This window comes from Manacus candei, unplaced genomic scaffold, assembly GCF_025592945.1.
Source record: "Manacus candei isolate 608988 ecotype Guabito, Panama unplaced genomic scaffold, ASM2559294v1 h1tg000049l, whole genome shotgun sequence".
Classification (NCBI taxonomy): domain Eukaryota; kingdom Metazoa; phylum Chordata; class Aves; order Passeriformes; family Pipridae; genus Manacus; species Manacus candei.
The window spans coordinates 6,572,339-6,638,640 of record NW_026138097.1 but is presented as its reverse complement, the minus strand read 5'-3'; the positions used below and the strand labels follow the sequence as shown (position 1 = coordinate 6,638,640).

Genomic DNA, 66,302 nt, shown 5'->3' with positions numbered 1-66,302 from the left:
CTGTCCAGAAAAGGAAATCAAAGACTAAATCAGTCCGTATAGCAAATGATGATGAAGAGGCGGGACCTTCACATCCACCGGAGGAGACAGAGCCAGAAATAATCACTCGGTCCCTATCCCTGGGTGAGCTACGTGAGCTCCGGAGAGAGTTCACACGACAGGCAAATGAGTCCATTCTGACCTGGCTGCTCCGAATCTGGGATGCCGCAGCTAACGATACGATCCTAGATGGGAGTGAAGCCAGACAGCTGGGATCCCTGTCTCGAGATGTAGTCATTGATCAGGGGATTGGAAGGAGGCAGGAAACTCTCAGCCTCTGGCGGCGACTGTTGTCCAGTGTGAGGGAGAGATACCTTTGCAAGGAGGACCTCCACGTACAGCAAGGACAGTGGAACACGATGGAACAAGGTATCCGGTGCTTAAGGGAGTTAGCTGTACTGGAGATAATCTTTTCAGAGGATGAAAGATTCCCTAAGAGTCCAGATGGCGTACAGTGCACCTCCCAAATGTGGTTAAAGTTTGCACGACTCGGGCCAGAAATGTATTCCCGCTACTTAGCAACGCTGCAATGGAGGGAGGGAGAGGACAAGGTGGGAGCATTGGTTAGCAAACTCAGGATTTATGAAGACACTGTCACCGCCCCATTACGAGCCCACGTCTCATCTGTGGAAACCAAACTGGCTGAACACGTCCGAAGCCTGGAAGAGAAAATTGAAGAGGGACACCAGAAGCTAAGAGAAGAGATTAAGGAAGGGATTTTCCATATCTCGCCAGGACAAACAAGAGTCTCTGCTATCAGGAGCCAGCATCCCCCAGCTAAGGAGAGAAGGTACACTCCACGTGGCGATCTATGGTTTTACCTCCGTGAGCATGGAGAAGATATGAGGAAGTGGGATGGGAAACCCACCTCTTCCTTAGCAGCCCGGGTACGTGAACTGAAAAGAGGAACAAATACCATAAAGAACTCTTCAAGGGTAAACGTTGCTCCAGTCTCTCGTGGGCAAGACTCCAGACGGTACAGGAATGATGATACGTCTGATCCTCTTGAAGGGACCTCCAGGTCATACCCACAAGAAGAGCACAATGAGTACCATGACCAGGACTAGGGGTGCCCTGCCTCTAGCCAGGTAGAGGAGAGGGACAATCGAGTCTATTGGACTGTGTGGATTTGGTGGCCTGGCACATCAGAGCCACAAAGATATAAGGCCTTAGTGGACACTGGCGCACAATGTACATTAATGCCATCAAGATACGTAGGGGCAGAATCCATCTCCATTTCTGGGGTGACAGGGGGATCCCAACAGCTGACTGTACTGGAAGCTGAAGTGAGCCTGACTGGGAAGGAATGGCACAGACACCCCATCGTGACTGGTCCAGAGGCCCCGTGTATCCTTGGCATAGATTACCTGAGGAGTGGGTATTTCAAAGACCCAAAAGGACTTTGTTGGGCTTTTGGCATAGCTGCTGTGGAGACGGAGGAAATTAGACAGTTGAACACCTTGCCTGGTCTCTCAGAGGACCCCTCTGCTGTGGGACTGCTGAAGGTTGAAGAACAATTGGTACCGATAGCCACAGCAACAGTGCACCATCGGCAATACCGCACCGACCGAGACTCTGTGACCCCTATACAAAAGATGATCCGTGAACTGGAGACCCAGGGGGTGGTCAGCAAGACTCGCTCACCCTTTAATAGCCCTATATGGCCAGTGCGTAAGTCCAGTGGAGAGTGGAGGCTGACGGTGGATTACCGTGGACTCAATGAAGTCACACCACCCCTGAGTGCTGCTGTGCCGGACATGCTGGAGCTCCAGTACGAGCTGGAGTCCAAGGAAGCCAAGTGGTATGCCACCATTGACATAGCCAATGCCTTTTTCTCCATTCCTTTGGCAGCGGAGTGCAGACCACAATTTGCTTTCACTTGGAGAGGTGTGCAGTACACCTGGAATCGACTGCCTCAGGGGTGGAAACACAGTCCCAGCATTTGCCATGGACTGATCCAGACTGCACTGGAAAAGGGTGAGGCTCCAGAGCACCTACAGTACATTGATGACATCATTGTATGGGGGAACACAGCGGGCGAAGTCTTCGAGAAAGGAGAGAAGATAATCCAGATTCTCCTAAGAGCCGGTTTTGCCATTAAACGGAGTAAGGTCAAGGGACCTGCTCAGGAAATTCAATTCCTAGGAGTGAAGTGGCAAGATGGACGCCGCCTAATTCCAATGGAGGTGATTAACAAAATAGCAGCCATGTCCCCACCAACCAGCAAGAAGGAAACACAGGCTTTCCTAGGCGCTGTGGGCTTTTGGAGGATGCATATCCCCGAGTATAGTCAGATTGTAAGCCCTCTCTACCTTGTGACACGGAAGAAAAATGATTTCCAGTGGGGCCCCGAACAACAACAAGCCTTTGAACAAATTAAACAGGAGATTGCCCATGCGGTAGCCCTTGGGCCAGTAAGGACAGGACAGGACGTGAAGAACGTGCTCTACACCGCAGCCGGGGAGAATGGCCCTTCTTGGAGCCTCTGGCAGAAAGTGCCTGGGGAGACCCGAGGACGACCGCTGGGATTCTGGAGTCGGGGATACAAAGGATCTGAAGCCAGCTATACACCAACTGAGAAAGAGATCCTGGCTGCCTATGAAGGAGTTCGAGCTGCCTCAGAAGTAATCGGCACCGAAGCGCAGCTCCTCCTGGCACCCCGACTACCAGTGCTGGGCTGGATGTTCAAGGGAAGAGTTCCTTCCACACATCATGCCACCGATGCCACATGGAGTAAGTGGATCGCTCTGATCACGCAGCGAACCCGGATAGGGAATCCTAATCGCCCTGGGATTCTGGAAATTATCACCAATTGGCCCGAAGGTGAGAGTTTCGGACTATCCTCTGAAGAAGAGGAGGAGAAGGTGACACGGGCTGAGGAGGCCCCACCATATGACAAGCTACCTGCAGATGAAAGGCGATATGTGCTCTTCACGGATGGCTCCTGCCGCATTGTAGGGACAAACCGAAAATGGAAGGCAGCTGTATGGAGTCCCACACGGCGAGTTGCAGAAGCGACCGAAGGACAAGGTGGGTCAAGTCAGTTTGCAGAGCTTAAAGCCGTTCAGTTGGCTTTGGATATAGCTGAACGAGAGAAGTGGCCAAGACTCTATCTCTACACTGACTCATGGATGGTGGCCAATGCTCTGTGGGGATGGCTGGAGCGATGGAAAAAGGCCAACTGGCAGCGCCAAGGGAAACCCATCTGGGCGGCGGAGATGTGGCAGGACATCGCTGGCCGGGTAGAGAAGCTGAGTGTAAAGGTCCGTCACGTAGACGCTCATGTAGGCAAGAAACGGGCTAATGAGGAGCATCGTAACAACGAGCAGGCGGACCGAGCTGCCAGGATTAAAGTCTCTCAGGTAGATCTGGATTGGCAGCACAAAGGAGAATTATTTCTGGCTCGATGGGCCCATGACGCCTCCGGTCACCAGGGGAGAGATGCAACATACAGATGGGCTCGTGACCGAGGGGTGGACTTAACCAAGGACATTGTCTCACAGGTCATCCATGACTGTGAGACATGTGCTGCCATCAAGCAGGCCAAGCGGGTGAAGCCTCTATGGTATGGTGGACGGTGGTCGAAGTACAGGTATGGGGAAGCCTGGCAAGTTGACTACATCACGCTCCCCAAAACCCGCCAAGGTAAGCACTACGTACTGACCATGGTAGAAGGAAGCACTGGATGGTTGGAGACATACCCAGTGCCTCATGCCACTGCCCGGAACACCATCCTGGGCCTTGAAAAACAAGTCCTGTGGCGACACGGCACCCCGGAGAGAATTGAGTCTGATAATGGGACCCATTTCAAGAATGGCCTCGTAGACACCTGGGCCAAAGAGCACGGCATTGAGTGGGTGTATCATATCCCCTACCACGCACCAGCTGCTGGAAAAGTTGAGCGGTGCAACGGACTGCTGAAAACCACCCTGAAGGCACTGTGTGGGGAGACTCTCAAACACTGGGAGCTGCATTTAGCAAAGGCCACCTGGTTGGTCAACACCCGAGGTTCCATCAATCGAGCTGGCCCTGCCCAATCAGAACTTTTGCATACTGTAGATGGAGATAAAGTCCCCGTGGTACATATGAGAGGAATGTTAGGGAAGACTGTTTGGATTAGTCCCACCTCAAGCAAAGGCAAACCCATCCGAGGGATTGTTTTTGCTCAGGGACCTGGTTCCACGTGGTGGGTAATGCAAAAAGATGGGGAGACACGTTGTGTACCACAAGGGGACCTAATTTTGAGTGAGAATGGTCTGTAATGTTTCATTGTATATATATATATATATATAGATAGATGTATATAGTTTTAAAGGGATATAGTTTTTAAAGGGGGTTAATTTGGGCATGACATGGATGGCATAGAATAAGGGGTGGATAATGTCCTAGTTAGGACAGCTGAGATCAGTTCATCATGGTGGGTGTAACCCAAAACTGTGTATTCTATAGCCTTCCATGTCATTTCCCAGAAACTAGACTATTGTTGTCAATAGACTATTCGCACCCTCTGCCCATAGAGCCTGACTCCTCAGGCTATAAACTAGGTGTTAAGAGGCCTGTGAGATAGGAGGATGTTTCTGTCCTCACACCCTTTGTGGAACTCCCCGCCCTGAGGGGAGCACTGAACATTCCTGCCTGAACTAGAGGATATATAATCTTGGAGTTTTGGAACATTTTTCAACCCACTCGTGGGATCCAGAGGACGGCTGCATCTCATCGCTCTCAACCAGACTTAGACCACCACTGGACTGCGATCACCAGTTCTGCCCAGACTGCAGCAGCTCTCCCACCAGCAGGTTCTTCCCCTCTCCCTTTACTTTGGACTCAAACAGGGCCCAAGGAACACCACTTTGTTCAGGCCCCAGGGTACTGGGTTATACATTTGGGTTTTTGTGGGTTGAGACCAATTGTTTGTTTGTATTATTGTACTTACTGTATTATTTTAATAAATTGTTATTCTGACTTATAATCTCTCCTTTGAGTTGGGTTCATTCCCCCTGCTGGTTAACTTTTAAACCAGCACAGGTACTAAAACATTTCTGTACACACTAGTGTGGACCCAGTTAAAAAGGTAGCACTCATACATGCCAGATACACAGGGACATCCATTATTTATACTGTAACATCAGGTTAGTAAACTTGTGTAAGACAAAGTCATGGAGCACACACAGCTGTATTTTCATTAGAGAAGTGTGTTTCACTGAAGAGGAGATCACAAACTTACTTCTGTTATTAAAGAACAGGTTTCTCTAAATTGCTGTAAAAACCACAAAGCCCAAAATTTTGTAAATTTAAGTGCTGTGTAAGAAAGGTTTGTTTCTACTGGCAGGTAAATGTTCAAGTCACAGCTACTGCAACTAATAGAAAAAACAAAAATAAACAAAATGATGGTGGGAAGCTACCTGATGATATGAATTGTCAAAAGCTTAAGAATATTGAAAAAGAGATATCATCTATTTTCATATTCTTAAAATGACTGTAACTAACCCTGTAAGCAACTCCCCAAACTTTTCCAGCTGTGCCCATAGTTTTCACTATGCTGTAACAAATTACACAGCAACAAGGCCAAAAGCTGAAGAAATAATCAGCAATTCCAAATAACATTCTACTTTTGAGAGGTAAAATAACCTGACAAACTCCCCTAGAAAATTAAAATATAAAAGTTTTGTAAATGCTAACTTGTGGTTTTGGGGTGGTATCCCATGCTTTTAGGAAAATCAAATTTCAGTCAAATGAGATTTATGAAAACAGGGAATCTAAACTTACTGGTTTTCCATTGCACAGAGAAGGCTGCAAGTGATGTATTTTTTTAGTACAATATTCTGTTCAACAGCAAAGTTACTGGACCAAACAGTGACAATTTACATGCCGAGAACTAAAGAGTGTGTTGCTATTTATAACACTTGTCTAGCACAGCACTGAAATTAGGGGCCCACATTGCCTTAGACTATACTAGAAGCATTTGGAGATCAGACATGCGTTTTCTGCACATTGTTTGGAAAAGTTAAAACTTCAGTGACTCTGTCTTCGTGACTGTTCTAACCTGATGTAGCTAAACTGAGATAAAAATATGACAGCTTTAATTTTTTCTATTTTGGAAATGTGTATTTGCATTTCTCACATCTTCTGTGACTCATCTGGGTCTTGAGTGAGGCCTTAAGGCTGTGGTACAGTGACATAGTAAATGCAGCATTATGGGTATGAGCAGCACTAAAGAAAGCCATGAGATGCTGATTCAGAGTTTACATTGCCACTTCAAACCTGTTAAAGAAGCAAAATGCACAACCTGACAGATTTAACACATGCACAGAGAATGTGTGTATGACAGCATTTGTTTTCCAGCATTAAAACCAGACAGGCTGCTCTCTGTGTCTTGTTTTCTGGCCAAGACATGTCCCTGCTTCTGATCTGGATGGAGCCAGCACTCGGATGAGCGGGTGGTGCCCTCAGCCAGTGCTAATGACACTACAGCTACAGCCTTGCTGGCAACAGCTCAGGTTCACAGAATTAATGGCTGCAAATATTTAAACTTACTTTCTTATGCCAGAGGAACTGAATTTCATGTAGTGGCCGGCAGCTGAGGCTGATGGCTGCTCCTGACTCATGCCAGCAATTGCAGGGGTACTCGGAAGCTGCTCTTATTGCCCTGAGGAGGAACAACCAGTGTTGCTAACAAAGAGGAAAATGAACTGCTGCTGGTGGGTGCACTTGAGAATGAAACCATCCAGAGTTATCTTTTTAACCTTTTTGCATACTTATAGCCAGACAACACCATGCTTAAATTACAAAATAAGTCAACTTGATCCTCCATCTTGGATTGACATTTGTACTTGAAATTCAAACTTAAAAATATTAATCCCTCAAATTTGGATTCTTTACTAGAATAAAATGCTAAATTCTCTACAATGGCCAGATGTACTCTTCTTGAAGAGGGTGGTATGGAGCCTGGTACAGGGCACTGTGAGATCAATGTATTTATACACATGTATATGTACATATATCTGTGTGTATATATGTGTATTTATGCATACATGTGAATATATCTTTATTTATACTTAACTGCATGTTACTGCTGCTGCTGCATTTAAAACTTTGGTTAAAAATAAGTTTATAAACACATAATATAATAATAGAGTAACCCATCCACTTGTTCCACTGTCAGCAAACAGTGCAGAATTGTAGAACATCAAAGTGAAGAGCAGGCTTTAGTCTGAAACCTGCCACACTAGCACTGGTAGGTGGCTTTGCAAAAACACTCCTGCTGTATATCATAACCTGCTGATTAAATCATTTAACCCCCTAGGATTATCCAGGAGTGCTGTAGAAGAATACTGGCTTAGAAGGAGAATCAGAACTGGATAAAACAGATTGAAAACCTTTCCATATATTGCAGCTGATGCTGAGATCCGAGCACAAAGAAGCAAACTGAGAAACCTTGCCAAATAAAACAGAAAGCATTTGCAAAAACACAAGGGTGGCTCTTTACAATAAGAATCTATGGGATTACTAAGTACTGTCACAGTCACAGAACCACCAACACCCTTTGGCTCAGGTTACTCTTCTTACTGGACCTGGCCAAATGAAGCAGAAGCCAGCTTTGAGAAAGGCAAATCAGAGAATAATTTACAGGAAAGAAGGGATTTATTCTGTTTTAAGAAAGGACTAAGATCTAATTAACAGGTATCTGTTAATACAACATTTGAAAGTAATTTATAAGTTCATAGATGTTTTATATATATATATACATACATACATATATATATATACACTCCCCTATGTAAAATACTCAGAATTGTGCTCTTATATATATGATATATACGATAATCTAATGAAAAATTTAACAACCTTTCCTTAACCTTTCTTTATGTAAGTGATGATAAGGTTAACTGCATTATTTTGTGAGTGCTTGCATCCTCAGGGAAGGCTGTCCTTTATTTTATGTTCTTCTTTATGTCCTAGGAACTGCAAGGCAAAAAAAGCATCCTTTTACAAGAGCTTTTACTTAGACATTTCACTGTTGCCCTTTGGGTAAGTCTTCTTCAAAATAACTAGCATGAGTATGTTTTTGACTGTAACTTTGTTCATGTTGAGGAATACAGAAGGGGAAGGGGGGTGTCAGTGCATAGGATTTTGTAGTAGTGATGTGTTAAAACTCAATATACTTAAAATACATGGACCAATTTCTAAATAACAGTAGCCAGTAGTTTGAGAATAATGGACTAATGTAAAGGTTTGATTTTTTTCCTCTGCCATGAAACCTCTGGGGAGTCCAAGTATCAAGGAATCACAGAATATGCCAAGTTGGAAGGAACCCACGAGGATCATTGAATCCAACCCTTATCCCTGCAAAGGACCATCCCCAAGAGTCACACCATGTGCCTGAGAGTATTGTCTAAATGCCTTTTGAACTCTGTCAGGCTTGGTGCTGTGACCACTTCCCTGGGGGAGCCTGTTCCAGTGCCCAGCCACCCTTTGGGTGAAGAACCTTTTTCTATTACCCAACCTAAACCTCCCCTGACACAATTTCAGGCCATTCCCTCAGGTCCTGTCACTGGTCATCACAGAGAAGAGATCAGTGCCTGCCCCTCCTTTTCCCCTCACAAGGAAGTTGTGACTGCAATGAGGTCTCCCCTCAGTCTCCTCCAGGCTGAACAGACCAAGTGATCTCAGTCACTCCTCATCTGGCTTCCCCTCAAGGCCCTTCACCTTCTTTGTTGCCCTCCTTTGGACACTCTCTGATAGCTTAGTGTCCTTCCTATATTGTGGTGCCCAAAACTGCACACAATATTCAAGGTGAGGCTGCGCTAGGTGGCAGAGTGGGACAATCCCCTCCCTTGACCAGCTGGTGATGCTTTGCCTGATGCCCCCCAGGACAAGGTTGGCCCTCCTGACTGCCAGGGCACTGCTGACTCATATTCAACTGGCCGTCAACCAGGACCTCCAGGTCCCTTTTTGTGGCACTGCTTTCCAGCATCTCATTCCCCAGTCTGTACACACATCTGGGGTTGCCCCACCCCAAGTGCAGAATCTGCATTTGCCCTTGTTGATTGCCCAGAAGACAAAGAACGTATTGATCCTCAGAGCTGTTTCTATGTTATGCTTGCAGAAGTCTATTTTATTGTTCATCATCTAAATAAAACTTACATCAGTGTAAATTATTTAAATATACTCTAAAGGCTCTGATATATTGTGAAAAAGGCTGTCTAAAGTGGGAAATACAGGTTATTTTATATGTCACTTTGAAAACAACAATAAATTAATTCCATCAGTGTTCATAAGATCTGAAAATTAATTAATAAGCCAAAAATTTCCATGTATTGCAACTAAAAGCATTGGTTTAATCACAGAACCATAGAACAGCACTGGTTGGAAGACATCTCACCTGGTCCAACTTTCTAGTGCTTCATTTAGCACCATGTCTAGTCACATCTGGAAGACCTCCAGTTGTGCACACCCCACCACATCCCTGGGGATGTTGTTCCAGTGACTGATTGTTCTCACTGTAAAAAATGTCTTTCTTATATTGAGATGAAATGCGCACACTTTTTTCCATTTAGCATTGTGTGTATAAAGCCCATTAAAATTATGAAAGGTTTTGGACAATGGATGTTTCCTCAATTTTCAAATTTTCAAAATTTGCTTTAAATACCATATTGGTCATGCACAGTTGGTCTTATATAATGCAAATAATAATGTTATGCAAATGCATAATGTTGGTAGCATTGAATTTGTAGAAGGTTATAGCTTCAAATATAAGTAAAAGCTTCAGCTTCATGGTATTAATTAGCAGAAGCTGATGTACTACTTAATGCCAAAAGTGTATCCTTTTGACTGTAGTGTGGTAACTTGAGACAAACAAACCTGCCAGGGCTTGGAAACATTCTTCTCAGGGAGTTTTTATTTGTTTATGAGCTAAGAGTCTCTTTTGCAATGGGCTCTGCAAAAGTTTACAGCCTAGGGAGGACTGGGAGGGAGCACAAAACAAGCAGTGCACAAATATGTACATGGAAGGCAGAATGCCTTAGCAGCGGCAGATGCAGCCACTGCTAGGAGGTGAAGGAGTTACCTACAGTTGTCACCTTCATTTGTACTCCACATGGAGCAGATGGAGCTACTGGTCTCACTGCATAAAAGCACCAGTTGAAAGAACTTGCAGGAAGTTGCTATCAGGTCTAGCATAACCCTGGCAGATCTTTTTTCCCCCTCAATGCTCCTTTTTGCTTTTTGGGATTCATTTGACTGGAGGGTCACCTTACAGTCCAGACTTCAGATATGAAACACCTAGGCCACAATCTTGCAAAGCACTCACATACTTTTATTTACCCACATAAATGCTTCCAGGGCCTCCTAGGAATAGAGATGGCGAGGAAAAGTTTTGAAGTATTGTTTGTTATGTGTAAAAGGAGGAGCTGAAAAAGTGTCAGAAACAGATGTATAAATAGTACTTTAGCTTTGAATTGAGAAACATATGTGCCAATCTCCAAGTTATGACACTGGCTAAAGTAGCATAAAATTAGAGTATGAGAGAAGAGCGAGGCTATGCAGTGACACTGCAGTTCTAAGTGCCGATTTCATGCCCTCTCACAGAACTGCCTCTCACCTTCTCTGAAAGGTCCTGCTGGACTCAAAACTCAGTCAGAAATGTCTTGCTTTTGCTTGCTCTGGTATTTGCCCCTTTCTTCAGGGTGTACAGACAGGCACCCCTGGCACCTCCACTTCCTTGCCACCCTGTTGAGAAGAGCCAAACTAAGCAAACTGAAAGAGAACTGAAGCATCTCTCTGGAGCCAGTTATTGCCATTAACTCTGGTTTTCAGCAGAGAAGCAAATAATGTTTGGCAAACATTTCATCTGGGTCCTGTTATAAAAGAAACAAACAGGCTTGTGCTGCTTTGAAGTGCCCTTGTGCTGTCCCCATTCCTTCTTAAGTGAATCCAGATTTCCACACAGATGGTGACAGAAAATCATTAGCACTTTTATGGAAAACTCCTCTGAAACCTGTATCAAATTTGTCCCTATTAGGTTCTCATTTCTAACTTGCAAGTAAGACATTGCTTGGTTTCTTCCATATTTTATTCCAGTTCAACTGAATTTGAAACTTATAAGTAAATAGTTTCTTCATTCCTTTGAGGTAGTCCAAGGTCTTGAGAAAACCTTGAAAATACTTTTGTTCATCCAGCAAAAAGAACCTAAGCCCTGTACACTTTGGATGCTTGGCTTCTGTTTAAGAATTTAGGATTCTATGAAATCTCATTGATTCTGTACATATTTAATACAACTCCTCAAAATCTTCACTGTTTTTTAGCAAGTACTGGACACTCATATATGAATTAAAGAATCTCTGGGCTTAAAGTCTGCTTTGTTCTGGATTCTTCATACAAATTGAGTGAGGCAACTTTTTTGGTATTATTTTTTATTGAAGAAAATTTTCACCCGTGTATAAAAATAAATTCACTCTATGTTCTTTTCCACAAAGGGTATGTTTTTAAACTCTTAACTAAGTTTTTCAGTGTGGTGCACATATATATACATGTGTATATATTTTCTTAAAACATTTATAATTCCTTTCATTTTAGTAGCCATTAGATTTGCTTTAGTAAATGCTAAGCAAGCTAACAGGCTACATGTTGAAGAGATACTTGCTAATGATTTGGAAGAAGTAAGGAATTCAATAAACCATCTGAATTGTTTGCAGTTTCTGTGGAGATCATCTGAACCATTTCAGTTCAAAAAGCTTTTCAAAAACATTCATTATATTACTGTGTCCAAGTCTAAAGAATCCACAGAAAAAATTTCAGAAACAGATTGATTATCAAAATGTTTAACAGGTTTTTTGTTTCAAGACTTGGATGATTATGCGCATGAGTCTTCCTCAAGTTATTTGGCAAAAACACTTTCAAAGATTATGATCATTTGTAATCATCTACCAAAAGGACTCAGAAACTATATATGTAGTACAACTGCACTTGAAATAAAAGTGCTCTTCACTCATTAAGAGAAAACAAACAACAGAGATATACTTAAAAAAGAAAGTGATGGAGTTTCCAAAGAAACTCCCTCTGTTGCTTTGCAAGTATGGACATCTAGTAACTTGTTTTGCTGTGCAGAAGGTTGAGATTTGAAGTTTAGGTACAAATGAGGCAGTATTTCTGTCCTTTCCATTTGTGCATATTTCCAGTTGTAGGTGAGAGAAGTCTTTCAAATCAAAACTGAGGATGACTGTACCCAAGAGGGTCCCATAGAAAGATCTGCATTCTTCTTCAGTAGTTAATTGTGTCTGGAACTCACAGCATAAACTCACATGCACATAGCACAGAATTGGTAAAAAACCTGCACCGTTGAAACCCCCTTGAAATCTGTTTGGAAACATTATCTGTGTGAGTCACAAATGTACGTCACTGCAGTTAGTTTTAAGTGCTGAGCTGAGAGAGAAGGGAAAATATACGCTGCGTTGCTGAATTCTACAGAATGACTTGCATTCTACACAAGGACACAGGACAAAGTGTTTATTAAAATAAAAAGCTTTAATACTTTTGCATTTAAAAGATTTAGCAGAAATAATTGCTACAAACATGCTACAACATACATGTTCAAAAAGTTTTCAGTGCTTTCTTTCAAAGTTCAGCATTTTGGCAAAAATAAGTTTTTCTGTATATACTTCAAAAGTTGGTTATCATAATACTGATATAAAATACTTCATGTAGACTAAGGTCAGGTGCATAAAATACAATACGTAATAAAACATACTGTTTGTATAAACATTTAAAGTATAAATTTAATTAGATAACATGCAAATACTGCAATATTTTAAATGGCACTTAAATATAGATACTGAGATTCTTTATAATTTTGCATCCAATATGAGATTCTGAAATGTACAAAACTATAAAAAGAACATATCTCTTCACTGAAGTCAGGTACTAGCATAGAGCTTGATTGTCATTTTACAAGCAGTGAGCCCAATGTCTTGCAAGTCTTCACTAGTCCAAGTAAAGACATCTACTGAAATAGGCCCAGGGCTAGTTAGTTTCCTTCATAATAAAATATGAAAGCATATTTACATGAGAATAAACTCTTAAATTTTTGGTAAGGTAATTAAGTAGCAGCAATCTGTTTCTTCCAAAAATGATGTTTAAAATAGGTGCATGCTTTTCATTGTCACTGGTATGCATCTGAATAATACAAAATTAACATTCTTTAGTAAACTCAAAACACTGTTTTGTTCATTGTTGAAAAAGCCCTATGAGATTCCTTCTTACAAAAACCATAAATCCATAATGTCAGAACGTTCCAGACTATATTTGTTTCCAAGATCAATGGAAAACAATCTAACTGTGCTGAAACAGTCATCTGACTAGTAATGAATAAGAGAATCATCTTTTCACATTATTCAAATAGTTCTAGTTCTTCATTGAAAAACACAAGTTCATCAGATCTTCTACGATTTTTGTTTTCTGGTTCAGTGATCAACAATTCTGAATGTCCTTCACAATATAAACGCCACAATACTCATGCATATTTTCCAAGCAGTTACATATAATATATTAATGCTGACAAGGTAAATAAAAGGCTTAGGAACAGGGAGTGCAGAACAGGCACCACTTGAACAGATGGAGAAGAAATGCTAAACGAAACTTGTACTTGAGATGCAATTAGAGCTGACAGCGGCACGTGTGATGCTAATGTTGGACTGTCTGAATTTATCAGTGACTCTATCTTTTCTGCTTCTTTATTGCAGGCTTCAATCTGTGGGGGAAAAAAAAGTTGCTATTTCTCTTCTTACCATGTAAAAATGCCAGTGTGAAAATGTTGGTAGATAGCAAAATTCAGGAAAGAAAATCTGAGTTATTCCTATCAGCACATAAGATTTACATTATTTTGGGGAGTATTTATTAGAAAACATAGTGGAGTTCTTATCATAGTCCTTGGTGTGATGAAAACTTCTGTGGAAGCCCTGAGTAGCAGCAAAGGAAGGGAACGAAGCCAAATACAAGTTATCGTGGGTGATGTGTTTTGAATGTTGATGCCAAAAAACTCACAGTAAATTATAACTAAGGTAAGTACCCTCTAAAACTGAGGACTTCCTTCCTGAGAGACCAAGATACTGCCTTGAAGTCTGCAACGGTGGAAAAATCTGGATTTTCTCCTTATTAGGCTTTTTCTTCCAAATCGGGGAAAACTGATTTCTTTTATGGGAAGAGAAGAATGGAAGTAATATGGAAACCTGAGAAACTGAAGGTTTCCATTCCCCCACTGACATGATGATAATGAATTTTCTAACATAAATTCATTTTTTTCCACTACTTTCTACTGCACCCCAGGAATGAATTTAGTACTAAGGCTCTTTAACAGCTTTGGAAGCCACCTCTGGTGAAGTTTAAACTTGACAAACTTAGTATCTGGAAGTCCAAAGCTTTGAAAGTCGAGGAATGTCTAGCTCAGCAATGGGTACCACCATTGAAATGAGCAGCTCCTCCCTGCTTTTGGGTGGCATCTCTGATTTCAGAGTCCTCACCCCAGGAATCTGACAGCACTTGCTACAGTTGGAGTGAGAGCTGTCCATGCTGGTAAGTCCTGGTAACATTTTGGGCTATTTCTGCTAAAGGAGGAGACAGAAATTGTAGTTGAGTTGGATTTAACAGGGTTGCTCTGGTAACATGGGCAATCAAAATACACACAATGTATCTTCCTGAGAAATAAGCACCATTGTATATGTGCAAAAATGAAGTAAATCCATGCTGAGTAAACAAAATAATAATATAGTCTACCTGCAATGGTTTGGGGTTCTGATCCACAGGAATGATGAGAATCACAATTTCTGATTCTATGCTTAAATATCCAAACACATCACACTGTGGCACTGACACATGCAGGCGAATTTTTTCAAGAATGTCAAGTACTGTTATTGGCTTTTTATTTGTTACCTGGAAGAAAATAAAGAACTTTGTGGATGATGTGATATTATGGAAAATTCTCCTCCTCAGTTTCAACAACTTGATGTCATGCCAGAAAATTTGTTTCAGCCATTATACTCAGTTCTAAACTCTACCCTAAATGCTACCAAAAAGTAAAACAATTCAATGATTCTAAAATATAACTCTAGAAAATTATTCTGATTCTAAAAAAAACCTCCAAAACCAAACCACCCGAAAACATTAAAAGAAAAAGTTAAAAGGAAGAAAGGGGAAAAATATTTACTTCTTAGATTAACCATTGTTTTGGTATGTGTTGTTCTCCACCTTCATGGTTAGTGTGTCTATGTATCATGTACCTCAAAATAATATAAATGGTTATCTGTTACAGCAACTTGTGCTCCCGTGCTGGGAAACAAGAGGCAGAGCAGCCCTGCCAGCTGGCACTGCTTTACAGCCTCAGAACCTGCTCCAAGAGTCACCAGAGATGGAGAGCTTTGTGAGGACAGATATATGTCTGCACCTATGGGAACCTGTGACATTTTAAGCTCAGCACTTAACTACCAGGTAAATGTATTTTTCTCTTAAAATTTTTTTCTCTGTTCTGTTGTCTGTATCTGACAAACAATAATTTGGTTGTAGATGCTCAGTCTAAGGACTGCTACACCTTAAAGCTTTTTCAGCTTTTTTCCAGATCACTTATGAATGTGTTTTATGGATGTGTATATAGACACCAACACAAACACTTCCCTTGTCATTGGTCATTTTGTTGTGTTTTGCTTTCTAGGTTTAGCTGCAAGAACTCAATCCTTCTTATCCTACTGTAGCTTTTTTTCTTTTGAGATCACTGGTACAGGACCTTAACAAGTGGAAATCTGGGAAATCCAAGTAGATTATATGAATCAAATTTTTAAGGTGTCATACAACACTTCTTTTACCAGATCTTTGAGGGGTTTCCTTGTCCATTAAAATCCTGTCTGACATGCTGATTAATCAGCACACCTTGTTCAAACAGTCTTAAAACAGAAGCTCAGGGATACTTTAAGAATGACTGATGGTGTCAAACTTGTATTTTACTGTCTTAGTTTAGAAGTCTAGTAGATTAGAATTTTAGTAGATCTCTAATGTTTCTTTGCTCTGTGATCATGACTTTTGTTTCTCGATATCTTTACAAAAAACAGCCAGAGGGGTGGGGAAGGAAAAAAATAGTCAAATTTACATAACTCTTTAGTATTTGAAGCATTTTTTTCTCCCATGAACCAGATGTCTGAACTAAAAGAGGCATGCATGACTACTTTTTCCAAAGGAAAGAGCTTCAGCCAAACTTACGTAATTTTTAGTCAGTGCTAAGATTCTCTTGACTCTTGAATGATTACTTGCATGTTTGAGAGATCACATACTTTAAATGTAAAGATACAGGTATACATTTTAAATATATGAGCTGTGAAAACTTGAAGAGTGTGTATGGTGGCAAGAGGTGACCAAGAGAAAAGAGTCAGCAAGACTGTGGTGACAAAGGGAAGTAAAAAAGATGGGGGAAAAAGAAGAATAAAACCAATGTTCAAACTGAATTTTTCTGTGATTTTACAATAATAGCTAATTATCTCTGTTGCAAACATATATGTGGGTTAATGCAATTCTATACTGTTCTGGAAAAATTCTCATTCTTCTTGGTATTTAAAAAAATGAAAATCATGCGCAGATACAAACAGGAATTGTTTTGCTTCACCAGGCATAATCATCATATTATTCTGTTATGATGTCATGACACAAGACAATTCTTCTGCTATGTTCTGTACACTGAAGCATAAAAGCAGGGGTCAATAAAGTGCAATCCTTTTATACACCACATGGGGAGTGTCTTGGCCCACTATGGTGTGTTCAGTGACAGACAATCAACATCAGATCAGTCTTGTGCTGAAGCTTTTCTAAGAGCAGCAGTAAAGAATGCTGGAGCCTAACTTATGGAGATGTTTAATTAAAATCCAGCAGTTTAGCTGATGAGCAACAAAATGAGTGACAACTATCTAGGTAACCAAAGAATGTAAACAATTGCATTTAAACATAAGAAAATGTCAGAATTAAGTTACCTACATTAGGAAATAGTGAGCTAGCAGAATAAACTTAACAAAAAGGCCATAGATAACAAATATACACTGTATTACTACCATGAGATAGATGCTGTTCCCATATCATTTGTCCACACTATTACAAGACATATAAACTGCAAACCTGAGTCTGCATGTTTATGCCTATTCTAATTCTGTTTTGGTTTGCATTGTAATTCAATTTATACACCTCAGATAAAAAAATGAAGGGAAGTATAAAGCAGTATAAAGGAAAAAACTACCCAATCACACACTAACTACTGAAAAATAATGGGGTTTATGATGTGTTAACCTTCCAGGAGAAAGTATACAGTAACTTGAATTTTGTACCATTTAACATTAGGCATGATTAAACTGTTTACCCTTGCAAAATTATCCAGCTTGTCTTTGTCATATAAGATTCTCAGCATTCCAGCACACAGTGGACAGCAGGCTCCTATGTGAATACAGAAGAATCTCAGAAATAAAAGCAAGTAGTGTTTTCACTTTTAAGTAAGCAGGAGTCAAAATTTGAATATTAACTGAGAATGAAAATAGCAGAACTACCAAAGCAACCTGTTTCAATTTGATAGCAGAATTGCACATTTCTAATATTTTTTCATACTAAAAACATTTATAATGCAAAAGTAGTCACCTTTCAACACACATTTACTACTATCAACATGAAGAAACAAGTTGAATTTTCATTCGTTTCAAGATAATTCATTATTTTAAGCTAAAAACTGAAGGCACTTTGTGTATCACAAGCTAAGATTTTGTGTGGATGCATGCATATACAACTACAGAAATTATGGATTTCAAGAGCTGATATAGCTAGGACATGACTGTGTATTAAATTCACTCCTCAACTTATTATATATAATTCACATTCACAGAGTGACTTTTACAATACTAAAAGTAATACCAAAGCAAAAAGACCCTTTTTCAAAGGGAATGAGAAAGATGAATAAAGCTCTTTCTTTTGAAAAACGAAGCTTTCCTTGCTCTGTGTATTACCTAGGAGTAGTTGTTGTTTTATAAAAGAGGTATTTGTAGAAACAATAAAAATCCAGTTCAAAACAGCTTAACTGCAAAACTATTCCTACTGTCGTCCTCTTTCACAGTATTGTAAATACATGTGGTATTTTTCTCTGTCTTCTAATTAAATATCATCTTTGCTCTTCTGGGAACCCTGTGTTGATGACAGCTTGGTATCCCACTGTGGTATCTGCGCTGCCACTTCCGAAAAATTGCTCATCAGATTCCTAGAGACATCCTGCTCGAGATACCACAGACCTCATTCATTTCTCCCAAACCCATCTCCTGGGCAGAGCTGCAAGTTTCTCAAGACTGAAGGAGCTTGACTCCTAAAGCCAAAGCTTTCCACTCCAGGGTTACCATCTGGGTCCTGATACTGGTTTGTTCTAGCCTTAAGTAGAGAGAGATCTCTACTTCATCCTTTCTCTTCGAAGTCTCAAAGACGTTATGGAATATAACATTTCAAAGCATAAGTTTTGTTCTAAATACCCCCCTGTTTATACACAGATTCTCTCCTCTCTGCATTCAACTTCCACAGCAAATTAACATACCTGGTGCAATGACTGGTTTGCAACCAGTGGCAGAAAGCTGGGGACACTTCACAAAGGCACACTCCATATGGAAGCCGTAGTCCGAGAGCACCCCCACAGCCTGGCAGTGTCCGTGGTAGTCCACGGCCACGCGGTCGGAATAGGCAGCACAGACGCTGCTGTAGGTCTCTCCATTGTGCCCACACACAGGCTCCACCGACTTGCAAAATGGCTGAAACACACAGGAATGTTTCCAAGGTCAATTCAGTCATGCTACAGAAGCTTCAGAGTAGTTTTAACATGAGGAAAACCGAAGCTAAAGGGAATTCACTGCTAATATTGTCAAACATTGAAAAAGTAGGAAGTTGGGGGTAAATAACCTGCCAGTTTATGAATGGGTCATAAATGAAAAGGGTAAGTATGTAAAGAAGGTACAGAGAAATGTAAGGTGGAATCTAGGAAATGTACAATAAATCATGTTTTGGAAAAGAACAACTTTTGTTCTGTGCTAACATTTAAATAAAATTACCATATATAAATTAACTTGTTTATTAAATTAATTAAAATTACTACAATTTCATCATATTTTAAAATATTTTTTAATAAAGTTGATTTGTCAATTAACATTTTCTATTGTAGTATTAATATCTTAACAACTCATTGGTAATTTATTTATTAATTCATCTTAGTGTGGAGTTGTGTTCCTAAAATTTATTGTGCATGTATTTCTAACACATTGTATATTTTTATATATTAGTTATTTACACATTTTATTTATTTGTATGTATGTATTATTTATTATTATTATATAAAGATAAATGCATACACTTACTTCAAAAGAATAAAATCTGTTACTAGACACTTTGTGAAATGGCAATAAACTTAAGCTTCTGAAGTTGAACAGAAGCAAATAGAATTGCTGAACCTCTGCAAACAAGGTATGATTAATGCTTTTGTCCGAAGTCTCATGAAATGGCACAACTCATTCCATAATCTCTTGCTTAGGTTAGATATTTTGTTACACCATATTTCAACTAAGTCATCATAGCTGCAGGATCACTGTATAACCTCTAAAAAACTAAGGCAATCCCAGTTCCTATCTTACACATCTAAGCTAACAACAAAACAGAGAACAAGTAAATGTGAGCACCCCAAACAGTTTATCTTGCAATCACCTTCCCTATAAAAGCAAGAGTGAAAACTTAGAGGCACCAGTGTCAAAAACTTCATGAATGTGCATACTAGACATAGATAACTGCTGGAGAAAAACAACAGCCATGCAATATTCCTTTGATTCTTACTGTTCAAGGACTGAACGTTTTCTGAGTATCTCATGAGGTATCTGGTGTGCAACAAGAATTACCTGTACGTAATAGGTTGCTGAAAAAAGAAGGTATTAAGACAGAAGGCAGAAACTAAGAGTGGGTTAAAAGAGTAATAGCACTTGTAATACAGAAAAACCCTGAAAATATATTTTGTACTTCTAGGCATACCCATCAGTTGAGACCAAGAGAAGGTCTCAAATAAATATTCATGATTTGAGAAAAACCTGGAGATGAACAGCCTAACAATGGTAAAGCCAGTGACTTGGAACAGAGCAGCTCCTGACTTACCTTGTAAAGCAACAGAAATAGCTTGTCTACCACCTTTGTAGGGAGCAGTGGGATGGAAAAACTAAACCTAATCCTAATCTTTCTCAAGAATTAATATGAAGACTAATCCAGTCCAGACTAACTAAAAAAGTATTACAGACTGCCTATTCTGTAAATAAATCCTGAACAGCGCTGGGGCAAAGTCACACAAAAAGACAAAGACTTTCTATGATTGGGCATTAATATATATTTAAGACAACTTCAAATTGCTATAAACTAGCACTAGGAACTGCACTAATTAATGCAAACATACCTCAGTGCAAGCTTTAGTAGCAAAAAAAAATAGGAAGAGAAGACTTACTATAAATATCAGAGCATTACCCCAAGAAAGCATAAGCAAAGCTTTTGATTGTTTTTGAGACAACAGTTAACTAAAGCAGAGAAACACTTGACAAAATTCTGAATCTAAGTTTGTGAGAGTATTTTTATACTAGTTACAATTAAATTTTTAAACGATTAAGCTACAAAAACCAAAGAGAATACTGCAAAAAAACCAATATTGCAAAAAAAACCCAACCAAAAAACCAACCCCAAACTGCAACATCAAAGGACAAAGAAGATTTGATATTTATTGCTACTTCCTACCTGGCATGGTCCTCGGTATGCTAAACTTTTTCCCTTTTGGTACAGAGTACACAAGTTACTGTATTCCACATTGTCTGTGTCACAAACAGGATCTCGTGTCTGGTCACAATTTAACTGCCTTGGCACACATTCATGTTGGCTACATTCAAACTTTTCAAAACTAGTCAAGCAAACTTGTTTCTTCGGTATGCACCTGCCGAAAATAATAGTAATTTCTTATCATGTCATAGGATTATTTTTTTTTTTAAGTCCCAAAATATTCAGGGAAAATACTTTCAGTGAAATATCTCCAGTACTTTAGAGCTAACTGTGGTTAAGCAGAGCTGCAGGAAATACAAGTGATAAAACATTCTGAATAGCCAATTTCAGGTCTCATCACAAACCTGGAACAATTTCACACCACGTTTAGTCAATGTGTTCCCACCAACATTTATCTTTTACCGCATGTTTTTCAATGGATTCTCAATAAAGGCTTGGATAAACTTCTTACCTACTCCCATGCTTCATTTTGTAAATGAATATTTAAGAAAAGCTAGAGAAAACAAGAAAATAGTGCAAGAGAAAAAGATTCTGTTGCAAAGGTCTTGTCTCCCCCATCCCTGAGAAAGAAGTAAAAACAAGACCTACAAGAAGATTAAATGGTTTCAATTACAAATATCTAATTAGATGCTAGCTTTGTAGGTTCAGAGTATTGTATCACATCCAATCTTGGGAATGACTGCAAACAAAGGGAAAAACCCTGTATTAACACTTTTTTGCATGCCATTCATCTGAAGCCTCCACAGACCAGTAAACAGCAGAAATTCTTTCCCCTTTTATTAAGTATGTACCTTCCATGGTCTTATCTGCAAAAGATTTGCCATAGACCCTGCAAGACATTCCTCTGCTAGAGAAATGCCAGCCAATAAAGCCTGATGAACAGACTGATAAAAGCTCTAATGGCTTTTTTAAACAACCAATTCCTTCTATAAGAGACAGCAGTGCTGCTACCACTGGATTATGTACAATATGTCTTTATTCTCCCTGAGTGCTGCTGATCCTATGCATTACACGTATGTCTTTTCACATTAGGGAAGACTTAGAAATTCTGAGATTTAAACACTTCACAAGTGGATATAAGATCTTAAATAGATAATAAAATAGTACAGTGCATCAGGAGCATTTTAAGATGACCATGTCTAGTTTATGCTGCATTGTCAAACTGACCCAGAAAAATGTACTACGCACAGTCCTTTACTTATACGACAAGTTGAAGTTCTAAGCATAATGGTATTTTGAAAAACTGGAAAAACAAAACCTCTCTGTATCCTCCAAATTTCAAATATAAAAAGTAAAGAGTGTTTATCCACAATGCAGCTTTGAAATTCCAATTTTGAATGCTGTAATGGGTATTACAGCTACAAAACTACACTGTTTTCTCAGTAGTTTTCTGCATCAAGGCATTTTAAGTGCAGAAAAAGGAAAAAATAAAATTGCTACAATCAGCTTTCATGAGAGCACAGTATTACACAACTTTTTATGACGGCTTTCTTTCAAAACAGAAGAATGCACAAATTCAAAGGAGACAGCAGTATTGCACAACACTGAGAAAATTGAAGACAGAGACCAATATTATAAGCCACAGCCTTTGATCTCTGTAAGAAAGGTCAGATTTTCTTTTTGCCTGAAACTAGTACAAAGCATATTTTTGTTTTAGTATATTTGTCTATGCAGATTTTGCTTTATTGACTGAATAAGCGAGACTGACTCCAAGTCTGGAATTCAGATGCAGGTCTTCTTCGTAAGCTCCTAAAGAAGGTGTGAAACAAAGTAGTAATATGACACTTATTGCCACTCCAACAGAATCTGATTCTCCCACTTTTGACAGTATGTATCAAGTCTCTTTTATCGCTAAAAATGAGATCTGCAAAATGAATTTAATTGATATAGCACTACATAAGTGGAACCAAAACCTGGCAGTTATTGCTATGATAAAAACAAGTAGCTACTTCAAAAGTTATTTTTATTGGAGTATCCCAAAAATACAATGTTCCTACAATATACAACACATTCAAAGAAAACATAAATCTACTTTATAAGTAGAAGATTAGAAAAGCTTAAAAACATATTCTGCTTTTACCTCTGATTTTTATTACAAGGGTTAGGGTTACAAGGATCCTTGGAAATACATGATCCAAATTCAAACTGATTGTCCTGGAGCCCAACACAACGAGCTATACATGCACTTGGGTAGGTGCGTCCATTTTGACCACATACTGGCACAAACTGATCCACACAGTTACATGGTAAACCTGGAAAAGCAACACACAGAACAGGAACTTGGTGTACACTCGTTTGCTATGACAGAAGATACACAAGGGGTCACTAAGGTATCTTTGCCTTCCAGCAAAGAGTCTTCAGCCCCTTTGTCCCTCCTGTCCTTTAGCAATGCTGTAGATCACAGGCACTTACAAGTAGCCAGAAGCAAAGTTTGGGCCCTGTCTCCTTGCTGATTCCACTGAGCTTTCTCCATTTGTTCCCCCAAACTCCTTATCTCTTGACCCAGTGGCAATACCCTGTCTCTATTTATTTTTACATATTATTTGACATTTTATTTTTCAGTGTTGATTTTTTTTTTTAAAGGTATGTGATTTTTCTGCAGTGTGGGTTGGACATGAGAAAAAAGTTAAAAAAAACATACTAATAACAAATTATCAGGTATTTAACATTAATACTGTAAAAGGAATTAAGCTGATAATCGTTGCTCTAAAAAATATTAAGCTTATAGTTTTCATGGTTTGGAAGTTACCTGTAAACTTCTGACGTTCGTCCTCTGAACTATGCTCAGTTAGGCACTGACGAGTAGAACAAATCAAGTTTCCAGCAAAACATGAACAGACATTGCAATCTATATTAAAGGATGTTCCATGGCCTTAAAATAAATTAAAGTAAATACATACAATTAATGAAAATATACCAGAAGATTACATATTCATATGTAAAACATCAATATTACATTTTCATTATTAATTGTTTCTGTAATTTCCCTTATTCAATTTACTTTCCCACTGAAATTTCTAACCTTTTTTTTCAGATTTCAAATTTTGCTTTGTTCATTTAAAGGAAAAGTCTGTTCACATGTGGTTGTGATTAATTAGTTAACCAGGGAAGCAAGCACTTACTCCTTTCAAAGCCTATATAAGTTAGGTTTTTCTGTGTTTTTTTAAGAACGATAAATTCTGGCTAGCAAGCTCCATGGTTTTTTAAAGGTAAAGCTTTTGTAAAACACATTCTTCTGCTAAATTAAATTTACATAGGACTGCTGAACTTTTAGCCATAATCTCACACAAAGCACAACTCCTCTGTAGTGCTCGTTTCTCTCCTTTGTGTGTACATTTGTCAAGAGGTAAAAGTGCCAGTCTTCAATGGACTGAAATGCATTTTATAAATCAGTAATTTTTTCATACCTGAATCCAAGAATACAACTGCAAATTTATGGAGTTTTTCTTCAGTTTAGCAGTTCCAGTTTTGTTTTCTGAACTGTCCATATGGCTGCCCTTCACTGTGATGTATGTTTTACGTAAAATCAATTCATGTTTATAACAGCCGATCTATCCATAACCAAACTCATCAACAAATACACAGCTCTTCAAGAAAATATAACAGTAATCGTGCCTTACAAAATAAGGCAGTTCCCTCTAATCTCTTTTCAAAGGGCTGAGATTGAGAATAAGAATTTTTGAAAAATATTACAGGGGCACAAGGAAAATCTTCAGCATTGGAGCTATTCAGAAGAGATGCTCCTAGGTAAAGGAGAGCAGAACAAGAGGGGATGGGAGAGAAAGCCTCTGTAGCACAAAAAGTTCTGTTTAAACCATAGTACTACTCAAGGATGAAGGTATTTGTCAGTAGGGAAGAAAAGTTTCCAAGGTTTGAAGGTAATGCCAAACACTGGATCTCTTAGGTGATTCTTCAGAGTAACTGACTCAGGATCACTTGAAAACTGTGCAAGATTATTGGTTTTCACTATCAAAGAGTGCACACAGCAATCTGTTTTTTCATCATCAGCAGTCATTTCATTACCTGGAGTCAATGGACAGCACAAAAAACTTCCGTGTCAGTTAAAGGATTCCAGTGTTGTCTGCTTTATAGAGAGTGGTTTTAAAAACCACAGTTCAAATTTTATGACTAAACCCTGGCTTTTTACCAATAAAACCCAATTAAATATATAGTCACCAAAAAAAGTTCATGTGGTGGCCATAAACTTTTAATTCTTTGTTTTCAATACATCATCTAACGACTTTGGAATCTAGTAATTTTTATCTTTTATTACATAATACCTAGTCTTGATCACTACATACACTTAAGGAGTCACTATGGCAAAAGAAAGGAAGCTGCCTGGCTTTGGGTTTGTGGTAGTTTGTTGGTTTGTTTTTTAAATGGACTTCAGCACTTACTGAATACCTACCAGCTACACATATTGTTGTTACAGTTACCAGAACAAATGCGAGCTGTATATTGTGCTAAAATACAAATATAGCTTCAGACATTTTTTGTGATTATTTTCACCAATCATCTGAAAAACTGCAAGTTTCTTTGGACAGAAGGGTCCATAAAAAGGTTACAGTCACTATTTAAATACTGTATTTGCTAACTGCTGTATTTTAAAAGTATCTACTTTCATCAGACACTTTCTATAACTGCCCATTAAATATATCATTAAGGTTAAGATGTTTTCAGTGTTGTTTCCATGAACAAATAGTACAGATCTTACAACAAAAAATAAGTTTTAAGTATGTTTGGCTGACTTTTATCTTCTTTGGATGACCAACAAAAACCCTCCAGATTAAAAAAAAACCCTGTTCCATTCCATGGAACATAGAAAGTGCTTTTCTGTGTGATGAAAATAGTTGTAGAATTGATTATTTAGCTCTGCTTAATTACTTAATGTGAAAATAACTCTTTCTTATCACATGGTAAAAAAAAAGTAATTCCGTTATTTTGGACTGATTAGGTATCTTTAACTTGTTTTAATTATGCTTGGGTGTCAGTCTGACAGTATTTTAAAAGGGCTGATTTACAGACACTAAGCAGTGTCCAGTGCTGAAATATGTAACTGTTCACTAGCAGAGAATCTTTTGCTTGCTGACTGATACAAAGACATCAACTTCATACAAGTCACAGTTCGGCACAGACTCCATTTTATGTTCAAGACATTTTTAATATTTCCCCTATTGTAGTAGAAGCTTTTTTATTTTGTTTTCTTTTTCCGAGATTACATGACAAAAATACACATTTAAAGTTCTCAAGTAAAGAATAAATCTGAGAATAAATCATTACAGTCTTTTAAGATGCATCACTTGTCACACCTCTTTTAACTCCTTTGACTGTCAGGTTAGGTAGAATCCCACTCATCCTTGTTAGCTGTACCAATTTAATCTCTAAGCAGTAAGAGTAAAGTTATCTTGAAAATTAATAACTTAAATCTAAGTCAAGAAAGAGATAGTATGCTTTTATTGTTAAAATAAAAAGCTGTTCATCTTACAGTTACCTGGCAGGAGGTCTAGAGCCGCCATGCTGAGGAAGCCTTTAAAGAACCACAGTGTTCAATATACCTTTATCATCATAAGGTATTTGCTTACATCTTCAATTTTTTGGCATATGATAATTAATATATTAAACTATAATTCTTATTTAATATTAATTTAATTTCAAAAAAAGCAGTTAAGTTTATTCTTCTGAAAGGCATAGGCTGCCTTGTGATACTTAACTACAGGCTATGAAGGTTTCAAAGAAATCCAAGTGCAGAGGACAGACTATGACAGGTATGTATTTCTAACATGTTTGTAAACATTAGCAGAACAGCATTTTAAATACTATTTTTAAACCAATGTCTTTAATGTGAAACCTACCAATGTCATGCCCAGAATACCACACAAAACCTAAACCAGCATCATTCCCTAAATGGATGTCAGATTTATTATGTGATGCCAAGGGAGGCGAATTTTAAGACTGTGCAAAATTTATTATAGGATGTTTAGTGGAAGGACCAAAGATGAGGAAAAGGAGGAATTAAGACGAATCAAGCGGGAAAATATGTGAGAAAGCGGAGGAAAAAGGGGAAAAATGGAATGGTTGAGTGTAGACAGGTAGCTGGACAGTTTGCCTCTCTCACTGTACCCTGCACTTGATCACCACAATCTATCCTGTATTTTTAATCCAATCCTATTTTTACCCATTTAATGTGTGTGCTTCCTACTCTGAATATATGCATAAGCACTAACAAACCTTAAGCTGGATGAAACAATAAGTAGGATAAGAGGTCTGTGCGTCAGCCACTGGAGTGGGAACACAAACCTTTGGAGCTCATGCATGTATTTAAACCACGTGGAAGAAAAAAACCCCTACAAACCCAAACCAAACCCAAAACCTCCAAACCATTTGGAGCTAGTAAAGAAACCACCCCATGCTAAAAGGAAATGGTGTATTAAGAACACTCTTCACACAGGACTTGGATTGGTTGAGACAGAAACAGTTCAGTTTTGATTTCAACAATGGAACCCTCCAGCATATGCAGGAATTAACCAAGTATTATATATAGGGAAGCAAACATCAAATTTTATATTTTATGATAAACTCTGCATTCAGATCCTGTCTTCTCATATAGCTCAAAATTCATAACTCAAGGAGTGTGTGCTATATACATTACTTCTCCAATACTTACTTTTTCTTTGTCCTCCAACAATGCATGATTTTTGTAGATCAACACAACGCATTTCCATGCAGTTTTCTAGCAATCCGCTGTGTCCACAGGTACAAATCTTGTAACAACCAACATCACCAGCTGAGGATGGCACCTGGATAAGTGTACCTTGGCGGACAATAAAATCAGAGGCTTCTCCCAGTTTGCAGCCTGTATACAAGGAGGAATTTTAGCTCATATTTAGTAAATACTTCGACAAGTGCCACTACTGCTACTATTCTATGACTTGTGAAAAACATAAGGTGTTCCTAGAGCAGCCTTGCTCTTGCTCTTTAAACAAATTCATTTCACAGAGGCAACAAGTAGCAGAAGTAGAGGATACTTGCTTGAGACAGTGCTCTGAAGTACCTGTGAAAATGGTACTTCAGAGAAACAGACTTGTTATTCCAACAATTCTCAAGTATTTTAGACTTTTTTCCACAGTTCCGTAGTAGTATGAAACATAGGTTATATGATAAATGCCACATATGCTTCACTCTCTCCAATACAGAATCTGAATTAAAGGGTCTCGCAAGCAAAGCCCAATCATTTCTCCTCTCTCACATATTTTATTGTGCCTTTCCTCCCTACTTGTACCTCTTAAGTGAACACTGAAGGGCTTACAAGTAGATGTGAAGTGGGAAGAAACGGAGAAAAAGCAGGAAAAGTGGATTTTAAAGAGAAAGAATGGAAAAGTGGTTTTAAAAATTGCAAAGAAAAATAATAACATAAATAGTAGGTTAAAATAATACTGTAAGTGATGAACTGCAACAAATCCCCTGCAACTTTCAGCCAATAAAAAGACTGAATTCAAACATAAAAGTCACTGTCCAACCTTTAGAAGAAGCAAATTGTCTCTTCAACACCTCTGTGTGAGCTTTTTTTCAGATGACTTTGAATGACATTTGCAGCAAGTGAAAACAATACAACCTCTACAGTAATAATGCTCAGTTTTTCAGGAAAGTAAAATTATTTTGTAAGGGTTATAGAAACCAAACCAAACCAATGTCCCTGGGTTCACATGAAGAATGAACTTAAGTCTATCCTCACTTTTAGAAGAGCACAAGTATTGCAGATGTACAAGTGAAGCAAAATCCAGCTTTCACCTGTAATTAAAAACCACTGGAGAAACTGCTGATCAGCCATAGAACTGCTGGAACAAAAGAGGCTCGGAGAACTGACGTGAGACAGTTATGGCAATGTTCTCTAGCACTTCCCCTAGAAAGGAGGCCGTTTCATGCAATTCAGTTTAACAATCAGTGTCGCTCCCGCTCGTTCAGTCTCTCCCAATACACGTGTTCAAGTGGTCACCAAATACAAACTTTCTGCTTCAAGAAGTACAGGTGATCTCTCATGTCACTGAATGATACCTTTTGCTTTAAAGAAAGGGGAAAAACTGTGGGAAGTACTACCAGATTTAAGGTGGAACAATGAAAAGGCTGTAGAAGTTGGACATCGCAGAGTCTCACACTTCCTTTTGTAAATGTGACCCTTGTTATGAACACCATCCAAGTCTGACATTCCAAAGTTAGGCAGCTGAAACTCATTTTACATGAGGTTTTCTCCCCAGTCAGCTCACAATTACACATGGTGCAGAAGTTAAGACACCACCAGTGTTTTCATCATCACAATTATTATTAACTTTATTTCAAGTATTAAACTGTTCTTTTCTCAACCCATGGGTTTTACCTTTTTCCTGATTCTCCTCTCCAGGCTGGGGGTCGCTGGAGGGGAAAGTAAAATAGCTGCAAGGTACTTAGGTGCTGACTGTGGTTAAACCATGGCACAGCAATTCACTCTAAAACCTTCAAGAGAATTTCAGTAACATATGTTTATCAGTAAAATTCAGGTAAATAGAATTCCAAAAACGCTTACCTGGCACGCACAAATATGGAAGACACAGCTCTCCAGATTGACATCCTTTTCTATTTACTTCACATAACTGATTAGCTGCACATGGATTTGGATTACATGGATGTGTAACATCTTCTACAATGTTACCTAAAGAACTTGGGCCTGAAAACAGAATATACAGCATCTCTATTGATTTGAGGTTTATTTTTCTTCAGTAAGGCATGGAATTTCTTACATACTTCTTACAATTCTGTGAAGTCTTATTTTTTTTTTTAAATTATAGTTGTAGGAGCTTGGCACGTCAAGATAGTTAACTTATTTCAGTAGCTTAGTCCTCAGCCCTGGAAATAATGACCCAGATGATTCTTCACATGCAAAATATATTTCCTCTATCTTGTTTCTCCACTCATTTTCTCTATATGACAAATACAAACTGACAAGGACTGGCAGTTCCATAGTCAGTGATTAACAAATTAGAGGTTTCCAGCACACCTGAAGTTTGACCAAGTCCTATCAAGTTTATCTATCATTGATAAACATTTGTTTCTGTTTTCCCTTAAACTCATTATTAATCCTCTCCTGTTACAAGATTATAGGGAAGACAACATTGGAAAGCAGCAGCTAAATGGAAAGAAGAAACCAAAGCTTCAATACTTTGTCTCTCTGGTAACAATTTATTTATCGAGGCATGCTTTCACTAACCAAAATGTTACTATTTTCAGAGTTTCTGGGATTCCGAGAAAGAAATACCAAAATTTAATTTGGAAGAAGGTCTAAAACAGACAAATCCTATAAAGCTAAAAAAGGTCTAAATCCTACAGAGATTAATATGCAATAGGAAGTAGTAATAGGGTAGAGCAGTTTTGGAAAAAAATGTAAAAAGATGCATTTAAATGAAGCCTAGAATCAAAATAAAATTTTATTAATAGAATGGTGTCCCACACTGAGGGAGAAGACATGCTAGAAGAAAACAAGAGTCACGAAACCTTAATTCTTCCATATAGCTACTAAACTTGTGTTCTATTGCCCCAAGGGTTAATTTGGTTTTTTTGGTTATTCTAACTGCACAGTTAAAGAACGGAGCTTATCTGCTGGGCAAAGTGTAATTCTGTATATCAAGAAGACTTTAAATCATGTGTATTTTCAAGCAGCTAAAAATCATTGATGTTAGATAATACATGTTAGTGTGCTTGTACTGAACATATGATGTCCCCAAAAGAGAAGTGTGGTGGGTTAGCCTTGGCTAACAGCCAAACTCCCACCCAGTCCCTCACCCCAAAGCCGATGGGTGTAGAAAATAGGTAGCATAGGAACAGAAAAGATCATGGGCTGAAATAATAGGGAGATTGCCTAAGAATTACCATTGCAGGCAAAACTTGACTTGGGGAAAATTAGTTAAATGTATCACTAACTAAAATAAATATCTAATTACATAATAGATAATGGGGGGGAAAACCCAACAAATATTAAAGCAACTTCTTTCGTCCTCCCTTTCCCAGGCTCACCTTCACTTCCTTACTCTAGATTTCTCTGCCCCTGCCCCAAGTAATGCAGTAGGGTTTGAGAAGCAGGAGGAATGATGGTGACTATGGTCAGCACACAGCAGTTTCTTCAGCTGCTCGTTCCTTCTCGTACCTTTCCTCTGCTCCAGCATGGGCTCTCCATGGGCTGCAGCTTCCTCCAGGGAATACATGGGGCCTGAGGTCCCCCAGGGCTGCCTTATGGATATCTGCTCAGCCAACTCCTCTGACCTTGGTGCTAACCTCTGTTGTTTCCTACTCTGCCTGTTCCCTTCTCCTCCAACTGTCTGGCACTTTCTGCATTTTTTCTAAAAATTTTTTTCACAGGGGCACCACAAACTTGGCTAACTGGCTCAGCTTTGGCCTGTGGTGGGCTCATTGTGTCTGGCACAGTGCAGCCCTGATACTTCCCATACAGCCCCTGCAGCCTCCACTGCTACCAAAACAACCTTGCCACATATACCCAATACAAAAAAGAATAAAGGTAATGAGCTACGGCAACTTGAAAATTCCAATTTCCTAATACATTAAATAAAATGTCTCAAATCCAATACAATTTTATTTTAAAGAAATAATGAAAACTAGTAAAAGTAATGATAAGCATTCAAAGTATCTTGGTTTCTAATTTTGCTGCATAGGCATGTTGATACTTACTCAGGTAAGTATCCAATGGTATACAGTTCTCCAAGTCGTCTGTTGGAGATAAGAGCTCACAAATACTCTCAGCTGAGTGACCTTCAGGGAATTTATTATGATCTCCACACTTCTTCAATATTTCCACACAATCTGATCTTCAGATAAATAAAGAAACAGAATTTCATCAACACTATTTGAAGAAAAAAGATCTTATATGAAAAAGACTTCTTTCTACATTATTCTCTTCCCTGAATCCACAACTTTCCCCTTCTGCCTCACAACAGTGTTTAGATATATGCTACATTTTACACAGTGGGAAGGAACAAATTTGTGACACAAAGACAGAAACTACTGCTTATAGTACTTTGGGCTGGGTGATCTTCATTTTCTATGCTATCATAGGTTTGTATCTTCCAAGACCAAGGATTTCCTTAATTTACTAATATCTAATATGAGTTGAACTCTGCCTTACTACCTGTACTATTAATTGCTCTCTTTTCTACCCAATCACCTACTTTCAAAATTTTTTTTTAAAAAAATAATCTTCTTTTTTCAGACCTTTCTGTCAGCTGAAAACCACCAGTAGGTCTCAAAACAGAAAAAGGAGTAAAGGTTTCAGACACCATGGAAAAACAAAAAAACCCAAACAATAAATCCACTTTCCAATGAACGCCCCTCATTAACAGGCACTTACAGTGATGGAGATTTAAGCAGTGGCAACTATGAAACTTAATATTCCTTCCATGTTTGCCTTGCCATGTTTTCTCAACAGAGATCAAACAAAGTTCTACAGCAGCTTTTCAGTTCTCATTAAAATCCTTAGTAGAACCTATAAACTGTTCCCTCCCCACCCAGTACTTACTTGCAGATAATACTTCCTCTAGATTTGCTGTGGCAAGGTTTAATCTGCAGCGAGCAGGCAATTGCCTTCCACATTTCTGGTTGGCATTTTTTAATATCAAGCACAGGAATACTTATAAATGGCATCTTAATACTTCCTTTTTCCCATAGCTTCATGTCATTCATGGCTCCCTGGTCTGACTGAGTATTGCAGCTCCTAAAAAGTTCTGTTGGCCTTAAAAAAAAAGAAGATAAGATATGGCATGTACCCAAAAAAAAAGAGAAAATACCACACATTTTACCTTTCACCATATGAATTCTAAACCTTGATGTGGCTTGCTTTTTATGATAGACAAGAAATTAATCCCTTCCATAATTAAGCAAGATTAAAATCAATCTGAAATCTGTCTTTAAGGAAAACAAGCTCTTTAGGACTCAAGGCTGAAACTCCCTTCTCACCGCTATCTCTTGGATCTTAAATATTTCTTACAGGAAGTCGACTTAAGAGCAAATATCCCAGATACCCCAAATATCTATGTGTATGTTTCCTGGTGAATCACTAATGCGAGTTGATTTATCATTTATATTTACTCAGGCTTGTGATTCTACTACTTATATAATGCTCATGCCACTGCATATTATTAAAAAAAACCCCCATGATCTCTAATAGCTAATAAAATCTTTTTTTTTTTCAAGTCTAGCTATTTAATTTGTAACCTTGCAATTACTAATTCAGACACCACTTTTAAGTCATGCATTTTGTCCTATAGAGTATAAACCTACAAAAATATGTCTCCAATAAAAGGAATTTTGAGAATGAGTAACATGTAAATTTAACAAGCAGTTTAACCTTATTTATAATACACAACATTTCAGTAATCATGGCTTACTTGTCTATACAGAAAGACAGAGGAATATGCTGCTAATACATTGTGACATTTTACAACTTTATGGGTTAGCTTTTATTCTTGTAAGTTTTGTTATATCTGTTGTTAAATACATTTCTAAATGTTCATTCTAGAAAAAATTATTTATTTTTAAATTAACTAAAAACATATTTGCAGAAAGACAGCTACATACAATCTCAAAATAAGTCTGAAAAACATTTATTTTTTAAATCAAAGCACAGGAATTCCTTTATAAAATATTCAGTGTCTCTCTCCTACCTGTTATTAAAATTAGTGCAGTAAGTAAGATTTCTACAGCCCAGCTGACAAGGTTCTCGTACATCTGCTAAACAGGTCAACATGGAAACTTCAACTGCATTATACTCACAAAAGCGATCAAATTCTTGCCAGCTCTGTGAATTGCCCCAGCTCGTGCTATAAAGTTTAGTGCAGAGCTCTCTGAAAAAAACATAGAGATGAAGAAAATAAAATTAAAGAACAGCAGGCACTCAGATATAGCAGAGCCCATCATTTCTTTGCTGGTCACAACAGTCTATACTTGCCATAGAAGACTGTTTTAGAGCCCAGAAAGTCTGCAAGGGCATCCAAACATTGTGCTCAAAGAAAATAACCCCTCTTTGTGTTTTCTAAGTTTCCATTTTGCCTAAGAATGTGAACCAATCTTTGAGCTAGTAAGACTGAAAGACTTCAGAATATAAAACCATAATATCCAATAAAACTGTAATAGTTGGAAACCGAACTTATAACTTTGAGGTGAGAACTAGCCCAGCTAATTTTACTTGTAATAAATCTAGGTTGACATCATAATGAGCAACTTGTAAACCCATCCTTCAGCTTCAAATAACACTTTCTTCTCCTACAGAAATGACTGTCAAACAAAATACATTCCTTCTTTTGCACAGATGTTTGAAACAGGGGTACTGTTTGTTGCTTTTGTTTGAGATGTTTCCTGGTGTCAGCAACAATCAACTCACTTTATTCACAGCAATATCCTACAAGCTGCCACTGTTCCCATCCCAGCTGAAGGTACGAAACTTCATTGTGCTATTAGATCTCCTTTGTGTTGAAAACTTGAAGGAAGGATCCATTTTTAGAACTCATTGTCAAAGCAAGCGAGTAGAAGATATTGTATCAACTGCCTATGCTACAACGTTCTAAGAAATAACAACTCCAGGGCTCTACTACTAAACTCATTATTGATCCTGCTAATTCAGGATCTGTTGTTTTGTTACTGGAAACTTTTTTATCAAAGGAAGCAACAGCTCAGAAATCAAAGTTTGCAACTTATTTAGATATACTGATGCATTTAAAATGCAATCATCATCTGTTTTTAACGTGGACAGAAAAATCACACTAAACTAAAAATGCTTCTATAACAGTTTTTTGCAAGCATGCAACTCTTTGCTGAAAACCTTTGGGGTTTTTTCAATGTTGGGATAGCTAGTTCCCTTATTTAATTACTAAATAACCTAGGTTATTTTTCATTGACAAAAATGAGAAGAGCATCTAGTAAGGAAAACTGCTAAGGTTTTAACATGAAGTAACCAGACACCTGAGAGTTTGTCCTCTTGGCTCTGTTGAGTTCTGGTTAAGACCTCTTGACCAGAGGTTGCAATATTGGTTATTATGACCACAAATATAGTATAGGTTTTGTTAACTTACTGCGTCTGCTGTAATAAGCCAGTGCTAAATGTGAGAAAGAGTTGAACCCTCTTACAGAAAGTATGTTTTGAGATACAAAGTATTGGACAGAATAACTATCTAAACCTGTATTTTTTCTCAGAATTCTAGAAATTTCTATCTAACATACATAGCAAGATTCAGGCAAAGGTCTGGAATGAGACAAATTCTGAAGGACTTTCACAATTGGAAATGAGGGTAGGGAGACACTGACCTACATGTGGAAGAATTTGCTTTAGAACAGCAATGGAGCTTGGCTCCATCGAGGCCTGTTGAAGGTGGAGGGTGCACAGTGACTCCTGGGTGAACAGATCTTGAACTCTCAAGAAAACATTGCCAAAGTGGATCCTGAGGGAGGGGCATTGTTTTACAGCCTTCTATAAGTCCATCAACAATTTCAAGCTCTGTTTTCATTGACATTAAAATTCTTTTACAAGCAGTTTGACACGCATAGTCTTCTGCTCTATCACAGCAATACAAACCTGTTAAAAATTTAATAAATAATGGTCAAGCATACAACATTCAAGATGCATGGCATAACAGCCCTCAGAGAAAAAGTGCTTGAAGGGGGCTTCTTCCCTTCCAAAGAATCTCAAATAACATTGTTTCTCTAAAATGCATACAGACCAACTATGGAAAAAAAAAGAACACAAAATCAATATGTAAAACTTAAAAATAAATAGAAATCAACAATGCACCTAAACCCAAAAGTTATCAGTATAGAAATTCATATAATTACAGTTATAACACAGAAATGCATTAATACAATTTATGCAATAGTCTTATACAATAACACATTTTATATAAAACGTACATACAGTCCTCATTTTTAGTATCTTTTATAAGTTTCAGTAAAGAAGGATTTTTTTGTACTTACTATCTGTAGGATTTCTCATTGGATATGACTGTGTATAGTTGTTCACACAGTGTATAAGCTGAGGGCTAATAGATGCACAGTAATTTTCAACTGCTTTAATTTGTGAAGGACCAGGAGAAGAGTCTGTCCGAAAAATTGCTTGACAATATTCCCGGCAGTTTGTGTGATGACCTGCGTAACTGCAACAGACTGACCCCACTGGGGAAGCAAACAAACATAGAAAATGTATGGGTTCCTATACAGAGAAATGAAGAAGTGAGCATGACTGTACAACACACAATGATGCTCAAGCTAGTACTGTGGGGAAAATAATAAAAAAAAAAATGCTATGCTCTATTAAAATACCTTTGTCTACAAAATGACTGGAAATATCTGTAACTAGCCAAATTACATTTCCTTGTTTGGCAGAAGAAAAAAGTCACTAAAGCTGCCTTGAACTCAAGTTCAAGAGACCAGCGAGCCAGCTGAATCTTATCTTCAGCTATTCTGTTCTTATTTAAAGTAACCAGACTTGTCCTACAATTGAATTATTAGAGAAATACTACTAATAAACAAATAAATATGAAAGTAGTATCATTCAAAAAAGCCAGAGAGATGGTAATATGATTCACCCATTTTTGGTATGTTGCTAAATATATATAATAGTTCTTGAGAACTATTTCTACTAGATTGAATTCTGAGACACTGATTTCATTTTATATAGACAGATATCAGGCAATAAAACACTTGCATGGTTCTTCACAATTTCAACTCTGCATTTAATTTTGCACTCATCAAATGAACAAAGCAGAAAGAAAAAATGACAGACAAGACAAATACAAATACAGAAATTAAAAACTGATGTAAATGATATCACAGAATATGCAGAGTTGGAAGGGACCCACAAGGATCATTGAGCCCAACTCCTCCCTTAATCACTTGACTAAGACCATTTATGCATGTGGTTTGTCCTTCTATGGAACTGAATCCATGTGTTTGTGTAAATGTACACCTCCACAATTTCTTACATTTTAGAGAAAAAAGGATAGAATGATATAAAAGATAAACAAAACAAACTATTATATACTTACTTTCATTTCTGTTAATACAACTAAAGAGAGCATTCTGAAATCAAAACAAAAACAGTGTTACAAGCCAGAAAACTTTGAATAAATATTTGTGTCCAGTCATTTTTGATAATGAGCGAATAAATCTTTTGTATTATTTGCTCCAATTGGATTGGATTAAAACAAAAACACTATACAAACAGTGAAACCAGGAAATCAAAAGATCAGGGGTCACTTGAGTTCTGTGTGTACTCATAATAAATAAATACTCAAGATAAATAGTCAAGCAAGCAAAGAAATTGGAAGACTTTCCTGGACTAACTTAGAAACAGAATGCTATATTAGGGTGTCCCAATATGTTTGGTTGGTTGGTTTGGGGTTTTTTTAAGGACAATAATTTTAAAGATTCTAGGGGAAAAAAAAAAAAAGAACTCTGCACAGATACATACATGCAAATAGAAAATCTCAACACAACAACTCCACAACAATACACCTTAAATGCTAAAGCATGCAGTCAACTCCCTCAAACTGCAGCCAAAAGGCACAGCTGGGGGAACATACATATTAAAAGACAGAAGAAGGGAAATGCACACACCCTGCTGGTTTGTTTCATAGGTCTCTAATCCACAGAGCAATCATAGAATGGTTTGGGTTGGAAGGGACCTTTAAAGGTCATCTAGTCCAACCCCCTGACATGGGCAGGGACGCTTTCCACTAAACCAGGTTGCTCAAACACCCATCCAATGGGGCCTTGAACACTTACGGGGATGGGGCACCCACAACCTCTCTGGGAAACCTGTTCCAGTGCCTCATCACCTTCATCATAAAAAAATGTCTTCTTTATACCTAGTCTGAATCTACCCTCTCTTAATTTATAATCATTAACCCTTGTCACAACAAGCCCTGCCAAGAAGTTTGTCCCCAGCTTTCTTATAGGCCCCTTTAGGCACTGGAAGTTGTCATAACGTCTCCCTGAAGCTTTCTCTTCTCCAGGCTAAATAACCCCAGCTCTCTCAGCCTGTCCTCATAGGAGAGGTGTTCCACCTCTCTTATCATCTTTGTGGCCCTCTTCTGGACCTGTTCCAACAGGTGCTAAGACCTCCAGACCTGGATGCAGTACTCCAGGTGGGGTCTTCACCAGAGCAGAGCAGAGGGGTAAAATCACCTCCCTCAAGACTACTGAACTCTTGCCCAAAACAACCAGTCTTTGCCTCACTGAAAAGGTACATTTCTTAAAAAAATTAGATACTGCATATAAACTTTCTGTACCTCTATGAAAAGATGAAGTCACGAGTTTGAAATTCCAAAATGTAGTTGCCAATTATCAAAGACTTTAAAATTACATGATTGTGAAATAGAAGAGATATTTGAACTACCTCCACACCTGATCTCTACACTTGTCAGAACACCAGATTATAAAAAGTGATCAAATACATAAAGGTACATTAAGTGACAAAACGCAATCCCCATCTTCATAAAGTTTCTGATCTCCATTTCCCCTATCCCTATCATTAAACAAAATTGTGTTTTACATAGAAGAGAGAATCTAGAGAAGAAAACAGAAACACCGTCAGATTAATCCACAAACATAATGTGGCATTAAAGTCTTGCTTCAGTACAGGAAAGTACCAGATATGCTACTACCTCTACCTAAGACAAGGAAGAGAGCTCAAAATGCAGACCTAGTTTAAGCTCTGTGGTTCATTAGATTATGCATGTATGCTAGTTACTAGTATTTACCGCATTGCAGAGAAGTGGCTATCCCAAATAATCTTTGGGGTATTTTTGTGAAAATCTGCCAGGGATGGGCAGGGTTCAAGACCAGGCTGGATGGGACATTGAGCATCCTTATTTTCCCCACTGCAGACTAGGTAGGGTTACAGAGAAAATTGAATATCAAAGTCATGCTGACTATAGAAGGGCAAATACGGAATGTATCTCTCTTCTCAGCAGCAGCACAAACAGTCAGTCTCATGTCTACAAGGCAGCTTCAGTACACAATTCACACTTTCCCTTTCCCTTACCTTCAGAGGCATCTTACAGCCTGACACCAGAATCAGTAAATATTGTAAAGTCTGAACTTCTTATTCCATTGAAGCGCTGCTCAGTAAACAAGTGTATTCCACTAGAGAACCAGAGAATTTGACAATCTCGCTTTCCCTTTTTTAATTTTGCTCATGAAAGTTTTCTGTCTACCTCAGGAAAAACATGATTCTTTTTAAAATGTTCTTTATTTTCACAGCTATCTTTATTCTCTTTTCTGTTGTTCATTTAAGAGTAAACACTTCAGAACACAGACTGGTTCTCTATGCATGAATTAGCATTCAAATGAATTAACTTTCCTGCATATATTGTTCTGATGAAAATCTGAAGAGCTAAAAGAATTATTTACTGTACCAAAAGATTGAAGACTCACTTAAATTTGAAAAACTTCAAGCCTTGATGTTTCAGTTTGTATCATGTCATTAATGATGTTATTTTATGCTGTAATTTAAATCCCAAGTTCCAACTTGCCAATTACTTTTTATGCCATGTAAATCACATTGCTACCATCCTGTTTTCTATAGTCTCTATTACATCACCTTTTGGATAATATCTTTTTAGATAGTGAAATAACAGTTAAACATAAGATTTTGAAGAGGACAGTCCCAATACTGTAATGATCAGCATAAAATTTCTTCTATTAACAGTCAGAAATTAATTTAAACCTTGGATAAGTCATGGTAGATGTGGCACTGAAATAATGACCCTAAGAGAATAAACACAAATCTAACTTGAAAATTTAAGTTATTTTTCCATGAACAGCAAGTACTCATAATTTTAGTGATCATGAAAAAGGAACAGGTCTATTGAGTACACTTCACACAAAAATTGAAAAATCTGCCTTACATAAAAAAACCCCAAACTTCACAAAGTAACAATTCAGACATTTTGTTTTCATTCCAAGAATATCCCCTACCAAATTTTAGATCTTTTCTCCCAAAAGCATGGATACTGCATAATTTCTATGAGATTAAGAATGAATTTGCAGCAACATTCCTCATCCCAGTAGCAACTTTTCATCTGATTAACTTTAGATTTTCCCTCTTTATAACACACAAAGCAAATCGTGTAATTCATCCATCTGTTTAACACAGATGAGGGACAAGAGAATTAAGGGAAAAAGAACATGTAGACAGAGCCACCATCCTACATCTGTAAAGAATAGATTCATACTGTTGCCTAAAGGCTCATGTAATTTTTACAGCACCACACATCCTGCTCTATGGATGCCAGGCACCGGTCATCAGAAAGGCACTGTTTTGATGTGGCCACCCGGTTTCTTTGGGACCTTTCATATATGAAAAGAGAAACAACTGTCAGATAGGAGTTGCCATGCACATCTCTCTGACCCAAAACTGACTGTCCTCAGAAGCTGCTGGAATTAGACTTCTCCACACCCACCCTGTATCAAGCACTAGAAGGTGGCATACAAACCAGCCAGGTAGAAAGCAACACCATAACTTTACTACTTAATGCACTGGGACTGTAGAGGCTGCTGGAAAGTCTGAAGTCTGTCTGTCATGGTTACACCCAAGTAGTTGATCACACTGTTAGCACAAACAATACTTAGATTTATGCTATAATGCTGCAATAAACTCAGATAAAAACTGTCATGATATTTAAAAGTTGAATGATACAAAAAAGTGATTAAAAAGCAGTTCAGGCCAGTGTCAGTGGCCCTGTTAGCTCAAGGGACACAGAAGAGAGGAGAATGTTGAGGAGATTAAGGTGTCTACTAATGTTCCTACTCTAAGGAAGGGTTTGAGTTGAGACAAAATTATCTTCTCACAGCAATTTTACACACCAATTTCATATAGGCAGGATGCCCTAACCAGATAGTAAGTATTCTTTTTATTTTAGAAGTATTTTAAAACTGTAGTTCCACAGACTGCTGAATTGCTGTAATTGTCCTTGTATTTCTGCTAGGAGGAGTTGGTCTTACTTCTCTTTTCTACCTTGTTTACAACTCTTCTGTCCCTGTTCCCAGTTGTACAGTCTTACGTATGCCTTTACATCACCTTTACGTCATCTTCTCATGACCTGATCTTTCTCAGTAGCCCTGTTGAAAACTCATGTTTCTCATCTCCTAGTGTTTTAATTTACCAATTTCAACAGAATAGAATAGAACAATCTTTTTTTAGATACCATCTTTTAGAAGGATCTGCCAGATGCCAGAGGTAAGAAGTATATTTGTAGGGCTAGCATTGGGAGGGAACATGTGTGGAAAAACTGCAGTCGCAGAAAGGCACAGGAAGAACTTCAGCTGCACTGAGTTATTACAGCAACTCACCATATTTCACAAAACTGCAAGTGCCTGTAGCCACCACAGAATACAGTGCCAGTGAGGGTGCTGACTTTGCTTTTTGTGTAGGTCTAGATAACTGTTCAGTTACCCAAAAAGTACAGGTACACATGTGAGGAGTGTAGCTATAGAGACATGAGGGAATATAAAACAAGAATTAATGTCTAATCATCTGTTTGTAAATAAAGCTGGTAACAGCATTAGACAGGCAGTCTGATTTGAATTACTAACCATAATTTCATTTTAGAACACAAGGTTGATGCCTATCTCTAATAAAGTAGTTCTCATATTTAAGAAATCACAAGCTTTTTTTCCCACTCAAGCATCCTTCTGCTATTGAACTGTCAGAACAGAAAGAGAGAGAAAACAAAGCAAAAGAGAGATATAGGCAAGGAAAATCAAACCTAAATCAACCAACCAAACACAAACACTAAAAGAGGAGAAAAGGATGTTCTTTTTAAAAGAACAACCAAGTCATCAAGATTTAGGAAAATGAGGGTAAAAAGTCAATATTGTGCACATACTCCATTTTCAACTTGAAACTGAAATATTGAATATTAAGTTACTAAGTGAACAAAGATGTCAATATAGAAATTTCTAAAACAAAAACATAATGATTTGTTTTATGCATTAATCCCATCTTCCAGACTTCTCTTTTTTTAAAGACAGATGTTTCTGAAACTGGTTATTAAAGTCAGTGACACTATAAGCAGAAGAAGTGGAAAGTGGCAGGCAGACATGGGCAACAGAACCACGTACACCTTAAAGAAAAAAGTCTCAAAGATTTCTTTTTGGTGTTATGAAAATTGAAAAAGGCTACTGAGGTTTATCCACCAGAGAACATCGTTCAGCCTTCCTCACCAGAACCCTCTTGAAGAAAGATTTTAGCCAGTACTGCAGGACCTAACTGGTTTCGCTCTTTTTGGAGCTCATCAGCTGCAGGTAACGGCTCAAAAACCAAAATGCACACCCCCAAACACAAACAGCACAGAACATTTTGCTGAAGGAAGAAGTCCTCTGCATTGTAAGACATGCTTTCATATTACAAGCACATTTATTCTAAATGGCTGCCTCTTCTGTTTTGAATGAAAAACAACAGCGAAGCTGCTCTTTCACACCAGAAATTAAAGAGTATTCTGCTAAAAACCCAAAAAAGATTATTTTCTTCCCTAAAAAGTATCATGGTATCTGTATGCTACTAACTTTGGCAGAAAAATAAGTTTAGTACTGTCAGCTTGGGCAACCTAACCACGGCAAATATTTGAATCTAGATCCTATCCAATTAAGGCCATCTTAATTTGTAAGTATTATCTACAGTTAACAAATACACTAGTAATTTATTAAATTTAATAAAATACACTCTATGCAATGAAAACCACACTAATCTCTCCTTGACTTCATTTAATCTTCAAATTTATTGATAGAAAATAACTGATGACATACTAAGGTTTAGTGGAGTCAGCTGAAGTGTCAAATGCTAGTGAACATTCTAAGAACTTTAAAAGCTTGCAGTAATTAACAAGGCCAAGATTTTCAATTATGTAAGCCAGTGAAGAAGTGAGAACACTTGCACACTAAGGTAGAACAAAATCAGTGCAACTTGAATTTCGACAAGATCATTGAGTGCTCTATCAACCTTCTTTGAACAGCAGAGAAGAGAGACAAAAGGAACCAGCAGATGACAACAACATTATCTACAATGTGTCAGAGTCCATCCTGAATTCCTAAAACAGTACTTCCAGAGGCCACACACACTCCAAATGCCTTAGTAGTTCATTAAAACTGTTTAGGAACCTTCAGCTAAACAATGTCCTAAACAGTTCCTTATTATCTATTGTCTCTGAGCAATTAGATACAGGCTAAAAACTGCTGACTGCATTTTTCAGCAGCAGTAATTAGTACTTAGTAGTCAGCATAAAACAGGATCATGTGACCCTAGACGATAAGACAAGCCAATACTGTAGCACAGTAAGTACTTCTCTGAATTACAGCACTTGAAGCTGCAGACATTGCATTTGAAGTTTCTGTGTTTAAAAAACTGTAAAAAACCAAAGTCAGATTAGGCTAAAGAGTGCTCAAATCTGTGAGAGCAAAAATACCTTCAAACAGTACAGAGATATAAAAAGCATTCACTACCGTGCATCAAAACTAGTTTTAAGAGTAGAAGCCCAATAACTGGTGACATTCCCAGTTGTATTTTGACTGCTTGGCCGATGTTAATAGTGCTCAACTGCAGTAAAGCTCTCACAGTGCCAAATTACCCAGAGAAGTCTGAATGTCTTATTCGGAACACATGACGTAAAAACTGGAGTTCTTAGTGTGCAGAGAGGTGAATTCACAGTATGCAGTGTACAGACTCAAGAGCTGCAATCTAACGGAAATTTTAGTGCTACCCGTATTCCATGCAGTCTTTTAAAAAAACTGACCCTCCACTTTACATGAAACTTTTAAAATACGAAAATCAGAAAATCCTACATACAATCCATACCGTCTCCACTTCTTTTTTTTCTTCTTTCTTTGACTATTACCTACCTTCTTTACAGAGGAAGATGAACAGGATAGCAGAAAGCTGGAAGAAGTAGTGAAAGATAAGAGAGTTGAGATACATAGAACTAGAGGAAAAATGAAGATGACAAAATGAGTACCTGAGAGGCAGAAGATGGGAAAAAGGACTATCAGAAAAAATTCTTCAAAAGAAGGCAAATAAAATATCTTTTGGTAACACTTAAAAATACTCAGCAAGTTGTGTTAAATTTATCCATTTCTGTATGCAGTGCTACTTGAAAATAAAAGCTGTTTAACAGGACACGCAATCTTCAATGCACTGATCAAAAATTAATAGCTTATTCCAACACGATTCTTTTCTAAAATGCGTAAAATCTCCAAATTAAAAGAAACATACATATTTACAGTAAAAGTAACCCAGAAACATATGATCAGCAGAAGAAGCATCTTCAATTAATCTTGTGAAAAGCTATCAGTGCTAAAGTGATTCTGCTACTATACAACCTGAGACTCTGCTTAGCAACTTCAAAACTTGGTGGCGCCTCCTGCTTGGAGTTTGTTTTTCTTCACTGCTCTGAACCCTATGTCCTACCCTTGAAGACTTACCTCATTCTTCACACTCACTAACAGTGGAAGATGAAGGGTAACTCATGAAGTTGCTTCCCTAATCCCAAAAGATGACAGATAAGTACTACGCAGAGTTCAGTCAACTACTCTAGGCAGCTTGTGAAAATCCTCCGGGAAATCATTATGTGAGTATATAAGAAAGTTAAGAAAGCTGGTAAGTTACAAAAGTGTTTACTAAAAAAGGAATTACACTTTTACACCCTTAATTAATCTAGTTTTTACTTTTATGTCATGTACTTATATATTAAATACCTCAGCAACAGACTTGAGTGCTGATGAACAAGCACAACGATCTATACTGTAAACTAATTCTCAAGTTGGATCCTCATTTTTAGCAAACTATGAATTCTTAAACACAAAGGCAAACACAGTATATATGACATTGTATTTATGTGATTCACGAGCTGTTTCTGATCTCATGTCACCTCTTTCAGTTTGAAGTAGCCGCTTCTTCCCCAGTTCAGTGTCTTCCCCAGCCGACCCCACAGAATGCGAAGTACAGTACTGGTCACAGACACAGAAGCTATTCACAGACTACAGAAGGAGCAGGACACACACACCAAAGCACCAGGAACTTTTTTCTTTTTTTTTTTTTTTTAAAGAAAGGAGAAAGAATGTCTAGGGTGTGGGAAACTGCAGGTTCCCTCCAGAAGTATTTTGTGGAATCTCCTATCTTGGGCAAAACATCCTTGAACTTTATAAAACCAAGGAGACTCTTGACAACTTTTTGTCCTGTAAGCTCGGACACATAGTAATACCATACCCATTGTCATAGAAAACTCTGTAACAACTAATGAACTACCACATCAGATACTTAATTTCTGTCCCTGACACACTATTTGTACCTACTACACCTAGTCCTCATTATAAAAATTCTTTCCTTCTCCACCAGCCTGAAGACTGATTCCTTCTACTATAATTTTTCTCCCTCTCTTTCTCTTTTAGTGTTGCAGAGATAGAAAGCATTAAGGTTTTCTGTACAACAACAGCAAGATCACTCTTGATTAATTGCAAGGAACCCACTTTTCAAACTTCCAGATAAAAACTGGTAACGTAAATAAGATGACTATCACCATTTTGAAGTCATTCTTTTTTCTCTTACCTTTCCTCTCACGTTCTCCTTCAACCCATATTGGCCAACCTCCTACAGCAATGCAGAAAACCAGAAAAAAAGAAGGAAACAGACCAGCATAACAGAGGAGAAGCTTGCAGATGTTGAGAGTATAGCATATCACAGCATGACAGGAGACAGAACTACTTAAAATGAAAATTCATTTTTAAGAGAACAACCTATACCTAAGTTCAACAATGAAGAGTCTAGGAAAATACTCTGTAGATTGTTTAGATAAAAGGACCAAAGGAAAAATGAAATAAAATAAAAAAGCAATTTACCACTTCCTGGAAAAAAACCAGGAAAGCTGCTCCAATTCTGCTCAAATCAAGAGAACAGAAAATTGTCTGATATCCTGAATTGTTGATTATGAGCAGAACTGATGCAGGACTACCTAATTCAGGGCAGAAGGAAATGGGGCAGGAGGAATCTGATTCTTAATTAAGAAACAGATCAAAAGAAAAGCAGTCCTAGCAGAATAGCAATTCTACACACTGTGTTATAAAGAACACAGGTAAAGGCAGATTTCTGAAGATACCCTGATAATTAATTCTATGAGCAGACAGTAAAAATAACTGCAAGCATTAACAGTTTCACTGATGTTACAAAAGAGTTATATATTTGAAATGTTTTACATTAAGATACTTAAAAGGCTATTCTTTCCTAAATTTATTTCTTTAGGTCACTTTTAAGCTGACTCTCTCACTGTTGAAGCTGAAAAGTTTCTGACAGAATGAATGATCACAACGAATGCTGACTTTGATCAAAACTCCTATGAAATAAACTTTCTTGGAAGCCATGTCTCCAGTTTGAAAGTTGCAACTTTTTCATTGAAATTAAGATATAAAAACCAAGATCTTTTTACAGAAGACATTTACACTTTTACAAAAAATGTAGGGAGAGGTGATTTACATTTGGATGAAAATGAGCATATCCAGAAATATGATTATAACAAGACAGGACTTTCCCTCTTCTACAGTATACTTTTTATAGGATTTATAAAGCCATTGATTTTTAGTCAGATATGTTCAGACACAAACACATACCTCATATTCCTTCCTGCAGACCTTTAAAACATCATTTTTTGCAGAAGCCTGAAAGACAGATAAATTTCTCCATTTGTAGCAGAAAATAATAAAATCACGTTGCAAAATAAAGACAATTCTACCTTTACACTAACTGTGACAACCATGGGTCCATGGTCGATTTAAATGTTCCTTTAAGAACCTAAAGAACGCATCTAAAGCTTTTAAAAAAAAAAAGCAGAAACCATGACTGACAATACATTTAATTAAAACCCAAAACTTCCTATTTCTGCACCAAGTTAGTTGATACAAAGCAAGTTTGTTTTTTGTGAAAGGTTTATCAGATAGAGCAGAACACAGGAAGTATTTAGGAAATGGAAGAACTTGAGCATAACCATCTCCCTATTTTGCATGCTAATGTCCCTTTCCCATCTCCTTTCTCTTGTATGTACAGTACTATGGTTCCTACTGTCAAACTGAATTGCAGAAATTCTCCCTTCAAACTGCAGATCAGTTTGTTCTATAGAGTATTTCATGCTCCTTTTTCATATGGCAGATATTCAAAACTATTATTACTACTAACATGTTACTTCAATAATTTAAAATACCTGGGTAAAGTCCGACCTTGGACCTATATCACCTTCTTCAAAATGCCTTCAAAACCCCCTCAAGTTTCAAGAATCAAAATTAAAATCCAAATATTTCCCATTATCCCTAATATTGGGGAAGTATTGGTATATGAGTATAAATGAAAATAATAGAAAATGTTTTAACCAGAGTCTGCTAAAGTACAAAATACAGCCAAGATTCTGAGACAGCAGAGTCTGCAATCAAATGATACAGCATCTGATTCGGAGAATAATAAGAAATGATGTAACAATCATAAGATCAAATTAAAAGCAGAATTTCATAGGACACTGCAATAAACAGAAGTGTTTTAATCAGGTCTGGAAAACACTTAAACATTAAGACAAATTCGAAAACTTTGATAGAAAATGAATTTGACAACAAATACATGTATCTTATATTCAGAAGATCAAAAGTACCCAGTTTGTTTACTCACTCCTCCTCTCTTTATCACACTGCTCTGGGTACTCATGGCTCATCTCTTGTCATATAGTTTTAATGCTATGATTTCAGGTGAAAGTAGCATTGGGTTTTTTTATGACAACAATTTACAATAGGCTGCTGGGTCAAGATTAAGACACAACTTTGAATTTTAAGTACATATGTGCTCCACAACTGAGATACAAGGATGATGATAGATAAGAATATGCTCTTCAATTCTGAAGATGTTCTTATATATTTGGGGGGAAAAAATAATCCCAAAATTATTCACACATTTTTAATAAAAAGGTAATTTCTAAATGTATGTATTATGCTTAAAACTTTTACTTGACAAAAATACTGTTACTATTAACACCAAAAAACCCCTTTCTTCCATCTAATGAACAAAAACCTCTTTGAAGAGACACGAAAATCTATTTGGGGCAGTAACTACAACGTGGCATCACTAAACATGATCCTGCAAAAAAAGAGAGCCTAGAAACAGCCATACATTACCTTCCACTCAGCATTATTTTAAAGTAACAAATTTTATGGACATACCATGACAAAAAATTCAAGGAATTAAGTTTAGCATTACCAAAGAGAGCTTCAGAACCTTTACAGATTCCATCAATAAGTTAGAAAGCCTTACCTGTTTACATGCTTGCCGACATTCCACAGCAATAGCGAGCTCACAGCAACCTAAACCAACCCACCCATCAGACTTCTTCAAAACTCCTTGGAAAATAAGATGACAGACATATTAGAGTAGAAAGAGAAGCTATGCCACTGTTTTCCCTTCCCTCTATGTGTCAGTTCCTTTTCAAATTTGATAACCTTGTTCTCATTCAAGAAGCCTATTTACAGATTTGATTTTTATTGGAACTCCAAACCAACTTTAAGCAAGAAGAGAACAAGTATGTGCTTTCTGAAGTGCTGAACCTGGCAATTAATGAAGTACCTTCCATACACCGAGTTTAAAGATGCTTTATGTGCAAACTATTTTCAATAGTTCAATTTCTATTTTTTTCAATGGAAGTATTAGATTGGGATATTTTATCTAATCTGAAATATAAGCAGAAAAAAAAATCCCAGGAAAAATAATTAAAATCAGCAACATTATCTCATAGAGATGCATCCTGTTGTTGGTTGCAATACCACATTTTTCAACCAACTTTGTGAATGCAGAATATGATCCTTAATTTTTCTTCAAGCTTCCTGTAGTGGTTTTGGTCAGGATGGAGTTAAATTTCTCCAGCAGAGCTTGTATGGGGCTATGTTTTGGATTTCTGACTAAAACACTGTCAATAACACAGGGATGTTTTAGTTGCTGCTAACACAGACAGCATCAGTGCCTTTTCTGGTTTTCATATGGACCCATAAGTAGGCTGGTGGTACACAGGAGGTTGACAGGGGACCCAGCCGAGACAGCTGACCCCAACTGGCCAAAGAGATATTCCATACCACATGGCATCATGCTCAGCCACAAAAGCTGGGGGTGGCTGCCGCTCCTTGGGAACTGTCTGGGCATCAGTCAGTTGGTGGTGAGCAATTGTTTTCTTTTGTATCACTTGCTTTTCTTGGGTTTGGTTTTTTTTTTTTCCTTTTCTTTTTTATTGCTTTTGTTCTGTTCCATTTTAAAATTATAAACTGTCTTTACCTCAAACCATGGGTTTTCTCACTTTTGCCCTTCTGGCTCTCTCCACTGTGCCACTGGTGGGGGAAGGAGCAAACAGCTGTGTGGTATTTAGCTGCCTACTGGCGTTAACCCACAATGCTGCTTCTGTCGTTTATCTCCCCAAGAACAAGATTTCATATCCAGAAATTTCTCCAATAAAAGTTTCACATCTTCCTGTCTCTCTTAATGCATTCATTTCACTATTGCCATTATCCTCATTTCTTACGATAAAGTTACACAGAAAAGCAAATTGCTGCCGTAAGTTGTTTCATTGTCTTAATCTATTCGTAGACACAGATTTTCTAAGACTTTCAAGACATCAGAAATAAAACAAAAACGCATTCCTGAATCTATTTCTCATGTAACTTTAAAGACAGAAATAATTGAAGGGAAGGTTTGACCCATGCAGCTGCCCAGCAGCTGTGACAAACTTGTTACACTCTTTTTCTTAGGGCTGGAAGTGGAATTATTTAACTAAAATGAATCACTCATTTTTGCTATGAATATTTTAAAATCTAAGCAGTATTTTATTACGTGCACAAATTATACTCTTCATGTAGAAATACAAAGTAGAAAGTAAAAGAATGAACAACTTATATTTAAAAAATGCTCTTAAGCCTAGCAGAAATGCCTATTCAGAAGAATCACAAGGGATGTTTAGCTTTAAAAAAGGGAACTGAAAGTGCTAGGAGCAAGACCAATGATCTTAAATTCAAATGATAAGAAAACAGTGGGGAAAAAAAGTAATTAAAAATAGTTGCAATCAATGGAAAAAAATGACAAGTTGGTTTTTATCATGAAGAAAATTGCCCTTAAAATACAGTTGGTCATCTTTACAAACATGGGTGACATAGAAAGTCTTAACAGTATCCGTCTTTCATGATATTCTGATGGGCAAATTAAGAAAATGCACAAATGGCAAATTTATAAAGGAGAAGCAAAATCTTTACTAAATGAACATATTTCCCTAGGAAATTAAAATACATAACAGAGTTATTAAAATAAAAATTAAAACCTTAATGCTTGGCATAAGTAAGGTAACAGCATTGCACAGCAGGTGGAGGGAGCAGAGGAGCAAAGGTGCAGAACAGCTTTTGGTTGTAGCCTGTATTCTGTCAGTTTGAAGTGGCCTTGTACCATCTGAACGGTACAGACCTTCTGCAGACACTGTAGGCCAGCAATCTATTGGTCTGTTGAAATCCTCTTTACATCTATTCAGAGTATTGGCTCAGCTTTCCAATTAACACTAGTTCAAAGCAGCTGTGAAGGTCATGAAAACTGCAAATTCAGCTCACCTTTCACTTCTACAGCTGGGGGGCAGGATTAGTTTTTCAGAGGTTGAGCATCTTTTTTAAAGTGTCAAAGAGATGGCTGTTGTGCACACATGAGCAGCTTGTAATCACTGTTCAAAAATTTGGAATTTGACGCATTGTTTCACACTAGTTCCAAAAGTAAATGCTTGTCTACATGGAAATCAGGCACATGGGGTTAACTACATATGTACAGTTAATTGCCAAATCAACTACTCACTAGGTTCTGGTTTAGGCATAAAAGAACGTATTGGTTGTTTCCGCATAAATTTCTAGCTGGAGACTCCTTTCAATCAGAACAATAATGTTTGGTAGAATATTTATTACTAGGATTGACATTGTAAGGCATAAGCAATCTAAAAAACATTAGGCAAATATCATGTGCAGTATGAAACCAAGATTTCCAGAAATCTCTGCTGCAATAACTAGCTGTATCCAGGAGAAACACATGATTAGTACAGCTGTACAGCTTTAGGGGCAATGTCACCACTGAACAGTCACCAGTGAATCACCACTGAGTAATCAGGCACCCATATTTTGTGCAATACAGATCCTGTGTTTTTAAGACATACTGGAACTAAACTAAATTGTGATAAAAGAATGAAGCAAACTACAATACATGCCAAATGAAGAAGGTTGATAAGTTTCAGCTGTAGTTAGCATTTTCTTGGCAAGTGGTCGCATTTTTGAGAAACACAACTCCAATCTTAATACAGCCACTTAAAAATATATTTTGTCATCAAGGTAATTAAGGTGTGTGCATTTCTAGATGAAAATACACCTTCAGTGCACAATTAATTGACTGGAGTCCATAGTTCTGATAATTCATCAAATTCATCTGTACAACACAGATTCCCGAACTATAAAAGATCATCTAGTTGCATAACACAGTCTCTCAGCTCTCTCAGCCTGCCCTCGTATACGGTCCAGCACCTTAATCACCCTAAAATGTCTCCTTGCTGAACTTGCATTAATGTCTTCATAGCTTTCTTGTACTAAGAAGCTCAGACCTGGACACAAAATCCCTGATGTGGTCTGACCAATGCTAACTAGAGGGGAAGGATGAGCTCCCTTGATCTGCTGGCAGCATTTTCCTAATGCAGTCTGAGTGCTGTTGGCCAATGTGCTACACGGGCACATTGCTGGATCATATTCCACTTGCAGTCCACCAGGACTTCCAGGTATGTTTCTACAAAGCTGCTTTCCAGCTGGGTCAGCCTTCTGTGTGCTGTGGAGCATGGGGCCTTCACCAGGTGCAGGACTTAGCACTTCCTCTTCTGGAACTTCAAGAGGTTCCTGTCTGTCTGTTCCCCTGGCTAATAAACATCCCTCTGAATGGCAGCACAATTATCTGGTCTAGCAACTTCTCCTTTCAATTTTGCATCACCTCCAAATACATTGAGGGTGCACTCCGCCTCCATCATTAATGAAGATGTTAAACAGGATTAGACCCAGCATCAACCCTTAGGATACTCGCCTCCAGCTGCACTTTGAGACACTGATCACAAACCTTTGAGCCCAGCAGTTTGGCCAAAATATTAAATATTTTCTAACTAGTAAAAGGAAAGAAGTGTTAATAAAATGCACAGGAAACTCATTGTATACTAAAGGAAACTAGACACCAAATACAGTTTATAATAGAAGCATAATGGAAGTTAAATTATCATGAAACCTATAGGTGCAGTTGGGGGACACAAAATCAAAATACGTATATAGTGAAAAAGCAACATGATTCAATAGTAAACTGGTATATCTTACCTGGCAAAGAAGAATTTATACAACCCCAGACTTCTCTCTGAAAAGTAAAAATGCAATTAAACAAATGTAAGTAAATAGAATAAGAGGGTTTCCAGCAGACTCAAACTGCCATTTTCAGTATTTTTTCACTGGGTTTAAAATAATTGACTGGAAGAATTCTTACATTTAAACATCTTTTGAAGAAGTGCTATGAGACAGAAGTTGAGTACCACTTCCTTCTGCTCTCCACAGACTGTGGAATCATTAGCAACATTTTTGCAGATGCAGAACATACCGTGATTACCTGGAAAACACTAGCTAGTCAACTTTCTCCACCAGTGTTTAGAGAACTAAATAGCAACTTAGACAATGAATAATATTTATCTAGGATCAAGTCTCTGAAGAAACTTATTGCCCTAGTATTCCTTTCCATCACCTTAAAAATACCCCAAACAAACAAATAACCACATAGAAAATGAACAAAAAAAAGGTTTTAAAGTATCCCAGAGACCAGAGAAATTAGTTTCAGAGAAAGACAGATACATGGAAGAAAGAGTTGCATATGTAAAGTTTACTAACATAAGAAGTTACAACAGGGAGCTGTTGGGTTCACCCCAACTGCAAAGCACTTCTGGTTCTAAACACAGGTCATGCTAAAAGGCTGATGATATTAGGCAGAAGAATTCTGTAAATGGTTCCTTTTTTTTTTTAGGGAAAAAAGAAAGGTGAAAAGCTTATCAAAGAGTTGTTGTCCTTATCTCTCTCATTAATGTTATTACCAAGACTACTAGCCAGGCTGACTACAGAGGACTCTTTACACTGGGGCTAGTATAAAAGAAATTACATGTCAGACATCGACCTGTCACATATGTCCCATGCTTCTCCCATGCCAGACAGAGCCAGTTCCAGCTGGCTCCAGCTGGGCTGAGCCCATCAGCGATGTTACCAGTGCCTCTGGGATGGCATATTTAAGAAAGGGTACAAACTACTGCGCAACTGCAGCTGGAGAGAGGAGTGAGAATATGTGAGACAGCCCTCCAGACAACAAGGTCAGTGAAGAAGGAGGGGGAGGAGCTGCTCCAGGCATCAGAACACAGATCTCCCTGCAGCCTGTGGTGAAGACCACGGTGAGGGAGACTGTTACTCAGCAAACCAGGGATGTCCATGGTGGAGCAGAAATCCACCTGCAGCCCCATGCTGGAGCAGGTGGATGTGCCCTGAAGGAAACTGCAGTCTGCAGAGAGCCCACACTGGAGCAGGCTCCTGGCCGGACCTGTGGTCCTGTGGAGAACAGCCCACATTGGAGCAAGTTTTCTGACAGGTCCTGTGGCCTTGTGGGAGTCCCACACTGGAACAGTCTGTTCTTGAAGGGCTGCACCCTGTGGAAGGGACTCAGGCTGGAGCAGTTCCAAAAGAACCATCTCCTGCGGGTGGGACCCCACGCTGGAGCAGGGTAAGAGCACAAGGAGGAAGGATCAATAGAGACAATACCCAATGAAGTGACCATAACCCCCATTCCCCATGCTCTGCTCCGCACCGCTCAGGGGGAGGATGTAGAGAAGTCAGGAGTGAAGTTGAGCCCAGGAAGAATCATAGAATCAACAGGGTTGGAAAAGACCTCTGAGATCATCAAGTCCAACCTGTGATCCAACACTGCTGTGGTTGCTAGACCATGGCACCAAGTGCCACATCCAGTCTCATCTTAAAAACCTCCAGGGATGGAGAATCCACCACCTCCCTGGGCAGCCCATTCCAATGCCTCATTACCCTCTCTGTAAAAAATTTCTTCCTAATATCTAACCTAAACCTCCCCTGGTAGAGCTTAAGACCATGCCCTCTTGTCCTACTGCTGGTTGCCTGGGAGAAGAGACCCCACCTGGCTACAACCTCATTTCAGGGAGTTGTAGAGAGTGATGAGGTCTCCCCTGAGCCTCCTCTTCTCCAGGCTAAACAACCCCAGCTCCCTCAGCCTCTCCTCATAGGACTTGTGCTTGAGTCCCTTCACCAGCCTTGTTGCTCTTCTCTGGACCTGCTCCAGCACCTCAATATCCTTCCTGAACTGAGGGGCCCAGAATTGGACACAGCACTCCAGGGGTGGCCTCACCAGCGCTGAGTACAGGGGATGAATCACTTCCCTGGTCCTGCTGGCCACACTGTTCCTGATCCAGGCCAGGATGCCATTGGCCTTCTTGGCCACCTGGGCACACAGCTGGCTCACGTTCAGCTTCCTGTCAATCCAAACTCCCAGGTTCCTTTCTGCCTGGCTGCTCTCCAGCCACTCTGTGCCCAGCCTGTAGCCCTGCATGGGGTTGTTGTGGCCAAAATGTAGGACCTGGCACTTGGCCTTGTTGAACCTCATCCTGTTGGAATCAGACCATCTCTTCAGTTTGTCCAGGTCTCTCTGCAGAGTTCTCCTGCCTTCCAACTGATCAACACTCCTCCCCAAGAAGGGAAGGGTGAGGGCAAGGTGGTTTTAGATTTCACTTTATTTCTCATTATCCTATTCTGAATTTTGATTGGCAACAAATGAAATTAATTTCTCCACATCGAGTCTGTTTTGCCCTTGATGGCATCTGGTGAGTGACCCTTCCCTCTCCTTATTTCAACCCATGAGTTTTTCGTTATATTTTCTCCTCCCTGTCCAACTGAGCAGAAGAATGAGAGAAGCTTTGGTGGGCAACTGGTGTCCAGCCAGGGTCAACCCAACACATAGGACCCTAAATGAAAGAGTGTTGAACATGTTCTTTAAAACAAAATGAAAAATTCAGTTAAATCACACTGACAGAGGAACCCATATTGTCACACAAGGATTCTGCCATCAGAGGAATTAATCACTTCATCTAAAGTTGCAATGGATATGTATTTAGTGATCTAAAACTGTCCTCCTCTGTATCTGTGAGAGTTTCCCACTTATACAAGAGCCAAAGTGAGATCAAAAGAACATGGTAAAGAGCTTCTAGCGCTACTAGTTCCATCCCATTGATTCAGTTGACTTTCTTTATTCCATGAGCAGGTTAATGACTGGACTCAATGATCTTCAGGGTTTTTTCTAACCTAAATGATTCTCAGATAAAAATGACTTCTTGTGTTGGCAGTTACTTTATTACTTAATACCAGGCAATATCCTTTCCATCATCTTACTTGAAGGAATATACACAACACAATGTAACCAGTGCTCCATAATATAGACCATCTGATTAAATTTAAACCTATCTGCTAATCTGAGTAATGGCACCAGAACATCTCTCCAACAAAGACAAATGATACCTGAGAACAGTAAATATGGTATTAAGTTGAACTCTTAACTATTCTATATCTAGATGTCTTTTGCAAAAGTTTATAAATATCAGTTCAATTCAGTGATATTCATTTAAGATCCACCCTGGACAGCAAACTTACCATTTACAAAGACAGTAATTGGGAGTTAAAAAAATCATCGTGCCAATCATTTTTCCCCCTTTCAGATACTCTCCAATCCTGTCATAAAATGCACTTCTCCACTACATAAGCAAGATTCTACTCTTCTTATCAAGGAATGAAAGATAAAGAAAACCAGCACCAAAACAAATGCTATTCACCAGTATGTTTTCATGCCAGATTTTACTCATAACATCAGCTGTCTATAACTTTCCAGGACCTTAGATTTGATGATCTACAGAAACAAAAAGCTGAAGGAACTTTGACACACAGAAGAAAAGGATCTATAAGCATACACAGTCTTGCAAAGTAAATTATAAAATGTTATTCCTAGATGTAGTACTCGTACACAGTGCCCATTTGAGCTGAGCATATGCTCTAGGCTAGCTGGAAACAGAATTGATACTGTTCAGAAGTAACAAAAACTGCAAGAAGAAAGTAGACTTTTCAGACAGCAAATGTATTCAGATATTCTATGTTGCCAAGAGATAAGACTCTAAAATTTACAGTCTGAATGATAGTACTTACCTATTCCTAAATTAGATCACCCCTTAGACAAGGAGCAGATTACATTCTTCATCTTTTTAGTGAAATACTAAAGAACTTTTAGGAAACCATAATCTTACTTATCCAACAAAAGCATTACCCCAGTTTCTCAGATAAAGCCATAAACAATTCAGTGCAGCTATGTGGGCCTCCTTGCCTTAGCCCAACCAAGACCTCATGGCTTTGTCCCATACACAAGCTGTAACATATGATCTAATTCAAGTTGCTGCCATTGACATCCAAGTAACAATCACTCAGCACAATTTTTTACAACACAGATAAGATTTTCATTGCATTTTATAGCTTATACAAGCCACCTTATTGCAAGTAGCATAATATATGATGGCTTTACAAAAAAAATAATCCTACTTTGAGGATCAAATCTCATTATAAGATTTTTTCTAGCAAGCCTTACCATTGATTCTGGGCAATACTCAGGTGCTCGCTGCAGTAAGTGCTTCAAACGGGAATCACTCTTAGAAGACAAAATCTGTTAGAAACAAAACACACCTTAAAACATAGAGAATATAACTGCACATCAAAAACTTTTTTCAACTGATTTCACCAGTTTTAGTTTCTCTACTATCAACTCTGAGAACTTTGGCTAACCCTTAGTATCCATATGATACAAAGTTGAGATTTTCTTTTGTAGATCTGTAGTCTTTCAGATATGTTGTGCTTTTTATAAAGAGGCAATTTTTATATTTAGAGTGAATGAGAATTTCCTCCTCAAGCACTTTGATCAAAAAGTTTCTACTGAATGTAAAGGGCCAGTATGAAATTGAGGATTTTTGCCCCACACACCAAAATACTATACAGCTCTATTTACTTAATTAACCTTCTGCTACACATTACGTGACCTCAAGCAACTAAACTCCTTCCAAAAAAAAACCTGAAACAAGTAATTTTTGTGGAACAAAGATAAACAAAACCTAGACTAGTTAAAGAGACTACCAAAACTAACAGGGGAATGAATACTACCCACAGCAGAGCAAGAACAATTTAAGTACCATCTAAGTAAACTGAACAGCCAGAAGCTCATTAGACTGGATGGTATGCAACTGAAGATGTTGTTCCTTTAGCAGTCTAATTAAAAAAAACACAAATTAAAACAAGAAACTAGACAACAAGAGGGATGGAAAGAGATCTATTAATGTGGGATATGAAACTGGAAATTACATGAAAACCTGAAACAGATGCATTTCAGAAGGAGAAATACATTACAATTCTATTCTAAATTTGCAACATGATAAACTTATCGAAAGAAAGCCAAGAGAGCAAAAGCACATGTTTCAAAATGAGAATAAAAAAAGAAATGCAGTAGTATTTAGAGTCTTCTGAGGTCATAGAACAATAAAATAATTCAGATTAGAAGGGATCTTAGAAGATCCCTCTTGCTCAAAGAAGGGTCAATTATGAGGCCAGACCATGTTGCTCAGGGTTCTATCCAGTCAGGTTTGAGGATAAAGAATGCACAGCCTCTCTGTTTTCACAGTGGAAAAGTTATTCCTCATAACCAGCTGGAACTCTCTGGTTTCAATTTATGACTGCTCTCTCTTGTCCTCACATTGTGTACCATAGTGAAGAGCCTGTTTCTGTCTTCTGAGCAATCTTTCTACAGGTATCAGAAGGCTGCTCTGACGTGCTCCTTCTTCCTCAGCTTCTCCAGAGAGGGCATGTGCTCTAGGCTCCTGTTCCCCTGGGTGACTCTGCTAACTCTTCCCAGGTAATGGATGTCTTTCTTGTAAGAGGGGGGACAAAACTGGACACAGCATTCTAAGTGTGGCCAGGAAGTGCTGCCTAAATGGGGATTATAGCCCAGGATGCTTTCTTTACTGTTGGAGGACACTGCTGGCTCATGGTCAGCTTGCTGTCTGTGTATCAGAACCCCTGGGTCATTTTTCAGCAAATCAGCTCCCTAGAGAATCAATCTCCAACTCATTTTGTTGCAAATGATTCTTTCTTCCCAGGTGCAGGATTTTGCATTTGTTCTTGCTGGATTTCATAAAGTTCCTGTTGGCCAATTCCTTTCATCTATCCAAGTCCCCCTGGATGACAGTCCCGTCATTAAGATTATCAGTGCTTCCTTTCAGCTTCATATCGCCTAAAAACTCAATAACAGTCAAATCTGCCACCTCCTCCAGGTTGTTAATAAAGATGTTGAACAGGACAGACACCTTTTGTATTCCACTTATTAGCCTGCAGTCAAAGTAGGACCCATTAACCTCTATCTCTGAGCCTGATTATACAACCAGTTTTTTACTCATCTATTTGTCCATTCATCAAAACCATATGATCCTCAAATGGATATAAAAATATTGAGTGAAGCAGTGTTGAAAGCCTTGTTAAAGTCAACACAAATGACATCCACTCCTTTTCCCTCATCCAGAAATTCAGCCTTATTATCAAAGGCAATCAGGTTTGTCAGGCACGATTTACCCCTTGCACACTCAGAGATGCGTTCTGAGAGGACTCTGTCCATGATCTTCACAGGCATTTAAGAGAAGATGAATAGTCTGTAGTTTACTGGATTGGGCACCAGCCTTTGGGGTATTTTGTTTGTTTGATTGGTTGGTTTTGAAGATGTGTACACTGTCCTTCTCCAGTCACTGAGGACTTCCCTCAAATTCCACAATGTTTCAAAGATGACAGAGAACAAGTAACCTTGCAGTGACACCAGCCAGCTCTCTCAGCATCCTCAGAGGCAGGCCATCTAGTCCCACGGACATGTATGGGTCAAGTAATTCCCAATTCATCCACCACCTATTACTTGTAGTACATCTCCTTGTACCTCATCCCTATGCACAGAGGACTGAGAGATCTTGTCGACAAAGCAAGAAGGCATTCAGTACCTCTGCCCTATCTGTGTTTGCTGACACTAAATCATATGCTGCCTTCAGCAACAGTCACACATTTTTCCTTCTTCAGCCTTTACCTACTACCATAGTGGTTAAAGTCTTGTTGCCCTTGACATCCTCTACAAGTCTCAATTCCAGCTGAGCTTTGTCTTTCCCAACATAACCTTACTTGCTTCAGCAAACTTTCTAAATTCTTCTTGTATAACCTTCCCTGCTTCTATCTTCTCTATACTGTAGCCTTTCTTCACTTAAGCTTGTTCATGACTTCCTTCTCTGTTTAGTCACATCAGATTCTTGAAACATTAACGTGCTTTCCTGAGGACTGGGATGGACTGTCCTTATGCTTGGAGAAGGATGCGGATAGAGACCTCTGGAGCGGTACAGAGATGAACGCTGCCAGGAAATTTATCATTATCAAACTTCCCAGAAATAAACTTACAAAAAAACCGTCAGTTAAAGAAAGAGAGAACTACATATTTCTTGCTGCGATATCTGACATACTTAATCAAATAAGCATGAACAGGAGATGATACTAAAGCTAAGAGTGGAATAATACTTACTAAGAATGGAGAATAATTAGATGTTTGAATCATGTTAGTTGAAAAACAAACCTGTAATCCAAGTTTTCTTTTTCAAAGGGCTCACAATATCTGAATTACTAGTTAGCAGAAATCCTTACTCTTAATCAAGCCTTTTTCCTTAATTGGCAGGATCAAGGAGGACATCACTGGGTCTCCTGTGCCTTTCACCCTAGTCCCTGGCCTGTAGTTACCTTTTACTCATGCAAGGCCTTCCTCAATACTTTATCACTGGTGTCCATGTAGATGAGCAGACAATGGATAACAGTCTGAGGGTCCAAAAACCCTTGCAATTCCTGCAACATCCTAGATCTGAGCCCCTAAAAGCCTTGCAATTCCTGCAACATCCTAGATCTGAGCCCCTAAAAACCAAGACACCTTAGACAGGAAGTCTAATCTGCAGATGAATGCCTCCATCCCCTGCAGAAGGGAGTCTTCTGCCTGGTGCTATTGTTTACAACCTGTTGATTAGGCCAAGATGGCTCCCCAGTGAAGCTTGTTCCTCCTCACCTGTTCTAAGGCCCCAAACCTATTCTGTAAGGGCATATCCAAGACAGGCTGAGAAATTTCTTCCTGCTGTCAGGAGCCACAAAAACTTTTATTCTCCACTAAGCACAGCCTCTGGCCATCCTTCTTTCTATGCAATGCATAGTCCAGATTACTGCCCTTGCAGGTTCTCCACAGAGCTTGTCTAGCTCCCCATTTACACTGAGGCAATGCTTCCATCCTCAGCTTATACGACAATTCAGGAAGCTGACCAGAGCATGACTCCCACAGTTGAAGTGCCACCATCTCAAGGAGAGACACCAGCTTTTCCCCACAGCCCAAGATGTGGTTGGTCACATTTTCCTCAAGAGCTCCCTCTGGGTCAAGCCCTCCACCGTGTCATGAGTGTTTGCCCAGACAGCACCAGGGACTGTCCTCCTGGGGACAACAGGTGCACCCAGTCTCAGGCACCTCAGAAGTACCTCAGTACTTCTGCACTTGCTAATGACACTCTTCACAACAATTGGCTGTGTCAATGCCCAAATTTCTGCCTGTGCACCCTGGTCACAGGCACTGCCTAAGCACTACTTAAACAGAAATATGGGGACAAGCTTATTCCCTTTCCCTGCCAATCCTGGCAAGCAACTGCAGTGTTTTATGTCTTAAACTACCAAATCTTGGAGGAAAACACTTTTAAAAAATTATTAGTAAATTATCAGGTCAGGATAGTACAGTGTGGTGGTACTGACAAGGCAACAAGTGCATGGCAAATATTTCAGAAAAGGTATTTGGAAAGATGGAAAAAGGCAATTCAACCAACTCTGTTTCCTTAGTCACCCCTTGTGTTTGTACACCTTCATCCTACAAATTTTACATTTAAGGCAAGGGGGTAAGTATCAAATACATTCCTAAATGGATTCAACACAGACAAAGCATTTGAATCGAGCTGCACAAAATGGTTAAGTAACAGAACATGAAAATCAGCAAAAAACAGCAGACAGCTCCTTCAGCCAGCTGTTTGCCTGTATCAAAGGATCACTCAGAAAATTATGCTACCAGCCTAATGTGAGTTAACTAAACCAGCTCTTATAGAACACTCTGAGAGGCACCAGTCTTGCTTTAGACTTGTTACAAACCTCTCACCACAAAGACTCTGAAAATACTGATTATCTGACTAGAGAGGGGTCATCCAGATGAGGCAAGATCAGAGTATCTTACAAAACCCATAGAAAACTATGCAAAAATTAGAACCAGTATAACAGAATTGGGATGGAATTTGACAGTAAAAAGCTGAAGAGCTAACCGGAATTCACATGATAAGCTAGGAACTTCAAACCAATGAACCAGCAGAAAGAATTGGACAGATTATTCCAAATACCATATCAATGCAGATACTAAATCTACCATTTAATTTTTTTATATATAGGAATGGATCTCTTTCTCTTACTTACATCTAAGTTTAAATACAATTTTTAAGACTGAGTGCTATACTTTCATGTATAATGCCATGTAGAGTTTTGCTTACCTGTATTCAAAGAGATAAACTTCTGCTGGAAGGGTTGCAAGAATTATTATAGGGATTAGAAGAATATTTTATGCAAGGAGACCGCAACACTTTTCCATGTTTGGCCCAACAATTTAAAAACTGAAAGAAGATTTGGTTGTATTCTCTAGATATATCAGGGAGGGAGAAGTGCAATTTAAAGTAAAAACTTTGTTAGTACAATCAGAGATAAATATAAATTTAATCATAATCAGGTTTAGTGCTTGAACAACCCAAAGTGTGTAATGAAGACAAGAAAAGGACACAGGTATGATGTAAGGACACAATTTTAATACAAAAATTGTGTATACATGTTATGTATGTCTTACTGACGTAAAATTTTTACGTAGATAAATTTAGGTAACTATACAGAAAGCTGTATAACGTTCTACCCAAAGGTACAAGTCTAAACATAAGCTGTGGAAAAATACTTTCCAAGCTTGAATTTAGCACAAACAGCTCTTTGTTGTTACCCTATTAACAGACTAGGTGAGCAGATTTTGGCTGCATTCACAAAGCCATACATCATAATGAGTACCTCAGATGCTTAGTTAACAAACAAGAACTGGCAGAACAAGAGAATAGTACCAGCATCCTGTTCTTTATTTTAAATTCCCAAATACTTGGAAACACAAAAGATCCAGAAATTTTGTAAAATACCTTCACCCCTCTTATTTCCTAACAGGTTGGCATCTCTATTTCTCCTCACCTTCAGCAGAACCCATTTTCCACTATGAAAGGAAAAAGGACTACAGTTTTAAACCTTTAAGTTCTCATTTCAGTAGCATTACATCTCACAATTCACACATAGTATTCAGACAGATCATTAGCTTATAACCTTGATGTTGCTACATCATTGTCTAAAGGCACGATTTTAACTCTGATGGAGTTAAAACCAAATTTAAAACGAGCTTACCTGTTCACAGACATCACGGCACATTAAATTGTCCTTTGCATGATAACAACACGACAAACCTGTGGAAAAGCAGGGGGAAGGAAAAAAGTATTTAGAAGACCTGAAACACTTAACCATCACTTCCGAACAGAAGTACACACTTGATGTCCTATCAGGACAATCTGCCTTGTCCACAGATGACGGCAAGAAATTTTCCTTCCCAGAGGCAGAAAAAGAACACAAAAAATTTTTGTTCTGAAACTGATGCAGATCTGTTCAACAAGTGTCACAGTTACCACTGAACACTCACTGCCACCAAAATGAGATCTCGTTCCCCTTCTGCTTTCAATCACAGTTCTGTTGCTTAACTTGCACTAGCTTGGGACCTGGTAAATTCCTTCATAAGACAGTGCAATTTATTAACCCAGGGTAAATTAAAAAAAAAAAGTGAACAAATATTAACCCTGGGTAAATTTAAAAAGTAAACAAAACCCCCACCAAAAATCTCCATAGAGACTACATGTCTTTGTAAATTGAATAATGTCACAGAATCTGAAAAGTGCAAGAATCAGTCAGGAACAGGTGGAAAAGGAAATCAGAGCAGGAACTTCTCGTCATATAGCTGCTCATTGAACCCTGGATTCTTAAAAACTTGGAACAAAACTGTAAATTGTTTCAGTAGTGATGGATGATTAAGAGTGGATTTGCCTGACTAAATGGAAGTCACAGAGCAAACAGAGATATGAACACATCAAGAGAAAAAAAAAAGAGAAGTAAAGCACTGAGAAGTCACAAAACACCAAAGCGTAAAGCAGCATTCTGAGCATTATATTCTAGTGAGCTTTGTTACCCTTACCATACCAATAGTTTGTTCATTCATGGTTAAGCTTGGCCAATATAAAATGAATTGCATGATACCTTGATATTCACTTTCATCCTCACTTCCCAGTATTTGGACCAGTGTATCAGGAAACAGACAGAGGTTTCCTCCAAAGCTTTTACTACCATGCACATCTTCACATCCAGGATCATTTAACAATTACAGATTTCTGCTCAACTGTATCTGAACTACATATCACACTGATACAACAAAAAAGCAATACCGTACAACGATACCACACATATAAAGTCTTATTTCACAATACCTTACTAGATAGGCTTTGACTGAACCACTGAGAAGGATCTTGGGCGTGAAGTCCTTGCAGTATGAGTAGGTTTATCAACAGAAATCTGGGCCAGAGTATGTCATATTTCATTCCACTAGCTTTTTACTGCTTTCTTCCCAAAACCATGCCTCACTAGGATCCAGAACTATTGAAAAACAATGAAATACCCATAAATGCCTCAATGACTGTAAGTCTTCTTCTTTAAAGTATTAAATGTTTTGTATTTTCTATTCCTGTGACAACAATGTGATCTATTTATTAAAAGCAATTTTCCAATATCTGTGCTTGTGCTGCCTTCTTTTTCCACTCTTCTTTTCTTGGTCCTGTCAAGACTCATGGGATCACAGAATGGTTTCGGTTGGAAGGGACCTTAAAGATAATCTTGTTCCAATACCTCCACCATAGGCACTTTCCACGAGATGAGGTTGCTCAGAGCACCATCCAACCTGGCCTGGAACACTGCCAGGGATGGGGCATCCACTGCTTTCTGGGCAACCTGTGTCAGTGCCCCACCACTCTCACAGTAAAGAATTTTTTCCTAATATTAAACCCAACCCTAACCTCTTTCAGTTTAAAGCCATTACCCTTTGTCCTGTAACTACACACTCTTGTAAGAAGTCCATCTCCATGTCTCTTGAAGGCTCCCTTCAGGAACTGAAAGGTTGCTATAACCTCCTCCCTTCTCTTTTCCAGGCTGAACAGCCTGAGCTCTTTCAGTCTTTCCTCACTGGAGGTGCTCCATCCCTCTGGTCAACTTAGCAGTCCTCCTCTGGACTTGCTCTAACAGGTCAATGTCTTTCCTGTGCCAGGGACCCCAGAACTGGATGCAGGGTACTCCAGGTGGGGTCTTACGAGAGCAGAGGGGCAGCATCACCTCCCTCGACCTGCTGGGTACGCTGGTTTTGATGCAGCTGGCTTTCTGGGCTGTGAGCGAACATTGCCAAGACACGTGCCATCACAACTTTAGTGCAGGGAACTATTTTACCACTACCCTTCTCAATATTAAACGTCTTGCCTTTGCTTTTTAAAATACTCAATACCTCGATCAATCTTATCCCTCTTACTGAAAACGTTAGCAATACCATAAGGAATACGAGCCCTGGGATACACAGCCTGTTCCGACACCTACATATGGCAATCCAGGTATCAAGTTTTACCCCTTTGGACCGTTTCAAGTCACAGTCTCGGGAATTTACCCACAGCCTGTGTGACAGCCGAAGGCACACACCTCGGCCCCGAGCCATGGAACCCGCTGGGACAGAAGAGGAGGTCTATCCCCACGGCGGGGAGAGCCGGTCGTGCCCCTGCCTCCTACCCCTCGCGCCCTTAGCCATGGAAATCCCTCCCCGCCGCTGCCGGTCCTCGCACCAGGGATCCAGGCGGGCGCTCTCCACGGGGAGCCGGGGCAGGCACCAGGCGGGACCGGCACCGGGACGGCGCCGCTGCCCCTCCCCTGCGGCGCAGGGCAGGTGCGGGGGGAGCGGCGGTGCCGGGGCGCCGTGCCCTCTGTCCCCGGCCCCAGCCACCGCGCCCGCGGCCAGACAGGACCGTCCCGCGGCGCTGCATCCCCGCGGGCGCCGCCGCCCCTGCGCCATGTTGTGGAAAGGGACCCGCGGGGCCGCCTCCCCCCGCTCCCTCCCCCTGCGGGTCGCTACTCACCGGCCGCCGCGGGGCTGAGCAGCGGAGCCGCCGCCAGGCAGAGCAGGGCCCAGGGCCACCGAGCGGCCGCCGCCGCCATGGCCGGGTCTCGAACCCGCGGCAGCCCCGCCCCGCGACCCCCGCCCGCCGCACGGACGGACGGACGGACGGACGGACGGACGCGCAGGATCTGCCGCCGGCAGCGCCCCCTCCCGCCAGCCCCCTGCCACCGCCCGCCGCGCCCATTGGCTGCGGCGACCCGTTGGCCTCGCCCCATTGGCTGCGGTGCCCCGGCAGGCCCCGCCCCCTGCGCTCCGCCCGGCGGCCGCGGACATTCCAGCGGGAGAGCGGCGAGCGCGGCTGTCCCGCCCTGTCCTGGCCGCCACGGCACGGCTCGGCCCGGCCCGCCCGGTGGGAGAGCGTGGCGGGCAGATGGGGCCAGGCCCGCCTCCTCGTCCCGGTTCTGTGGTGCCGGGGCCACAGGCACCCTGCAGCTTTCCTTCCCCCCTGGCCCATGGAGCGGCAGGGGCGTGCCCGCAGGGAGGGCTCGGGCTGAAAAGAGGGCTAAGGAGAGGAGAAAGACTTTTTTTATTATTGTTTTGTGAAGGAGGCGGAGACTCCGTTGAATTAGTTTATTTCTATTCATATATAGTATTTGAATTATTGACGTATTTCTGCACATCGTTTTTAGAGCATTGATTTTAGAGCATTGATAAGTAACTGTACTTATAGGGGGCTTATAAAGAAAAATTAATAATTAAACAGAAATTAAGTGTAAACTATCTAATACAGTTAAAGCAAATTTAAGTCACTCCTCATTTCATAGCTAGTGGCCGTTTTGCCTCAAAGTCTGGCCATTCCAAGGTG

At 39.1% G+C, this 66,302-nt stretch overlaps 1 protein-coding gene across 1 annotated transcript; it reads right to left on the bottom strand.

The window, feature by feature from the left end:
- Positions 1–12,540: 12,540 nt before the first annotated feature.
- Positions 12,541–65,606, bottom strand: RECK (reversion inducing cysteine rich protein with kazal motifs). The gene is made up of 21 exons (XM_051798882.1): positions 65,457–65,606; positions 62,653–62,711; positions 56,687–56,761; positions 52,330–52,366; positions 48,236–48,321; positions 46,558–46,605; positions 36,948–36,981; positions 35,878–36,075; positions 35,215–35,482; positions 33,579–33,758; positions 32,435–32,647; positions 31,591–31,727; positions 29,438–29,578; positions 27,545–27,733; positions 23,630–23,752; positions 22,961–23,132; positions 20,842–21,034; positions 18,626–18,836; positions 17,420–17,493; positions 14,806–14,961; positions 12,541–13,783 (listed from the first exon to the last, which is right to left on the bottom strand). Exons 1-21 carry the CDS (start codon positions 65,533–65,535, stop codon positions 13,568–13,570), a joined length of 2,889 nt encoding a protein of 962 aa, XP_051654842.1. The 5' UTR covers positions 65,536–65,606; the 3' UTR covers positions 12,541–13,567.
- Positions 65,607–66,302: the final 696 nt, after the last annotated feature.

Excerpts from the sequence above, each read along its gene's own strand:
- RECK (XM_051798882.1), bottom strand. The coding sequence starts at position 65,535 with ATGGCGGCGGCGGCCGCTCGGTGGCCCTGGGCCCTGCTCTGCCTGGCG. Across the intron at positions 62,712-65,456 it reads GCTCAGCCCCGCGGCGGCCG|GTTTGTCGTGTTGTTATCAT; the intron begins GTGAGTAGCGAC and ends GCTTTTCCACAG. Across the intron at positions 18,837-20,841 it reads CATACCGAGGACCATGCCAG|CCATTTTGCAAGTCGGTGGA; the intron begins GTAGGAAGTAGC and ends TGTGTGTTTCAG.